Source organism: Benincasa hispida, unplaced genomic scaffold, assembly GCF_009727055.1.
Source record: "Benincasa hispida cultivar B227 unplaced genomic scaffold, ASM972705v1 Contig544, whole genome shotgun sequence".
NCBI classification, from domain to species: domain Eukaryota; kingdom Viridiplantae; phylum Streptophyta; class Magnoliopsida; order Cucurbitales; family Cucurbitaceae; genus Benincasa; species Benincasa hispida.
The window spans coordinates 275,136-347,224 of record NW_024064913.1 but is presented as its reverse complement, the minus strand read 5'-3'; positions in this window follow the sequence as shown (position 1 = coordinate 347,224).

Here is a 72,089-nt window from a genome sequence, read left to right as displayed (position 1 = left end):
AGATGATTTGCATCTGATTCCAACTAAAAATTTGGAAACCCCCAAAACCCAACTGTTGCTTGAGATTTGATTCATTTCTTAATCTACTTTTTGTTCAAACACAAGAGATAGGACAATGATAGCCCTCTATCACTTTGTATCTCAAATAGACAGTAATAGGTACTATATGTATCAATCTCACATAGACTCTAATAGAGGTCTATCATTGTCTATCTAAGATAGACAGAGATAGAATACTATCATTGTCTATCTGAGTTAGAAAGAGATAGAGCACTATCAATGTCTACCAGAGATAGATAGAGATAGAATACTATCTTTGTCTATCTCGGATAGACAGTAGTAGTCCTCTATCATTGACTATCTAATATAGATAGTGATTCTTACTTTCTATCATATGCTTGCATGTAGATGAAAGTTGAAGAAGACAATGAAATTAAAATTGAAACTGAAATAGAAAAGGAAGAATATGAGGTTGAAGAAGATGCTAAAAGATATAAAGAAGAACAAAAACTGAAGTAGAAGAAGTTGAACTAGAAGAAATCAAAAAAGACAAAGAAAATCTAAACATAGAAATGAGAAAAAGGCAAATATCATTGTTTATATACGTGATGATATACAATGATAGTAGTTTTATTCTTATGAACTCCAATATCTTCTTGCAGTAAATCAATGAAGAAGAGCAAATTGAGAAAGAGAAAGAGAAAAAAGATGAAGAGCAAGTAGAAGAAGAGTAAGAGAAAGTAGATGAAGAGCAACTAGAAGAAGACTAAGAGAAAGTAAATGCAGATCAAGTAGAAGAGAAGCAAAATAAGGATGAAGAAGTTCAAGAAGAGCACAATGAAGAGTAAGATACCGATAAGGAAGAGAGTGAAGATATTCGCTTTCAGAAGGAGAAACCAAAAGAGGAAGAAAATTATTGATGAAGAAAACAAAATAGAAGAAGAAACTGATAGTGAAGACGATACAAATGAAGAGATTCAAACAAAAGGAAAAAAGAGAGAATATAAGGGAAAGCAACAAGAGCGGGGTAAGCGTAAAAATTTTAGACCAAAGGTGCTAGAAGACACACACTTTCAAAAGGAGAGACCAAAGAGATGGCGAAAACAAACCAAAAAAACATATGCAAAGAATATCAGGATGAAACATGAGAAGAATAACGGAGTACAACCTCAAACTTCAGCTCAAGAATATGCAAAATTGATAACGGTCACTACTCTAAGCTTTAGCTTGAAAGTTTCTCAAACTCAATCTCAACCTAAATCCCGATCTCAATCTTACTCAATCTTGATTGTAGAATTACTTTATATAGTTTGTAAAGCTTTAAATTGAATATTTCTTTGTACTTAGTTTTCAACTTTATACAATTTGTAAGTTTCTTTCTACTTGTTGACAATCAACTACTATTAGAATTTATAAAGTTAACATGTTTTATTCATTATCTTGTTCTACTATCACTATCTTGTTGGAGTTGATGCCCTAAATCTCATAGGGTCCTGTAGTTTGTAAACACCCGTATGAACAAACGCTGTGATGTAATAATATGAGATATTTTCTTCACTATTGTCTGTGAAATATGAGATATTTTAGTTGCATTGATTACAAACCAATAAACTAAGATCCCTGGTTATCGTTGTAACTTAAACATGTATGTGGAGACATACAAGTGGATCATGCCTTAAGTGATAACCTAAATGATTTGTAGTATATGGATAAACGAGGGAAACCTTATCCTGGTGACACTACGAATACAACCCGCTTTGTAGATGTTACAATCGTTGTAAAGTGCTACATATGGTCTAATCCTAATCATTCATGTGGAGACATGCGAGTGGGGTGTCCTATACAAAGGAGTTTGTATAAAACTAGACCACAAAATGTTTAATCTTGTTATATAACGCCGTTCATGACAAAGACTTTCATTTCACTAGGATGACCATAAGTAACATGACCTTAATCTTGAGTGAGTTGGGAACTCTGTCTATGAGGGTGGTTCTTTGATTTGTATGGGTGCAAGTGGCCAAATTGCCGACTCAAACCTATCACTTTGAGGATGTGAAACCCAGATTTCCATTTTCCCTACTTAAGCAGGTGGTTAAGGAATTAACTAAGTGAAAGTTAAATCCTATGTTGAAGTGAAGGAAATTTCTAAGTGTTGAATAGATTTTCCTTGAGTAGTTTTGAGTTAAGCTTTAATTGATGAAATTTGACTAAGTGTAAGGTCAAAAGAACCCATGCGTTAAAAGTTAGAAGACATTAATGCATAAGTTGAAAAGGCAACCATGCGTTTGTAAGGTTGGACGCATGATTGGCCAAAGTATTGGCAAGAGGCATTGCCAAGAGTAACCATACGTTGGAAGTCAAGGAGAAAAATGACTAAGTGTTGGACTATGCGTTGATGTAGTGCCAAGCGTTGGCCATGAAGTCTTGAGAGGTTACTTGGGCATGGAGAGAGGCTGAAGTATGGCCAAGAACAATGCATGCGGCAACCACTGTCTTGAGAGGTTAGAACAACACATGCGGTACGACGGCTGCGATGGTTGCGTTGGTAGCATGCAGCGATGGATGGCATGCGGGCAATGGGAGTATGTGTCGATGGTATATGGTAGCACCATGCGTTGGCATCATGCGACGGTGCTATACGTTGTGTGGCTGAAGGTATGCGTCGATGGTATACGACAGCACCATGCGTTGGCATCATGCAACGGTGCTATGCGTTATGTGGCTGAAGGTATGCGTCGATGGTATATGGTAGCACTATGCGTTGGTGTCACACGATGATGCTATGCATCGATGATATGCGGCAACGCTATGCATTGATGACATGTGGCGGTGCTATGTGTTGATGACATGCAGCGATGCTATGTGTTGATGTCATGCAGCAGTGCTATGCGTTGGGGGCATACGCCGGCCTTGCTACGCAAGAGTGTACGGCCAAGGGCATGTGATGATGCGACCTATGGTATGCGGCCGAAGGAATCGTTGGTAGTAGGCGATGGCATGCAGCGTTGGATGCGATGAATATGATGGATGCGGCAGTGCTACGCGATGGCATGTGGTGATGCTACACAATGGATGCGATGGATACGATGGATGCGGCGACCATGCTAAGGTATGAGCTATGCAATGGAACGAGCTAAGGTGGACGCATGGTGATTTGTCCTTGCATTGTTAAGGCTTGCGGTGACAAGCTTCATGAGGTTGTTTGCGTTGGTCATAAGAGAAGCGTTAGCAAGAACCTAGGTGATGGTGAGCTATGCCTTGAGGTGTTGAGTTGAGAACCAAGTTGACCCAAAGGTTTTTATGCATTGGTGATGTGCTATGCGTTGGAAATCCGAGGGCATGTGGGCGCATAGGACAAGGCTAGTAGTATGCGTTGAAAGGGGTGTTGGTCATCATTCTAGTTGAACACATATGAAGTTGGATGGACGCATATGAAGGATGAACGCATATGAAGGATGGACGCATCTAAGGACGTCATTCAGACATGTGGCTTGCTAGGAAGAAGTCTTAGAAGAAAATGAGGTGGTTGTACGAGAAGACATTCAAAGTTGAGGGCTATGCGTTGGTAAAAGGGGAGCAAGACACCTTGGGTTGCACTGATGCAAGATTGCAGTAATAGTGTAAAGAAGAGACACTTGGACATGCGGCCAAGTAGGAGGTGTCGACCTTAAAGAAATCTTGGATGCCTATAAATAGGACCAAGGACTTCAGATGGGAACTCAAATTCTCTTCAAGGACATAAAGAAGAGTGTATTGGGAGGAGACTATGCATTGGTAGCAAGACCATGCGTTGGTCAAGAGGTTCCAAAAGAGGAGATGTTGTCGGATAGAAAGGACAAGAAGTAGTATCAACTTGGGACGAAGAGTTCTCCCAGAATACTCGTGCATTTGAAGTGATTCTAAAGCATCTGAAATCTATGAGAGTCTAGTTTTTAGGATAGGGCTTTCGGAGAAGAAGCTTCAAGGAATTGGGCTGTAAAGTGAGGACAAGACAGAGGGGTCGAGCTATCAGGTAAGCTTGGGCCAGTCTTGATGTTTTGAAGATTCTGGCCAAACCACAAGAATATATAAGCTAATATTTTGAGGTAATCTTCCTGAGACATTTTAGAGAATATTTGTAGAAGGAAGCCTAGAACTATGATTAGTCTGAGCTTTAATTTGAATCTAGAATTTTGTGTTCAAAAAAGGAGCCCGAGAAGATCAAAGAACTTTTAGGAGAAAGATTCCTATCCTTACCAAGGTGAGTGGTACTTTCCTTTAAGTATTAAAGTATATCTTTTAGAGTAAATTGTATATTCTTATGTTATGAATGAGTATCTAGCACGAGAATGAGATTATGCGATCGAGATGGTCAGAGGGTCAATAGACCTAGTTCTTGAGCCCAAAAGCAAAATCTCATGGGATGGTCAGGGGACCGAGAGGTCTAGTTCCTGAGTCTGTGGGAAGATCCTCCAGAGGGCTGACGGGCCTAGCTTCTGAGCCCATGAGCAGGGAGCTATGTGCACATAGAAGACATAGAAAATAGAGGGTACGCACAAGAGTAAGCGTTGTATTAGTAACAGTAACTATCTACCGTGTGCGTAGGTAGACAGTATACTCATTCTATGTAGTTATCAGTTTAACTTTCTACCGTGTGCATAGATAGAGTTGAGACCAGACTCACTCAAGGTGGAGGTTTGAATGTAACCTCGTATCTATGATATGCTTGTTTTTATGAGTCGAATTAGACGCTAGAAGTTGCTTACCACTCACTGAGCTTTGTGAAGCTCATTCTTTTCTTTCATGTTTTTCTTCCCAGGTAGCGAAAGGTGAGGAGTTCCAGGGTGCTGCTAAGGTCAATGTCTGCCACAAGCCACAGTTACACTTCTGAAGGGTTTTACAGTTATTATTGTAAACTTTATAGTTAAGTCTTGGAGTTGTATAAACATTACATTGTTGTAATAAAATGGGCCTACCTAATCAGTTTTTGTTTGCCTCCTTGACTTAATCAGTTGGTTGTTGAATTTGTTCATTGGTATCAGAGTTATTTCCACAAGAGTTATTAGGTAGTAACTGTCAACAAAAGGGTTGATAACTGCTACAGTCATGTCCTTTCCTAGGCTCAGAGGGTAGTTTGGGATGGGGCGTGACAGGGGATTCGTTTGATTGTGGAGCTGGGAACTCAGCTACATAAGATGGAATTCACTCCTTCCCCGAAGCAAGGGTAAGTAGATAGATTGCTCCCTTAAGGGCTGATTCTGGGGCTTAAACGATGTGGCACCACACATTTTCTCATGGGTCAAGAGGTATTCACTCATAGTAGGACTATGATGTATAGTTCATTAGAGGAATCAGTGGTACTTAAGGAGTTAGATTAACTACAGGGACAAACGGTAAATTAGCCCAGATGTACTTACGAGCGATCTGTGAAGGATTACCATACTATTGATTGGTTATATCCAATGGACATAGAAATATATTTGTAGTGAGAATAGTGCAGTTGTCGGTCTTTAGTAGAGTGCCCAGCAATTAACGGATTGTGGATTTCGTGATTAAAGAGTTTAGTCAATTATTCACGTACTGTTGGAGCTTCAAGCTACAGGTCCATAAGGTTCCCTTGGTAACTCAATAGATTCAAGTTGAGAATTAGTTTTTGAGTTAGTTTGAAGTGTTCAAATTAACAAGAGGGAATTTGATTATATATGATATAAGTAAATTGGATTAATTATATGTGATATAATTAATTTGATGTATTAGATACATTAATTGGAGGAATTGATATAAATATGATTTATATTAGATAAAAGAGAAAAGAACTATGGTTTAAATATTACATATGATGTGACCTTAAAACTATAGGTTATAAATATAATATGATAAGTTAGTTATTATATTTATTTATAATTAAAACAATTATAAGATAATTGTTTAGTTGGTTTTTATTTTCTCCATTAACAGTGTAAGTGGGAGGTTATGTTCAGTTTTTAATAACTGAAGAATAAAATGAAAAGTGTTCTCATTTTATTGAACGATCGCTTCATTAATTGTTTCATTAATCGTTTGCACACGAGAGACTATACGACAGCCCTCACGAGGGTTTTCATTTTATTGAACGTCATTAGTTGCTTCACTAATCGTTTGCTCACGACAGCCCTCAAAAGATACTAAACGATCATGTAAACAATCTAGCGAGAGACTAAACGATCGCGTAAATGATTGAGCGAGAGACTAAACAATCAAGCAAGATTTGCTAGACGATTGGCTAGATGATTCTCACAAGAGCGAAAGATTACTAAACGATCAAGTACTCTCAGTCTATGCGATAGACAAAATCTTTCTCTCACTTACTTGATCGTATAGTTCGATCGTTTTCTTCATCCTTCCCTCTACCAAATTCACACAAAGCCCACTGATAATGGGCAAAAATGCACGTTATTACAGTGCTAAGTTATTAAATATTAAAGGTTTGCGTTGATAAAATATATAAGATTGCGTCCAAAAAGCATTTAAGTTCATGACATTGCGGTCGCATGCGTTCATCGCATAAAAACAGTTAACTTTGGTATTTTTATGCAGAATATGTGTTGACGCAAGGCGGAAAGCGCGATCACAAGAAATCAATGATCGAGTGCAGCGTTACCGCAAGGCTTTGCAGTGATTTGTGCTCGCAAACATCTGCTCAAGAAGGATTGCCGCATAGAGCCGCTGCAACTTGGTGGGCGCATCTGGGTGAAAAGCATAATTAATCACGATGGAACAAAAAGCTGATGACGGTCGAATCCAAATTAAGTTGACAAGCCACTAACGATAACAAGTACACTCAGCTTCTCTGGTGACAAATATTCGGAGCATCAGTCAGAGAATTAAAGCCATCCCATCTGTGCAATCATAAGAGAGAAGCCGCCTTTCACCACAAAGCTCTATAAATACCGAAGAAAACCATCAGAAAAGGGGTTCAGCGAGTTCGAACAGTTCGGACAGTTCGGATACTTAGATAATTTTTTTCATAGTTAGAATAGCCTCGTTCTTAGATTTTCTTTTATTTTAAGGCGGAAGCGAGAGAAGTGAGATTGTGCCGATAGATCATTCCGGTGAACTTGGGAGAGTGATGCATCGAGATCGGAGAGAGGGCCAGCTTCTGCGGAAGCAGAATTATCTTTTGAACAGAATAGAGTTGACAGTGTAAATGCCTTGGGAAGTAAGGGATTGATCCCAGACTCTCTATCCTTATCTTCCATTGTCATTTTGTACTCAAACTTATCTATAGAAATAGAATTTACTTCTTTATATCTGTCCACTCTCTATTTATTATGCATGAGTAGTTAAATTTGTTGAATGGGTTGAGAAGCACTTAGCTAGCATAACTGGGGATCTTCATTCTATGTGATTATCTTGTATTATGTATGCTTCATTCGTCCATTAGAGATACTCGGGATGGTAGTCTAAGGACAAGATCTAGGCTTGGGAAGGTCAGGTTAGAATCTAGGCTCGAGAGAGTCAGGTTAGAATGCATAATCAAGAGACATGAGCTTAGGAATAAGCATTGTTTGCTATTAACGCATCCCAATGCATCCTAGAGATAGGATATGATTGTGTGCAATCACCTTGTCTTTGTGTTCGTCTTGCATCATCGCATAGGAAAAGAGTAGAGACTTAGGAATAAGCTCTATGGACATTGTTGCATTCAACACATGCGTCCTAAAACTAGGAGCACCGCATTTGCATTGGAAAATGATATGCTGTCGCATGAGTGTAACATGATTGCATAGTTTGACGCATTCCCAGGAAACGCTGTGAAAGACCTTCTCAACCCGTTCTTCCATATACTCAGTGTATCTACCACATAATCAAATTTTTCTCAAATCCGATGCATTCATTTATTTTATTACCGCAAACAACAACCCAAAACAACTATTTGATTTCTTGATTACCGCAAAGTCTTCTTGAAAATTATCACTGCTTACCGTTTTCCCTAGTCCCTAAGTTCGACCCTGGACTTACCAGGAAACTTAGTGGAGTTTATACTTGGATTCCGCTGAGAAAGCTTGTTGCTCAACACATTTCCATCACTACATCTCATTCCATAATTTCATCACATAAAATAACGCATCAAGTTTTTGGCATTGTTGCCGGGGACTTCGGCAAATTAGTGTGCTAACGATAATTTTTCTGATTTCTTTGTAACTTGCAATCTCTGGAGAATTACGACCCGGAGATTGAGAGGACGTTTTGATGATGATTAAAAGACAACCACCAACTACAAGACAGAACCCCAAGAATGGCAGAACAACCGGAAGAAAGGGCTGCAAATGCAAACAATATAATGGCCAACCCCATCTTTCTGGCGAATGACCGTAATAGACCCATTCGAGACGATGCGTCACCCAACCTTTACGATTTCTCTCCAGGAATCATAAGGCCAGCGTTAGACGGATCAAGGTTTGAAATGAAGTCGGTAATGCTACAGATGATCCAAGCTGCTGGGCAGTTTGGAAGAAGGTGTGGTGAAGACCCTCACGCCCACCTCCGGAGCTTCATAGAAATCTGCAACACTTTTATGTTCCAGAATATCTCCACCGAGGAAGTTCGACTCACTCTATTCCCATTTTCCTTATGCGATCAAGTAAGAAAATGGGTGTATTCTCTCAAACCGGGACAGATAACCTCGTGTGAACAAGTCTCAAAAAGTTTATGAAGAAGTATTTCCCACCAACCGAGAATGCCAGGAGAAGGAAATTAATAACAAATTTTGAACATGAAATTGACGAATCGCTCAGCGATGCTTGGGCGAGGTTCAAGATGCTGGTAAGAGACTGTCCACATAACGGCTTGCTAGACTGCTTGCAGATGGAGATTTTTTACTAAGGACTAAACCCTACTTCGCAAACCACTGCTAATACGGCAGCAGCTGGTGGTCTGTTTGACAAAACATACGAGGAGGCCAAAAATATACTTGATCACATTTCCAAAAATCACGAGGATTGGTGAGAAAGCGATCAAAGATTAAGGATTAAAGACAATGACGTAAACAATGGGGCCATCGCATCCCTTCAAAATCAGATGATTGCGATGATAAGTTTGATACAAGGCATCGCAATTAATAGCACGAGAGCGAAGAAAGGGCAGGTCAATGCAATTGCTTAAACGATCGCAAGTTGTGTCATCTGTGGAGACGCCCATTCAATGGAAGAATGCTCCGGAAATCCGCAGTCAATATGCTTCATAAAGAATAATCCCTATTCCAATATATACAACCCCAGGTGGAGAAACCACCCAAATTTTTCGTGGAAAAATCCACAACAAAGCTTTCAACCAGTAGCGTAAAAAGAAGGGCCACCTCGATTTTTTCCACGAACCAACGGTCCAACGTATAACCAAGCTAGCAGCTCGCAAACATCGCAATCTTCGTCCTTAGGGAAAAATTGCGGACGAGCTCAAAAATAGACCACAAGAAGCATTGTCGAGCTCAACTGAGCTCCCTCGCAACACTGGGGGTACGGGGAAGGAACAATGCTTAGTAGTCTCCTTGCTAAGCGACAAAATGACTGCAAAANCTCAACTGAGCTCCCTCGCAACACTGGGGGTACGGGGAAGGAACAATGCTTAGTAGTCTCCTTGCTAAGCGACAAAATGACTGCAAAAGTAGAGGAGGAACCCACCACGACCAACTTGAATGCGGTAATGGTGCAATATTTTATGAAGTGGAAATATGGATGATATGCGTTGATGGAATTGCATTGTGCACTCAAGTTTCCCCAGCAGAATTCAAGTGTAAATTCCTCTTAATTTCTTGGTAAGTCTAGGATCGAACACAGGGACTTGTGAAAATAGATTGCGTTGGTAATTTTGATGAAAACTTTGTAGTAACCGGGAAAATAAGTAAAGTGTTTGGTTTGTTGATTGTGTTGATTAAGATTAAATAACAAATGCGACGGAGTTTGAAAAGAGTTCATAAACGGAAAATGCGATGAATATGCGGTGAACGGGTTGAGAAAGGCTAACACTCCCTAGAATGTGTTCATGCTTGCAATCATGCAACATGCATACAACAACTAACCATCTCTCGGTGCGAATACCATGACTTCTAAGGCTAGAACGCATGCGATATATATGTGATAAGTCTACAAGGTTTACACATAAACCTCTATTCCTATTTATGTGATGACAAAATGACATCCACACAAATATGCGACCACATAATATCATACCTATTCCTAGGGTGCATGCGATGCAGTGTTGACAAACAGAGCTTATCTCTAAGTCTCTATCTCTTGTTTACACAAGCCTAATCTTGCTCTTTTGAGTCCAGATTCTAACCTAGCTCTCTCGAGACATTAGGTTCTTTCTTTAGACTCTCTCTCAAGTAACTCTAAAGGATATTTTGCACAGCATAAAACAAGACAATCGCAAACAATGAACTTCTTAGGTCATGTTAGCTTAGTTCTTCTCAACCCATTCAACTAATTTAGCTACTCATGCGTATTAAGAGAGTGAACAGATGTAGAAATAGAACTTCCATTGAATAGATATGAAGATGAAGCACAAATAATAATGCAAGTATAATAAAGAGTCTGGTAGCAATTTCTTGCTGCTAGGCATTTACACTGTTTCTACTTGTGCTCTAAAGATATTCTTGCTCTCGCAAGAGTCTGCCCGCTCTCTGTTCTTACGCCCCAAGGTTCTCCCTCGAGTTGCCCTGAGCGATCTCTATCGCCACTACTCTTCTCTTGCTCTGCCATAAAATGGAAAGGAAAATTATGAACAGAAGCAACTGGTTGCAAAAACGGTGAACCCCTTTTCTGAAGAATGCACTTGGTATTTATATAGCATCCATGGTGAAAGGTGGCTTCTCTCTTCCGGTTATACAGATGGGACAACTTTAATTTCTTTTTGACGCGCTGAATGATTGTTACCGATAAAGCTGAATGTACTTTGTGACCGTTATCAGCTGTCAACTTAATTTGGATTCGATGGTCATCAGCTTTCTGTCCTATCGCTCTTAATTGGCCTTTCACCCAGATGTGCCCACCATGTTGCACTGATCAAGTTGCGGCGATCCTTCTTGGGCGAATGTTTGCGAGCAAAATTAATGCAAAGCCTTGTGGTGAAGTTGCGCTCGACCAATGAATTCCTATGATTGCAATATTTGCATTGCTTTAACGCATATTCTGCACAAAAATACGAAAATCAATAGTTTTAATGCATTGAACGCATGCGACCGCAATATTACGAAATTGATGCTTAATGGACGCAAAGTAATATATTTCATCAACGCAATCTAACATTGTTTAAGAACTTAGCACTATGATAACATGCATTTCTGCCCGTTATCACACTCCTAAATTTAAACAATGCTTGTCCTCAAACATAAGCTAAAGATTCGTTTAGCAAGTCCACCGCAAAGTTCTTTTCCTAGATTTCTCAAGGATACTTCATTCAAATCCTATATACCAAATTTTCTTAAGTATTATTCAAATTTCTTCTTAAAATATTTCTAAGACTTAGAGACTACAAGCTTAACTTTCAAAAGGACTTTACTAAATTTCGAAACATCGCATGATTTATTGCAAAAAGAAAATTTTCTACCAAGGTGTCAAATGATTTTATCCTTGTACAAAAATTTTCTTCATTGCCTATTTTTTTTGACCTTTCGCTGATCCAAGTGCCTTGCCTTTTTTTTGGCTTGCCCTCACGTGTGTCATGCAGACATCCAACTACGAGCAATGCACTCTTTCTCAGACTAAACTCATACCGATTTGGCAGTGGAGTCGTGGACATTGATTTATGTGTTGATCCTGGTGACTTACTTTCATTTTCGCTTGCCCCCACATGTGTCATGCAGACATCGAACTACAGGTAAGTGCCTTTCACAACCTAACTCTTATCAACATGGGTTTCTCATTGCATTGACAGTGGAGTTGTTATTCTCAATTTTTTGTTTTGAAATAGAAAAGTCAAAAAACAAATACCCCACCCCCAAATTTAAAATGCGGCAATGTCCTCATTGCCAAAAGATTGAAATAAGTGTGATGGTCATAGAATGTGTTGTAAAGAGAGTTTGAAAGAAAGCTAGAAAACCCCTAACTTCTAGAAATATTTCATGAGGTGACTATCTTAAGATTAAGTTGACTCTAATATATATGAAAGAAATAGAAGCATATTTTTCATCATTGAAATCATACTTGGAGAAGAAACAGAATGCGGTAACTCACTAAATTTATCTATGTCAAATGATTGTGGTGATTAAAGAAGATGCGGTGATAAAACTTGTGAAACTAACATGCGATGTGATAGCGCAAAATTTGAAATAAAGATAAGGAAGATTATACCCCCAAATTTTGTACTATTGCCCGCATTGTATTGATGCATCCAGCTTTGCGGCGATCTCTCTTCTTTGGGTTGCGATGATGGAATAAGATAAGTGCTTCTTCGCGTAACATCTCTGCAATCCAGCACCTCGATTGTTGCAAGATAAACAAAGAGAGGGTCAAGTTATTTTAAACAAAATAAAACTTGTTATCACTTTTTTTTTTTTTTTTGAAATAAAGATAGTGACAGTAAAATAAGGATAGATCAGGATTTGAAAAGATAGTAAAAATTCCGAGTAGTGGAGAAAAGAGTTGAAGAATTGAGGTTTCCCAAAACTTACGTCCCTGATAAGTTGCGATCATTTGATTATGCAGGGACCACTTATTTCCGGCTGGTTTGTTCACATCCATGGTGACTTTTCTCTCTTTTCTTTACTGCCTTAATCCCGAGTTTTTCCCCATGAATGCTCATTACAATTTTCCCCTTGCACACATCAATTTGAGTGCGACTGGTTGAAAGGAATGGTCGTCCAAATATGATGGGCGCATCTTCGTCCGTTTTATAATCCAAAATGAGGAAGTCTACCAGTAGGATGAATTTATCGATTGAGATTGTGGCATTTTTCAACTCTCCTTTAGAATGTATTCAAGATCTGCCCGCGAGTAGGAGAGTTTCCTTTGTGGGCGTAAGTGTGCGGACATTCAATTGTTTGAAGATTGATAGCGACATTATGTTTATACTTGCCCCAAGATCGCATAGTGGTTGGCCACTGAAGGTCCCTCCGATAGAGCATGAGATCGTGAAGATTCCTAGATTCCCCATTTTAGGTGGGATCATAGCATTTTGTGCTGCAGCCACTATTGCGATATTTTTTTCCTCAATTTGTTCCTCTTTTAATCTTTGCAGAGTCACTGGTGGTTGGACTTCTTCTGTCTTAAGATCTAGAGGCTTAAGAGTGGACGCAACTTCAGGGTCTATTTTCTCGGGCTTCTCCAAACTATAGGTCAGCGGGTCTTCGATTATCACTGCGATCAAGTTGGTTGCAACGCGCTTCTCCCCTACTTCCGCAATCATGTTGTCACTTAGCAAGGGACTGCTAAGCATTGTTCCTTCCCATTACCCCCAGCATTGTGAGGGGGCTCAGTTGAGCTCGGCAACGCTTCTTGTGGTCTATTTTTCAACTCACTTGCAATTTGGCCCATTTGTAATTCAAGGTTGCGGATGGACGTGGCCTGACTTTGAAGCACCGTTTCGTTTTTCTCTATATATTGCTTCAATAGGATCTCCAAAAAAGAGGATTGTGGTGGTTGTTGTGAGCTGCTTACTTGATTGCTCGGTTGATCGTTGTTGTGTTGAAAGAATCCTGGTGGCCCTTCTTTTTGCGCCACAAGTTGAAAATTTTACTTGATTCCAAGAAAATATTGGGTGGTTTTGCCACCCGAGGTTATATGTATTGGAATAGAGGTTATCTCTCATGAAGCATACCGACTGTGGGTTTGTTGGGCATTCTTCCATCGGGTGAGCATCATCGCATATGACACAACTTGCGGCTATTTGAGTGATTGCGTTGACCTGCCCTTTTTTTACTCCCATATTATTAATTGTGATGCCTTGTATAAAACTCATCATCGCAGTCATTTGATTTTGCAGGGATGTGATGGCCCCATTATTTGCGTCATTTTCTTTGATTCTTAATCTCAATTTCCCTCCAATCCTCATGATTTTTGGAAATGTGATCAAGTATACTCTTAGACTCCATATATGTTTGGTCGAGCAGACCACCAGCGGCTGTCGTATTGGCAGCGGTCTGCGAAGAGGGGTTCAATCCTTGGTAGAAAATCTCCATTTGCAGGTAGTTTGGTAGCCATTGTATGGGCAGTCTCTTACCAGCCGCTTAAACTTCGCTTAAGCATTGCTGAGCAATTCGTCATCTTCTTGTTCAAAATTTGTTATTAATTTCCTTCTCCTAGCGTTCTCAGTTGGTGGGAAATACTTCTTTATAAACTTTTCCACCACCTGCTCCCACGAAGTTATCTCTCCTAGTTCTAGAGAATATGCCCAATTCCTCACCTGATCACACAAAGAAAAGGGAAACAGAGTTAGTCGAACTTCCTCGGTTGAGATATTCGGGAACACAAAAGTGTTGCAGATTTCTATGAAGCTCCGGAGGTGGGCGTGCGAGTCTTTGCCACGCCTTCCTCCAAAATGGCCAACAACTTGGATCATCTGCAGCATCACCGGTTTCATCTCGAATATCCTTCCGTCGAGGGCAGGCCTCATGATTCCTGGAGAGAAAACATAGAGGTTTGGCAATCATAGTCCCTAATGGGCCTATTGGGATCGTTTGCCAACAGAATCGGATTCGCCATGAAATTGTTATCATTTGGTGCTCCACCTCCAGGCTGCTCCACCATCTCTTTTTTGTTGGATTGTGGTTGCTGTTGGCGATCTCTCAATCTTTGTCTAAAAGTCCTCTCAATCTTCGGGTCGTAATTCACCAGAGATTGAGAGTTCTACAAAGAAATAAAAAAAATTACCGTTAACAAACTATTTTGCCGCCGAAGTCCCCGGTAACGGCGCCAAAAACTTGGTGCAGTATTTTATGAAGTGTAAATATGGATGATATGCGTTGATGGAATTGCATTGTGCAATCAAGTTTCCCCAACGGAATTCAAGTGTAAATTCCTTGAGTTTCCTGGTAAGTCCAGGGTCGAATACAGGGACTTGTGAAAATAGATTGCGTTTGTAATTTTGATGAAAACTTTGCGGTAACCGGGAAAATAAGTAAAGTGTTTGGTTTGTTGATTGCATTGATTAAGATTAAATAACAAATACGGCAGAGTTTGAAACGAGTTGGTAAACAAGAAATGCGATGAATATGTGGTGAATGGGTTGAGAAAGGTCTCGGTGCGAATACCATAGCTTCTAAGGCTAGAACGCATATGATTTATATGCGATAAGTCTACAGGGTTTACACATAAACCTCTATTTCTATTTATGCGATGACAAAATGACATCCACACAAATATGTGACCACATAATATCATACCTATTCCTAGAGTGCATGCGATGCAGTGTTGACAAACAGAGCTTATCTCTAAGTCCCTATCTCTTGTTTACGCAAGCCTAATCTTGCTCTTTCGAGTCCAGATTCTAACCTAGCTCTCTCGAGACATTAGGTTCTTTCTTTAGACTCTCTCTCGAGTCACTCTAAAGAGTATTTTGCACAACATAAAACAAGACAATCGCAAGTAATGAACTTCTTAGGTCATGTTAACTTAGTTCTTCTCAACCCATTCAACTAGTTTAGTTACTCGTGCGTACTAAGAGAGTGAGCAGATGTAGAAATAGAACTTCCATTGAATAAATATGAAGATGAAGTACAAATAACAATGCAAATATAATAAAGAGCATGGTAGCAATTTCTTGCTGCCAGACGTTTACACTATTTCTACTCGTGCTTTAAAGATATTCTCGCTCTCACGAGAGTCGGCCCGCTCTCCGTTCTTACACCCCAAGGTTCTCTCTCAAGTTGCCCTGAGCGATCTCCGGCACCACCATTCTTCTCTTGTTCCGCCTTAAAATGGAAAGGAAAATTATGAACAGAAGCAACTAATTGTAAAAACGGTGAACCCCTTTTCTGAAGAATGCACTTGGTATTTATAGAGCATCCATGGTGAAAGGCGGCTTCTCTCTCCCGGTTGTACAGATGAGACAGCTTTAATTCCTGATTGTTACCGATAAAGCTAAATGTACTTTATGATCGTTATTGGCTGTCAACTTAATTTAGATTCGACTGTCTTCAGCTTTCTGTCCCATCCCTCTTAATTGGTGTTTAACCCAGATGCGCCCACCATGTTATGCTGACTAAGATGCAGTGATCCTTCTCAGGTGAATGTTTGTGAGCACGATCAACACAAAGCCTTGTGGTGAAGTTGCGCTCGACCAATGAATTCCTATGATAACAATCTTTGCATTGCGTTAACACATATTCTGCACAAAAATACAAAAATCAATAGTTCTAATGCGCTGAACACATGCGACCGCAATATTACGAAATTGATGCTTAATAGACGCAAAGTAATATATTTCATCAATGCAATCCAACATTGTTTAAGAACTTAGCACTATGATAATGTGCATTTCTGCCCATTATCAGGTAACAACCGAGGACCTATTGAATTACAATTCAGAAGAGCCCGAGAAGATGAACCCTGAAGTTGCATCCACCCTCAAGTCTCTAGATCATAAGATAGAAGAAGTCTAACCACCAGCATTCTCGCAAGCATCGAAAGAGAAACAAAATGACGAAGACAAGATTGCGACAGTGGCAATAACGCAAAATACTATGATCCCACAAAAAATGTGCGACCCAGGAATTTTCACAATCCCATGCTCCATTGGAGGGGTCTGTAGTGGCCAAGCACTATGCGATTTTTGGGCGAGTATAAACGTAATGCCGCTATCAATCTTCAAACGATTGAGTATTGGCATACTCACGCCCACGACAGAGACTCTTCTACTTGCGGACAGATCCTGAATACATCCTGAAGGAGAGCTGAAAAATGCCGCAATCTCAATTGATAAATTCATCTTGCCGGTTGACTTCCTTATATTGGATTATAAAGCGAACGAAGATGCGCCCATCATATTGGGACGACCATTCCTTTCGGCTGGTCGCGCTTAAATTAATGTGCACAAGGGGGAGATTGTGATGAACATTAACGGGGAAAAGCTCCAGATTAAGGCAGTCAAGATTCCAGAGGACAAAGAAAATAAGAAAAAGCCGCCGTGGACGTGAAAAGCCCGACTTGGAATAAGCAGTCCCTGAGTTACTATATAACTCAACGTCATCAGGGACGCAAACCGTTTAAATATCCTTTTTCTACATCAATACTTCATGAACTTTCACCATCTTATCATTATCTATTATCGCATGTCTATGTCTGTGTTCTTTAAAAAAAAAAAACAATCATGGTAAACGATTGTGGTGAGCGATTTTGTTAACTTTATTTTTTTAATATTTGACCCTCTCAATATTTTTCTTGCAATGATCAAGGTGAACGATTGTAGAGGTGCTACACGAAGAATGTGCAACTACATTATTCCGTCACTGCAATCTAAATGAGGTAGATCGTCGTAAAGTAGGATACGTCAACAAACAATGCAGGCGACATCGCAAATTTGGGGGTTGTATTCTTCCTTGACTTTATTCCAAATTCTGCACTATCGCATCGCATTTTAATTTTGAAAGTTCTATCACCGCATCCTCTTTGATTATCGCAATCATTTAACATTGATAAATTTAGTAAGTCGCCGCATGCTTTCTCTTTGCCAATTATGATTTCAATGATGAAACACATACTTCTATTTTTTCGTATATACTTAGTCAACTTAATTTTAGGACAATCACCTCATGAAATATTTCTAGAAGTTAGTGGTCTGATAGCTTTCCTTCAGACTGACTCTTTACGTAGCTTCCTAAGAACATCGTATGACTTCTTTCACTCTATTGGCAATGAGGACATTGCCGCATTTTAAATTTGGGGGTGAGGTATTTATTTTCAATCTTGCTATTTTTCAGCTTTATATAAAAAAAAAGAGGAAAAATTTTGAGAATAACAACTCCACTGTCAACGTAATGGGAAACCCATGTTGATAAGAGTTAAGTTATGAAGGGCACTTACCCGTAGTTGGATGTCCACATGACACACGTGGGGGCAAGCCAAAACGAAAGTAAGTCGCCAGAATCAGCGCATAAATAAATGACCGCAACTCCGCTGCCAAGTAGGTAGAGTCTAGTCTGAGAAAGAGCGCATTGCTTGTAGTTGAATGTCCGCATGACACACGTGGGGGCAAGCCAAAACGAAGGCGAGGCACTTGGATCAGCGCAAGGTCAGAAAAAAAATAACAATGTCAGAAATATGCAAGGATAAAAAAAAAATTAGTTAACACCCCAGAAAATAAAAGTCTTTTTGAAATAAATTATGCGATGTCTTGGAATGTATTAAAGTCCTTTTGAAGGTTAAACTTGCGGTCCAGCCTTCAAAGCAGTTCCTCATATTAGAACTCGCTGGACTGTCATCGGCTAAGCTATAGGAAGAGAGGCAGCTGACTTCTTGAGTGAGACTAATGGCTTTGTTTCTGAAGTAAGCATCACCAACTAAATTCTTTGCTTTTTGATTCGCACATCCCTAGATCTTAGAAATATTTTAAGAGGTGACTCGAATAAGAATTAAGGAAATTTTGGTGTATAGGATTTGAATGAAATATCATTGAGAAATCTAGGAAAAGAGATTGCGGTCGACTTTCTAAAGGAAATCTTTAGCCTATGCTTGAGGATAAGCATTGTTTAAATTTAGGGGTGTGATAACGGGTAGAAATGCAAGTTATTAAAAAATGAAGGTTTGCATTGATAAAATATATAAGATTGCGATCAAAAAGCATTTAAGTTCATGACATTGCGGTCGCATGCATTCATGGCATAAAAACAGTTAACTTTAGTATTTTTATGCATAATATGCGTTAACGAAAGGCGGAAAGTGCAATCACAAGAAATCAACAGTCGAGCGCAGTGTTACCGCAAGGATTTGCGGTGATTTGTGCTTGCAAACATCTGCTTAAGAAGGATTGTTGCATAGAGCCGCCGCAACTTGGTGGGCGCATCTGAGTGAAAAGTATAGTTAATCACGATGGGACAGAAAGCTGATGACGGTCAAATCCGAATTAAGTTGACAAGCCGCTAACGATAACAAGTACACTCAGCTTTTTTTTGACAAATATTCGACGCATCAATCAGAGAATTAAAGCTATCCCATCTGTGCAATCATAAGAGAGAAGCTGCCTTTCACTCTGAAGCTCTATAAATACCGTAGGTAACCTTCAGAAAAGGGGTTCAGCGAGTTCGGACAATTCGGATAGTTCGGATACTTAGATAATTTTCTCCATAGTTAGAATAGCCTAGTTCTTATATTTTCTATAATTTTAAGGCAGAAGCGAGAGAAGCGAGATTGTGCCGATAAGTCGTTCCGGTGAACTTGGGAGAGTGCCGAAAGCGTCGAGATCGGAGAGAGGGCCAGCTCCTGCGGAAGCAGGATTATCTTTTGAATAGAATAGAGTTGACAGTGTAAAGGCCTTGGGAAGCAAGGGATTGCTACCAGGCTCTCTATCCTTATCTTCCATTGGTATTTTTTACTCAAACTTATTTATAGAAATGGAATTTACTTCTCTATATTTGCTCACTCTCTATTTATTACGCATGAGTAGCTAAATTTGTTGAATAGGTTGAGAAGCACTTAGCTAGCATAACTGGGGATCTTCATTCTATGCGATTATCTTGTATTATGTATGCTTCATTCGTCCATTAGAGATACCCGGGAGGGTAGTCTAAGGACAGGATCTCGGTTTGGGAAAGGAGAGTCAGGTTAGAATGCATAATCAAGAGATAGAAGCTTAGGAATAAGCACTATTTGCTATTAACGCATCACAATGCATCCTAGATATAGGATATGATTGATTGGAGTCACCTTGTCTTTGTGTGCACCTTGCATCATCGCATAGGAAAAGAGTAGAGATTTAGGAATAAGCTCCATGGACATTGTTGCATTCAACACATGTGTCCTAGAACTAGGAGCACCGCATTGATCTGCTATTGCATGAGTGTAGCAAGATCGCATAGTTTAACGCATTCTCGGGGAACGCTAGCGAAAGACCTTCTCAATCCGTTCCTCCGCATAGTCAGTGTATCTACCGCATAATCGAAATTTTCTCAAATCCGCTGCATTCATTTATTTTATTATTGTAAACAACAACCCAAAACAACTATTTAATTTCTTGGTTACCCCAAAGTCTTCTTGAAAATTACCACCACATACCGTTTTTCCTAGTCCTTGAGTTCGACCCTGGACTTACCAGGAAACTCAGTGGAGTTTATACTTGGATTCCGCTGAGAAAGCTTGTTGCTCAACGCATTTCCATCACCGCATCTCATTCCATAATTTCATCACATAAAATAACGCATCACCCACACCTCCTAGGTTCTCACTCTGAGAATACCAAGGTTGTAGAGTTTTAGTGTTGAGCGGTTGTTGTTCGTAGATCAGACAGTTCATGACTGCTAGGCGATTGGCTGTTCGATTGCTTACGAGAGCGAGAGATTTCCAGAAGAACAGTTCTTCAAAGGTATGTCTCTCAATTCCTTTTGTATTTGATTAAGAAAGCATGTTGTAATTTCGTTTAAGATGCATAACTGTTCTTGTATGTTTGTGAATGCATTTATTCTTTCACAATGGGCTTGGAACGATCTTGCTTCCGCTCACTGGTTCTCTTGAATAAGAGTTCATTCATATCTATCTTAGGCACTTTAGGCAAAGATAGAACACTAGACAAAGATATTGCTTTATCTCTGTTTATCTACGATAGATAGAGATAGAATACTATCAATGTCTATCTAAGATAAAGAGTGGTAGATTTCAATGAACTGGATTTTAAAGGATGGGTGACTTAAATGAATTATAGAGTTCTATCATTTAAGGATTTGACTTAAAGAGGGAGGACATAGTTGCAATGAATGTGTGATGTACAATTAGGAAAACAATCATGGTCTGTATATTTATAGATAGACAATGTTACAACTATCTACTGACAGATCAAAATAGATGTCATTATTTATTTACGCAGAGATAGATGCAGATAGTTGTCTATCTGTGTCTATCTACTGATTTATTTTTTTACTAAAGTTCACCTACCTGATATCAGTAGATAGTTTTTATGCTTCTTTTAATTCCATTGAAAAGTGAAGGCATTATTAAAAATATTTACAACTCAAGAGCAGAATAAAATGAAAAATATCATTCATAAACTCTAATGTCAATCCACATGTCTATACATGTATAGTACCTAGTTGAGGGACTTTATAAACCTACAAATCATGAGCTCCAACGATTTGAGATTAATTGGCTAAAACTCTTTAGTCTGAATTAATCAATATTCGTTAACTACTGCGTTACACCACTATAGCTTGATAGTTGCATTCTTCTCACTGTAGATATATTTTTGTCCACTTGATTTAACCATAATCAGTAAGTCGGCCCTTCACAGGTCATTCGTAATAATGGCTGGGTCAATATGCTGCTTTACCACCAAAATTACGTCTTGCTTTTTAAATTCCACTGATCCTCTAATAAAAAATTGGTTTATGGTCCGATCAGACTCTCTCTCGGGCCAATGAGAGGGTGGGGTCCCTTGTTCAAGACCTGGATTCAACACTTAAGAGAACAACCTTCCTTCTATCCCTAAATCGGGTAGGCGTGAATTCCATCTTGCGTCCTATGTCCCGAGCTATCTACCCAATCTTACCCCTGAAATGGGAGGCTTATTGAGTTGGCGTTGTTGAGCCAACCCTCACCTATGAAAATCTAAGGATAATCTCGAATAAACAGGAGTTCATAGTTATCTTAGGATTAAGATCGAGTTACCCAGATCATCTATGCGAAATAGTCAATCTTAAACAGTAAACAAAGTCATAAAGTAAGAGTGACTTATTTCTTGGTCCAATCTTACGTAAACTCATTGTGTAGGACGCCCCCACTCCTCATGTGAATACATGAACAATCAGGATCACTTCGTTTGTAGCACCTTACAACAAATTGTAACAACTACAGAGTAGGTTGCATCCGATAGTGTTATCAGAATAAGGCATCCAACTTTATTCGTATACTACAGACCATTTTGGCTATGTACTCAAACTTGATCCATCTTTATGTTTCCACATAAAATTCAAGTATTCATATAATAGCCATGGATCTTAGTATTGGATTTAGTCTTTACAAGTGAAATTTACAAATTTAATAACAACTTTCTTGAATAAATGTTGAATGACATCTTTATTGATAATAGAAAATGTTTAACTTTACAAACTGTAAGTTTTAGGACATACAACCCAACAAACTCCCACTTGGACTAAAACTCCAGTGGATATATATACAAATATATACAATGTTGAGTTCAATGAGAGAAAACATACAATAGAATAAATACAATAAACTAGGGTATCAGATACCCATTATTTCTCCCACTTTCCCTAGTTCTAAGTATCTCATGGTCCTAGTCCCACTAGGCAACCTTCGAACACTTTAGTCGAAAAAGTCTTGGTAAATGGATCAGCCAAGTTGTTTGTTGAGACTATTTACGTGACGAATACATCTTCTTTGTGTACAATCTCCTTGATGAGATGGTACTTTCGCTCGATGTGTTTTCCACGTTTATGGCTTCTAAGTTCCTTTGAATTTGCAACTGCTCCACTGTTATCACAATATAGGGTGACTGGCAGGTGTATATTTGGAACTACTTCCAAATCAGTTAGGAACTTTCTGAGTCATACTACTTCTTTTGTTGCTTCACTTGCAGCTACATACTTAGCTTTCATTGTGGAGTCAACAATACAACTTTGCTTGATACTCCTCTATACTACTGCTCCTCCATTTAGAGTGAAATCAACCTCGAAGTTTATTTCCTTGAATCAATATCGGTATGGAAGTCAGAATCAGTGTGTCCAGTAAGGATCGGATCCTTAGTCTAATACACGAGCATGTAGTCCCTCGTTCTCTGAAGATACTTGAAGATGTTTTTAACTGTAGTCCAATGATCATATCCTAGATTGGGTTGAAATCTGCTGACAATTCCAACTGCATAGTATATGTCGGGAAGAGTACACAACATTGCATACATTAAGCTCCCTACTGCTGATGCATATGGATTTTGTTTCAAAGCCTCAAACTCTTGAGGTGTCTTAGGACATTGTTTATTAGATAGATGAATTCCATGTCTGAAATGTAACATACCTTTCGAATTTTGCATTTTATATCTGGACAATATCTTGTCTATATAAGACCTGAGATAATGCTAAAGTTTTGTTCTTGTTCTGAACTATTTGGATCCAAAGAATATACTGAGCTTGTCCCAAATCTTTTATTTGGAATTATGCAGCAAGCTATCTCTTGATGTCAACCAGAAATTCTATTTCATCTCCTATGATTGGAATATCATCAACATATAGAACCCGAAAAGCGACAGTACTATTAATGATTTTCTTGTAAACACAAGGTTTGTCAACATTTTGTTCAAAGCCATAAGATTTTCTTGTAAACACAATAATTTTCTCATATTCAAGGATCGAGATGCTTGTTTCAACCCATAAATGGATCGATTAAGCTTGCAAACTTTTTGCTCTTGACCCCATTCTATAGACCCTCCTGGTTGAGACATATAGATACTCTCCTCAAGATAACCATTTAGAAAGGTTGTCTTGACATCCATTTTTCGGATTTCATAATCATAAATGGTAGCTATGGACAAAAGTATTCTAATAGTCTTTATCATGGCAACTGGAGAGAAGGTTTCTTCATAGTCTACCCCCTCTCTTTGGGAAAACCCTTTTGCCACAAACCTAGCTTTGTAGGTCTGTACCTTACCAACTTGGTCTTGTTTTCTCTTGTGGATATATTTACAACCGATGGGTTTTACAACTTCTGGTTGATCTATAGAATCCCAGACTACAGACTGAATTGAAGTACATTGATTCCATTTTAAGGTCCATGGCTTTAATCTACTGGTCCTTATACTCATTTTCCATTGCTTGTTTGAAAGTTAATGGATCCTCTAAGCCATCATCTGGTATGATGACTTGAGTTTCAGTTAAACCCATATACCGGTCAGGCTGTTGCATAACCCTCCCACTATATTGAGGCATTCTCAACTCTTGAAAAGCATGTAAAGTACCAGTTTCATCAACAACTCTCGTTGATGGACCTGCTCGATCAACAACTCTTATTGATGCATTTGTCGTTTGTCTGGTCATTTCATCTATTACTAGCCTACCATGAGGTTGATTATTTTTAATGTGGTCTTCCTCTAGGAAAGTTCCATTTGTCGATACAAATATCTTATCTTCCTGAGCATCATAAAAGAAACCACCTTTTGTCTCTTTAGGGTAATCTACAAATAAGCATACCTTTGAACGACATGCCAACTTTTTAGGATTTTGCACCAACAAATGTGGTGGACATCTTGAGATCCTAAAGTGATGTAACTACCTTTACGTCCTCTTCATATCTCGTAAGATGTTTCAAAAACACTTTTTGAGGGAACCATGTTCAATATATACACCGTAGTCTCAACTGCATGTCCCTAAAAAGAACTTGGCAACTAGGCATAACTCATCATAGAACAAACCATGTCTAACAAGGTCCTGTTTCTCTTTTCTGCCACCATTTTGTCGAGGTGTGCCAGGAGCTGAGGGTTGGACTGAATTCCATGTTCTATCAAATAGTCCTGGAATTTTAAGTCCATATACTCATCTCTTCAATCTGATTGAAGTGTTTTAAGTCTTTTACCTAATTGGTTCTCAACCTCAGCCTTATATTCCTTGAACTTTTCAAGTGTTTTAGACTTATGATGCATTAACTCCAAGTCTTGTACGAGCCTTATGAATTATTTCTCTAGGAATGGATTGATCAGTAGACATGAACATAAAATCATTTATCAAGAAATTTCTAATTACTGATGAAGAAGCTTGCCTATGACAACTGCAAGTTGTGTTTAGTGGACAATCATGCTTCGAAATGTACTTCCTAAGCTTCCACAACTTGTTGTTCTTATACCGAGATGCCTTAACATACCATTTGCAGTCTTCTTGCAAACATTTAAACTCAACAAATTTTGAATTTGATCTTGTAATCCTAAATTGAAAATTATTCTTCACTATATTTATATAAAAACACTTTGAAAGTACTTCATTACTTTCAAATACATTTTTTACCTTCAAATTATCATAAAAAAATTATCTTATAACTTTATCATTTGAAGAAGAAGAAGAACCTAAATATAACATTCTATCACCATCGCCACCTACACTACTAATAGCTGTAGAAGACCCTTCCAAAAAACAAAGACTTACATGAGCAACTAAGGGATGTCTACTGATTACATCTTTAGCCAATGTCAGATACCAAAAAACATCTTTATCCTTTTTTATTGGAAGCACAATTTGAATACTATTTTACCAAAATTCAATAAAACTGACAAATCTACCAACCGATTCAATTGAATCTTTACATATATTAAACTAACCAAACCATTAAATTCTATATAGTCATCTGACAAAATTCCACCAACCTCATAATTCTCATAGAAGTGATAATCATTCCAGGGTCCTTCATAGGAAAAAAAAAAAAAAAAAAAAAAAACAACTATAGGAATAGTCATGGTATTCTACAAAATGAAAAATAGGTTATATGAGAAATTCATAATGAAACTCTATCACTAAGATTTTGTAAAAAACTCATAATTAAAATATCCAATAGTGATAGATAGAAATAGAGTTATATCTTTGCCTATAAGTGATAGACAAAAATAAAACTCTATCAGTGTCTATAAGATAGATAGTGAAAGAGTTCTATCTCTGTCTATCATTGTAGACAAATATTGATTGACAAGGATAGACTTCTATATCTGTCTATCATCAATACATCCAACCACAATGAATCAACCACAATGAATAGTTCTATCTCACTGATACAATACAATACAAAGTAGTGAGTTATCTTTGTCTATCAGATATGCGTCTATCTTTGTCTATCAGGGATAGACAAAGATAGGCATCTATCTCCGTCTATCTGTCATAGACAATGATAAAAATCTATCTCTGTCTATCTGTGATAGACAATGATAAAAATCTATATTTGTCTATCAGTGATAGATAAAGATAGACTTCTATATCTGTCTATCCTTGTGTCTCTTTGGTAGAACTTTGAATTCATCATCTAAATATTTAATAAAGATTTGGAGTTAATTTTGAGTTGAATCAAGCCAAAAAAAAAGAAATTGCAAATTATTGTTTGTTTGTTTGTGCTTTTTACAAGTTTTTATAAACATGTCATATGCCTATTAATTAAAATTTTATTTACTCGTAGGATTCTGGTGTTGATTAGAACAAGGAGTTCATGTAAGCTACGTAGATAGCATATCTTCTTTCAGATGAATAAGATGTTGATCATATTCAAAATTTTAAGAATTTGATGTTTCAACCATATAAGCTATTATAAGTTGATTGATGATCAATCAAAGATAGATTTCTATCTTTGTCTTTCCCTGATAGACAAATAATAATACAATACATCATCAATCATTTATGCACTTTTAGTAATAAGATGTTTATTGTGTTCAAAATTTTAAGAATTTGATGTTCCAACCATATAAGCTATTATAAATCGAGTGAAGATCAATCAAAGATAGAGTTCTATTATTGTCTATCCCTAATAGACAAAGATGGGCATCTATATTTGTCTATCTGAGGTAGATAGAGATAGAGCATTATCTCTGTCTCTATCATTTTCTTTTGATCCAATCCTCCCTAAGATGATCAACACGTATTAATTTCGAATTTTTGACTAACTGACTTCCAAAATAACTTCGCAGTTTTGTATGCAACAACTTATTAGAATTGTGGAGCAAAAGTTCAATAACTTGGTTGATGAATTGGGGCATACAAGAACAATTATTGTCCTCTGAGTTTTTATCTTTTTAATATTTTTGGTAGAATAAAGCATTAGAGTGAAGATAATACTATAAAATTCGAAGAAGAAGAACTGTTCTTCACTCGGCAACACAATGTGAGACATTACAAGGCAACGAAGAAGGAGAAGAAGATTGTACCTGTGTGATCGATGGAATCGACGAAGAAGAATGAAAACCTCTGAGCTTTGTTGTGACGAATGAAATCGATCAATGAAGAAGAAGAAAATAAATTGACGAAATGTTTTTGGAATTGAATGAAAATGAAGCTTAGAAGAAGAAGATTAAGAAGAAGAAAAAGAAAAAAAACACAAAATCGCTGTAGAAAATCACGAGGGTAGTTTGGGAATTTTCAAAAAAAATTCCGTTCATATTATTTTTTGCTATAGTATGTAAATAGTTTGTATTTTTTTTTTCCCATTTTTGACATTTTCCATTAAGTTTAAGATTAAAAAAATTGAATTGGCTATTTTTCTCTTAAAAAAAAAAGGAGAAAACTTACTTGCCAATTTCCAATAAGATCCTTACTCGAAATTGTCTAGTAAGTTTTTTTCCCCTTTAAAATTAGATTTTTAAGAAAACTTAAACTAACTTAATTTTCAGATTAATAAAATGGAATTGGCTAAAAAAACTTACTTGAAAATTTCTAGTACGGTTTTTTTAATTAGATTTTTTTATAGTAATTAAACTAACTTAAGTCTAGTACTAAAATAAATAAATAAATAAGTTAACTTGAGTTTAAGTTAATAAAAATAATAAAAAGAAGAGCTTACCGGGAACTAATCTTATAGGGAAATTTTCACAAGGATCTTACAGAGAAATTTTTGTAAAGATCTAACTCTACAATTAAAATTTGAAAAATTAAGAAAAATGTTAGAAAAAGTAGTTTTTAAAAAAGGATTAATTTTGAAAGATAATTATTTTAGGTTAAAAATAGCAATTTTCCTATTACTTTTTAGTCTCCATCATTATTGGATTTTCTTTTCTAAGATCAAAAGGTTCAAATTAAATTTGGGTTTTACCTGCTTCTATCTCTTTTTAAACTCTTCATCTTCCCCAAAAATGTTAAAATAGTTTTTCAATAATTTGCAATTCTCTAAAAAAATACAAAGCCTCCATCTGCTACAATTTGGGTTTTACCTGCTTCTATCTCCTAAGTGAGTTGTGAACCCTTGTTTATGACAGTAGTCCTTTGATCCGTATGCGAGAGAGTGGTCATGATAGCTGACTCAATAAGCCTACCATTTTAGGGATTTGTCTTATTAGGGAGCTCAGAACACAGCTACACAAGATGGAATTCACTTCTTCCCATTCCTTAGAAAAGTAGATAAATTTCTCTCTTAATAGCTAGTTTCGGGTCTTGAACAATGAGGCCTCAACCTCTCACTAACCCGAGAGGTGTCAGTTTATAGCTGGACTATAAAATTCTTGTTCATTAGAGGAATCAGTGATACTTAAGGAGTTAGAAGTAACTGTAGGGGTAAAAGAATATTTTAACCCAACTATAGTAATGAGCATTTCTGAAGGGTCATCACTATGGCAATTGGTTATATCCATGGACATAGAAATATATTTATAGTGCGAAAAGTGCAACTATTGATCTTTAAGTGGAGTGATTGATAGTTAATGAATACTGACTAATTGGATTAAAGCAGTTTAATCAATTAATCTCATATCACTGGAGCTTCTAATCTTAGGTCCATAAGGTCCCCTTGTTAGCTCACTAAAGGATAATAATGAGGAATGATTTAAATTGTTCAAATCAAATCAGGAAATTTTATATTAATGAGATTAATATATAATGGTTAATTATAAATATGATCTATAATCCAAATTATGTAAGAGAGATATTTCTGAATAACATTCAAATATTAGATTTATTAGATTTATATAAATTGGATTCATAAATAGATGTATACATATAAATATGTGATATTTATATATTAATTAATTCCATAATAAATATGATTTAATATAGTTATTTAATTGATTAATTAATGATTAATTAATTGATTAAGAAATAGTGGAGATTGAAGGTTAGTATAAATATATGATATTTATGATAATTAATTAAATGTATATTAAATGAGATTTAATATATGGTTATTTAATTAACGTGTCAATTAATTAATTAAGGGTTATTTAATTATTTAGCTCTAAGGGTATAAAGGGAAATACTTGGCGAAGGGGTTAACCCTTCTCCATATAAATATATCCTTATAACCCTTTTAGTGGAGAGGTTTTTCGTTACACAAAAAACCTAGTCTCCAAGCCTCCACTTTCTCTCTAACTTCTCTCTAAAAATTCTCTACACTTTTCCCCCTCAAAGCACTATTCCAAGTTCTTTTGGAATCCTAGAGAATAGCAAGGTAACTTTGTTGGTGGTGTCCTTCATTGATGAAGTTTAAGATCGTTGATAATAGGGGAAGAGGAAAGCTAGAAGAATCAACAAAGGTGAGTTTTGATTTCTTCTTTTCTTTCTATTTTCTAGCATGCTTATATATATATATATATATTTGAATGTTTATCCTGCTTGTTTATCCTACAAAAGCATGTTTTATTTTACTGTTTTTGTTTCCATAAAAATCGAATGTCTAAATGCAAGATGTTCACACGCTTCTATAGGAATTCGATTCCTTCAATGGGTATCAGAGCCAATTCTCACAATTTTTATTCTCGATTTTTTGAAAGAAAAAATAAAGAACATGGTGGGTGCTTTTGTGTACTGTTTTCATGACATGATTACAATAAATTTCATTTGGATTCTTTTTTTTGGCTTAATAGATGTTTTCAATATTTGGCACATTGACTCGTCTTACTTGATTTGATCATGTAAGAGCCTATTGTTTTTGAGAATTTTTAATGTAAATCGAGTATGTAAGTCCATGTCATTTGTGACAAAAAGTTATTGTGAAAAGAACCCAAGAAAACAAAGGTGAAACAAGATAAAAAGGAGAGAAGCGGTACAGTTCGATTTTTCAGGGACAAATTTCACTTATTCGTCAATTGATGGAGTTCTAACTGTTAGATCGTGGTAAAATTTGGTTAGTATGTTGAGGATACCTAGAGCCTCATTTTGAACGGTTGGATCATTGTTTTAAGCTCTGGTGTATCCCCCCTTACCGCCGAATAGAAGTATTTTTGTTTTCTATTTTCTTTTAGATTTTTCTAAATTGTAGGGTGCAAAATATCGGTCTATTAATGCCTTTTATATAATTGAATGTACATGAGATGTATATTTAAATTGTATGTTTTGGTAATATGCACAAATATAGTTTTTAAATCCCACCTTAGTATAAACATGATCATGCATCATATAAAAGTTATATGGTTACATGATTAATATAAACATGCTCATGCATTATAATATAATTGTTATATTATTTGAATGCATGTTTTGAATAAGCATATTCATGAATCATAAATGTTATAATCTATGATGTAGAGAAATGAATATGTATGTCTATTTTTCATGTATGATAACTATAAGCGTTATAATGAGATGGAAAATGAACTTTGCATTGAGCATGACATTACTTAGATTAATATAAACGTTATATTTAATCAAAGTTATCATAATGCAAAAAAAAAGAAAATTTTGACAAATTTATTGTTCTATAAAGGATATAAGTTCAATGAATTAGATTAAAATTGATAATAAGAGTTGCATGTAAACATAAGTTCATTTTTTTAAATTGTTTAAAATTGATTGACTTAAACTTATGTTAAACACGTTGCTAATGAGATTAGAAATAGGTTAATCTTTTAATTCATTTTAATAGTATTAAAGTGAACTTTGTTAAAAGATTAAATTTATAAAAGAATTGCCCATAAGGAACCTTTGTCTTAGGAACGTTTCTTTCTAGGAGGGGGTATTTAAGTTGACGGAAATGAAACACCTGCACCTGTGAACTAACCTGAAAGGTGAATTGGGCAAATAATTTATAAGCAATCAATTTCGTTAAAGAGTTTAATGAATGAGATCATATATTGTTAAAATATTCAATATAAGGTTTATATTGAGCAAATTAACAATGACTTAGATAAATTGAATTAGTCAGATTTCCTAAGTATGAAGCCCTAAAATTTTAAAATACTTAGTAGGAGGAAAAGTTCATACAGTGAGATTCATGCTTGGCCTCATGGCGTGTTGGGAGCGTCCCCCTTCGGATGGTGTTTGTATTTGTCAATAACAAGGTGAATGGAGAGAGTTTTTATTGTAAGTGGGAGAGGGATGTGTGTCAATATGTCCTATGGTCTTCTCCATTGGTTTGCATCGTGAGACGTTCTTGCATGATCTCGTGGTGCCCTGGGAGCATCCCCTTTCAGATGGTTTGTGCATTAGGTCAATATCAAGGCGAACTCCAAAAATGGTTTCTGGATAGGATCGCTTTAGTTTTTGCCCCAGTCAGCTTTTCCCTTCGATTGGCTCATCGAGACGGAACTCTAAGGTTTAAAATGAAAGGTCACACTTACAAGAAATTGTTATTTTATGACCAAACCAAGGTGACTAATCGTCATAGGAATAAGAGCTATTCTGGTGTGATGATTGGTTGAGAAGTATCTAAATTCAGTAGAGGGGTGACTGACCACCCTTCAGTAGCTTTTGTCCTAAACAATTGAAACATCATTGCATAATGGAATGATGACTGTTCATTATTAAGGTTTTGCTAAAATTGATTGGACTAAAATGATTTTTTACATAAGTGTCTAAAATGGATAATTTGTTTTGTATCAGCAAACATGTCTAGCGATTCAATGAACCTTCTTAAAGTTAAAATGTTGACTGAATTCAATTTGGAGATAATTGATTAAAACTATGTTCGTGGTAAACAACCTTAACTTCGTCTTAACTGAGGAATGCCCTCTAGTCCCAACCCTTGATGTAACACGAAGTGTTTGTGATGCATATGAAAGGTGGACGAAAGCCAATCTTGGGGCTAGAATTCACATTTTGGCAAGCATATCTGATGTGTTGGCCAAGAGATTTGATATCATGGTCACTGCACTTTAGATCATGCAATCAATGTTGGAATTATTTGAGCAAATGTCGTCATAATTCAAGCAGGATGAGGTTGATATAGATGAAACCATTAATGTCAGCTTCTTATTTGAACTCCTATCCATATTGAATGTCAAGGGACTAATAGACGAGGCAAAAGTTGCTAACTCTAGTGAAGTTTATCAAAGAGGTTTGACCTCAGAAGAAAAACATGGAATTCATAATAAAGGTGTTCAAGCTGATCCCACGACTCTCCACCATAGGAAGAGATCTAATGATAGTAAATTTGATTTACTTATATTAGAGTCGTGCTTAGTAGAGAATAATCATTTTGACTGGATAATTAATTCAGGAGCTACTAATCATGTGTGTTATTCCCACCAGGGATTTGATTCCTAGGGACAATTGGAAGCTGGATAGATGACTCTTCGAGTCGGTACTGGCGAGATCGTTCCAACTGTTGTCGTAGGCAGACTTAAGTTACTCATGGACAAGAAATGATATATCTTATTAGATGACGTATATGTAGGTCCTAATAGGAAAAGAGATTGATCTCTGTTTTTGTTTAATTGAGCAAAATTATACTCTCTCTTTCTCTAGAAGTAAAGTGTTTATTTTTAAGAATGGAATGGAGATAGGATTTGCTTGAAAAGAAAGTAACTTATAAGTACTAAGGCCGTTGGTTACAAAGGCTGTCCTAAATACGAAAATGTTCATAATGGCAACAATTGCGAAGAGAACACAGATTTCTCCTAAAGAAAATGCCCATCTTGGCATCTAAGATTAGGTCACATTAATCTTAATAGGATTGAGAGATTGGTGAAAAGTGGATTAAATGGTTTAGAAGAAAACTCTTTACCCATATGTGAATCATGCCTTGAAGGCAAGATGACGAAACAACCTTTTATTGGAAAAGGTTATAGAGCCAAAGAGACCTTAGAGCTTATACATTCAGATCTTTGTGGTCCGATGAATGTGAAAGCAAGGGAGAGTATGAATATTTCATCTCTTTCATAGATGATTATTCAAGATACGAGTATCTTTACGTAATGCAACACAAGTCTAAAGCACTTGAAAAGTTCAAGGAATATAAGAATGAGGTTGAAAACTTGTTAGGTAAAAATATAAAAACACTACGATCTAATCGTGGTGGAAAGTATATGGACTTAAGATTTCAGAACTATATGAAAGAACATGGAATAACGTCCCAACTCTCAGCCCCTGGTACACCTTAGAAAAATGTGTATCGAAATGGAGAAATAGAATCATGTTGGACATAGTTCGGTCTATAATGAGCTATGCAAAACTTCCTTACTTGTTTTGGAGATTGTTGTTTATACTTTAAACAACGTTTCATCCAAAAGTATTTCTGAAATGCCTGTAGAGTTGTCGAGATGCCATAAAGGTAGTTTATGCCACTTCAGGATTTGGGGATGTCCAACCCACGTGCTTGTGAAAAATCCCAAAAAGCTGGAACCTCGTTTGAAAGTATGCTTATTTGTAGGCTACCCCAAGGAAACAACAAGTTGGTTACTTCTTTGATCCAAAGGAAAATAAAGTGGTTGTATAAAAAAAAGGCTATGTTCTTGGAGAAAGACCACATAAAGGACCACAAATAATGAAGTAAAGTTTTAAGAACATGTTCTGATGATAATACCTAGACTTCAATAAGAGTTGTTGATGTCAGTTTATGTAGTCAAGCTAGTCCATCTTAAGAGTTGAGTGTCAAACTATCATGATCCTAAGATTTGCATGTTTTACTTGAATAAATATAAGGTTATTCAAAGAAAACTCGTTCATGCAATTTGAAATTTGAAGCAAAATTCTGTCAATTTTCCTCTTCACTCGAACTTCCAAATACCACACAAAATTGCTCTCAATTTGAGTTCCACCACTCAATCTAAAGCCTGAGATTAATAGAGAAGACACTTGTGGTGGTTTATTACAAAGATTGAAGTTGTGGAGACAAAGCATTCAAGAGGATTCAAAAAAGGTTGTAGCTTTGAAACTCTGTTTTGCTGTTTTACTTTGAACATGCATGTTTCTTTGCGAACATTAATGTAATAGAGTGTTTAAGATACTTATCACTTCTGTTGGTTGAATGTCAACTCCATCAATAAGACAATGGATCCCCATTGTCTTTATCTGGTATGATAACTTCGGCTTCAGTTAAACCCATGTAACTTGTAGGTTGGTTCACAACCCTCCAATTACGTTGAGGCACTATTAACTCTTGAGAAGGATGTACCTGTCTTAACGTGCCTTCATCAACTATTGTTGATGTACTAGCAACGTCAACAACTCTTATTGATGTTTAAGTAATTTCATTGGAAAATTAATTTAATACAACTTTACTTCATGCTTTATGATCTCTTATATGGTCTTCCTCCAAGAAAGTAGCATTTTTCGACACAAACACTTTATTCTCTTTTGGATCTAATAGCACTGAACATGTGCTATCATGCTCTGCTTAATTCGACATTGTTTTACGATTTTATTTGTTTATTATGTATTTTGTAGGTGTTGAGCAATTAACAAGTTGAATCGAGTATTTGAAGTCATTCGTGGTTTTTGAAGTAATTTTGAGTTAATCTGAGCATCTAGGCTTCAAAATAGGAAAATTACCAAAAATGCTCCTAAGCCAGCATAACAACCCTCCACACAGGGTAGTGTTAGGCTAAAAGGCGATGAGCAGCTAATCCACACAACGTAACTACCCTTGCTTTACACTCCAATGTTATGCTTGAAGGCAAATTTTTTATCGTTGTTATCACAACCACCCTACTTTTATTTTATGTATTTAAATTTCTTTGCTACAAAATAATTTCCAAACCCCTCCCCCCTTTCGGTGACCATAAAGCTGAATACATTTTAACTAAGAAATTCTAGAGCTTCTTGTATTCAACCCAGTCTTCTCATTAAGACTAGTAGTTTGTTGTGGTGGAGACGGTTAAATTATTCTATTCGAATTTGGGTGACAAAATTTGCTCCGACAAAATTGGCGTTGTTGTCGAGGAGCCTATCCTCCTATGATCAAAATTCTTTGTTATATATTATAGAGCATTGTAAGGAGGAAAGAAGATGAAGAAGTGAGGCTGTAGAACGAAAGGCTTTAGAAGAGCAAAATCCATGGTGAAGGAAAATTTGAGGAGGAGCATTCTGAAAAGGGGCTTGAATAGAAGACGATGGCACAGCCTGAAGAGCTCACCCTGAAGCGTTTTCAAGCTTATGACCTTACTCAACAACCCTTCTACATCACTTGCCCCAAGACCACACGTAATTTCAAGTTAAAAATGGTCTCATTCACTTACTACCATCTTTTTCTAGATGTGTAGGTGAGGATCCACACAAGCACTTGAAGGACATCCACATCATTTGTAGTGGAATGCGCCCTCACAGTGTAATTGAGGAGCAGCTCAACCTACAAGTCTTTCTGCTCTCTTTGAATGATGATGCGAAAGACTGGTTGTACTATATGCCATCAGGGTGCATAATCACCTGGACAGAGATGAAGAATAGATTTTTATATAAATTTTTCCTAGCATCTAGTGCCGCCAGAATAAGGAAAGAGATTTACAGTGCCCTATAGGGGCATAGGGAGTCATTATACGAGTATCGAGACTTCTTCAATCATTAAATCCCAGATCACCTCTTGTTTCACTACTTTTATGAGGGATTACTGTAGTAGGACAAGACTAATATCGATGGAGTTGTAAGTGGAACACTTGTGAACAAAACCCTCCCTCAAGCTATAGAGCTAATTTCCACCATGGCTGAAAATAACCAGCAGTTTGGGACCAAAGATCGCATCTCTCAATCAACCATATCTTCACAAAAGGTAAACTTAGAGTTGAAATTGATGAAAATTGAAATTGATGAACTACTTACTCTTGTGAAACAAGTTTGCTCTGCAAAGACACAATCTCAGGAGTCTGTTACTTAGATAAATTATGCTGGAAATCAGCAAGGCGGTCAGATGTACAACACCAATCGTTGGAGAAACAAGGACACTAGGGCCAGAGTAGCTCGAGTATGCCTTTAAAGGATATGTGGAAGAGCTTGGTAGAGTCTTCCATGCAGATTTAGTAGAATCAAGACAAGTTCCAGCAGACTACTACCTTCTAGATGAGTAGTATGTCTATCTAGGTCTAGCTGGCCAACACGGTCAGTTGGTTAGAGACTCAGTATGGGAAACTTCCTTTCCAACCAGTGCCCAATGTGTGTAATATTAGTGTCATCTCTACTGTGAACTTATGGAGAGCTTTGAGGTTCCTGTCGATGATTTGATAAAGGTTGTAAGTGAAGAAAAGGCTAAGGATTTTGAGAAGTAAATTGTCTGCCCGTCAAAAAAGCAAGGTATAATATTTGACCCACAATTGAATTTAAAAGCTAATATCCCTCGTGATCCTTTTCCTAGAAGGTTGACTGTTGCTCAGGGATGATCACTCTAGAATGAGGTAAGTTCAGTGTAATCTTTTGGTGCCAAAAGCCCTAATGCAAAGGGCAAGAAGGTTTTGGCTGATATTCCAAAGGTAAATAAAGTTGAAGTTCCTAAGAAGAAGAAAAAGAAACAAGAAGTAGAGGTCAAACAAAAGGTAATATTGTCAGGTAATCTTCCTGTTAAGTAGGACGACTCAGGTACATTTTCTATCCTTTGTCTGATAGGCACTAGAAAACTTGAGCATGCCATGTCTATTTAGCGTCTGCAACTAATATTATGCATGCTTTTGTGTATGTTGATTTTCAATCTCATATCCTGCACCCTGCTGATATTTTGGTATAGTTAGCTAACCATTCCCTAGGCCAGTTGGTTTAGTCAAAGATATCGTTGTTAGAATTAATGGCCCAACATTCCCTTCTGATTTTTATGTGATTAATATGAATGTTGATTCTGCTTCTTCTTCAAAATTTTCTGTGCTGCTAGGTCAACCTTAAAGACTAGTAGGGTTGTTGTTGATGTTGATTAAGGGTCCTTAACTCTTAGGCACAATCAAAAAATTGAAAAGATTTCTATGATTGATTCTTCTTCCCTCACTAATCCTATGTGTTCCAATACTCATATTTTTTAGGATAGTGACTAACCTCCTAAGTGGAGGGTGAGAGATGGAGACTTGGCTATTCGTGATGGTTATGATTGAGGAAGCTGAGTCAGGTCGAGCATACCGACCTTAAATAATTGCACTATTTGGAGGCACCCATGATTTATCTTTTTATTGCTTTCTTAATTTAGGTTTTTTTTTTTTTATTTATTTATTTATTGTTGAGCTTAGTTCTTCCTATGTTTCTTTATCTTTAGGTTTTAATTTTCCTTGAGAATATGGAGAGAATTATATTTTTGATGAGCCAAATATCACCATCATTAAGTGTGCTAAATTTCAGGGAGGTTTTCTATTTCCCTTTTCATTTTGTCCCTTGTTTTTTTATTCTTGATCACATTGGGGAAAATGTTGGATTTTAAGTTGAGGGTGGTGTAAGTCTGTGTTCTTGCTAAAATCCTTGAGCATCTGAGTTCAAGCTATTTCGTTTGTGCGCTCATATGCATGTTTGCTCATGTTAGTGATTCGTTATGATGACTAGTCTATGACACACTCCCTTGTATTTTTAATTTGTATGACATGATGTTTGATATGAAGAATCATGATTTTTAGCCCATTTTAAAAAAAAATTCTTACTTCTCATGCATTCTTAAGTTCTTTGTTTGCCTACATTAGGCTTTGCATGCTGAGAATCATATTACTTGGCCTGTATTTTTATTATCACTCCGATAGGTCCCACTGATTAGAGAGTGTCTTGCATGATGGGTTGTAATGTAATACAGAGGGAGAAGTGATTTATATGCCTGCACAAAAAAAAAAAAAAAATTATATATGTTTGAATTGAAAAGAAAATATCATGAAAAAAAAAGAGAAAAATGAACTTATAATGTTATGCATGACTAGCGATAGAAGAGCTACTTTGTTATGATTAGTTAGAACACTCACGAGAAAAGAGTGAGTATAGTTTCTGTTGGGTTGTATGTCCTCAAACTCAACATTTGTAAGCATTAATCATATTCTATTTTACAATAAAGTTGTTATTGAGATTATTTAGTAAAAATGTTGTTGAATATGTGATTGCACCTTTTAACATTAAATCCAATCAACCAAGGACCCCTGACTATAACATGAATACTTGAACTATATGTAAAGATATAAAAATGGATCAAATTCGAGTATATAGCCAAAACGGCCTATAGTATAGGGATAAAGTTCGGTATAAAAACTTGGGGACACTATATATGTGACCCAATTTGTATTTGATACAAACAGTGTAATCCTGAATTGTCCATATGGAGACATGTGAGTGGGGACATCCTATGCAATGAGTTTGCAGAAGTTTGGACCACAAAATAATCACCTTTACTTTATAATGTCGTTTACTGATAAGATTGACTATTTTAATTCGATGACCTAGGTAACTCGATTTTAATCCTGAGCTAACTATGAACTTCTATTTTTTTTGGGTTATCCTTTATCTACATGGGTGAGAGTGGCTAAACATCAGAGACTCAATAAGCCTATTATTTTAGGGGTAAAATCGAGTAGATAGCTAGGGATATAGTCTTGTAAGATGGAATTCACTCCTACCCGATTTTAGGAATAGTAGACAAGTTGTTCTCTTAATGTTGACTCCGGGACTTGAACAAGGGGCCTCACCCTCTCATTGGTCCAATAAGGACTCAGTTTGGTGCTTGGACCACAAACAAATTGTTCGAGGATCAGTAGGACTTAAGGAGAAAATGTAATTATAGAGGTAAAACGGTAATTTTAACCCAATTGTAATTACGAACAACCTGTGAAGGATCGACTTACTGATCACGGTTAAACCAAGTGGACACAAATATATCTACAGTGAGGAAAGTACAGATACTTGGCTTTAGTGGAGTGTCCCGGTAGTTAGTGAATGTTGGTTAATTAGGTTAAATAGTTTAATCGGTTAATCTCGGATCATTAGAGCTCATGATCTGTAGATCCATTAGGTCCCCGTGTTAGCTCATATCAGACTAAACCAGTGTGATGAGACTTTGAAATGTTCAAATTTGGTTTAGGGAATAAAGTATTAATTATATACGATATAATTAAACGTTTAGTTATCAAATTAAACAAATTGGAGAATTGGAAATATTTAAATGTAATTTAATTATTATACATGAATAAAGGATTTAAGTTCGAAATTGGTGTTTATTATTAATTTAATATTTGATATTAAATAAATATTATTAATTAAATTATTCAGTTAATTTTTTATTAAAAATTAATTATTAGAATTAATTTTATTTAAAATTATTTTTAAAAGAAATTATTTTATTTAAAATTAATTACTTGATTTAATTTTGATTAATATTGGACTTTTTTAGAAATTGAATTTTTTAAATTCAATTTAAGTTAGTGAAAAAATCCCATGTTTTCTGCTTACTTAAACGCCTATTTTTCCACTTAAATCTTAATGGATTTGGTGTGAATTTGTGATCAATTTGGTTCATGCATTTTTCTTCTTTAAGTAGAAGAAAATTGGCTGAATTTTGGTGTTGGATATTTTTGGCTTTGGATGTTCAATTAATATCTCAAAACTCAAGCCCCAAAACTCTCTGAACCCCTCTTTTCCCCTTAAAATTCTATCACCATTTGGATCCCACAAACCGTTCTAAATTTAAAGAATAGTGGAGAAGACTCTAGCGATGGTCCACAAAGTGTTCGTACTCAGAATTCATTAAAGGATTGCATCAATTTCAAGTACTATAAAGGTTTTACATTCAAACCCTAATTTTCATGAATGAACATGCATGGTTGATCCTAAAAATTGATGTAATTAGAGTGCTTAAGATCCAAATTGCTTCAACATGCTTGTAGTTAATTCAAACCCTAATTTTCTTTATAGTATTATGTGAAAGCTATTGCTCCTAGGTAAAATAAAGACAAGTTTAGGGCCCTAAAGTTAATTTTCAGGTGCCTTAGTTGAAATATTTCCGTCTAAATTGTTATGATGCTTGATGGTTAGTGCATAAGCAAGTGTAGGAAAAAAATAAAGGGAGGGCCATTTAAGACATTCCGGGTTGATTAGGACTTAATGAGAAGGGCTTTGAACTCACCCTTGCATGAATAAGTCTAGAATCAATTTTAAATTGTCCTTCACGACTCTTTAATGGTTTAGTTAAACTATGGTCAGCCCCGGATCACAACCTCAGTATTACATGGATTTAGCAATCTAAGCTCATAAAACAGATTTGCAAGCATAATATTTATAAAAGGTCCTCAGTCAATCAAGGCATTCTGTATCTTCTTCTTACCTACTTTACAAGGTAGGTAGGAACATACCTGAATCATCTTGTTTGACTAGGAAGTTGCTAGGAATGACCATGGGTGCTTTCTTTATTTTCATCTCTTCCTCCTTTTTGACCCACTGCATAAAGCTCTTCTCAGGGAAGCTAGTAGTCACCATTGCCAGGGTTTCCATTTTTTTTTTTTTTTTTTTTAAATTTTTCTTCACTCCTCTCAAGACCAAGGAATCTACCTGGATAAGGAGCAACAAGCACATAAGCTTTCAAATAAGATTCTTTCAAGAAATTTTCAAGAAATCAGTATTAACTTGTTCAAGGCTTCAGGGTACTCGGGGTCTACATCCTTTTTCATCATTAAAACCAAAAAAATCATCAAAATTCTTTTTTCGATATAAAATTCACAGATTCAGAGGGTTCAAGGAGTTTAGATGGACTTACAATGATCAAAACACTTACATTTCTCATGTGGTGCTCGGGTTGAGCAGGGAGTTTACCACTTTAAGTGTTTAGCTTGCTAATTGTAGTGGCCATTTGAGTGATCTGGTTGCCTAAGTGTTATATCCCTGTCCTTGTTTCTTTCTAGAATAGGATATTATTTTGGATGCTCTTCTTTGTTTCCTCATCAAAGGCTAGAGTATTTTGCTGAATTTAAGCATATTCTCGACCATGGTCTTCACCACATCCTCCTATGGTATTATAGGGCTTCTGGATGTACTCACTTGGTGGTATTCTTGACCTCCCCAACGAAAGTTGGGATGGTATCACCATCCAAGATTGTAGGTGTTACTGTACAGATCACACCTCGGACCTTCTCCATCATAATAGACTTCTTCTATTGGGGTTTGGGGTTGCAGTGAACTTGGCATGACCAGTACAATAACACCTATGATGCCTAAGTGATAAACTCTTTAAAACCTCACATCACTTACGCATACTCATAAAACCGGGTTAACCTAACTCAAGTACTAACTCGATTCCCAAGTAGCAGGTGTTGCATAAACCATCAACTTAAGTACCTCCAACATTAGATAGGATTTTGCCAAGTAAGTTTTCTTCTAACCTTAGTTTTACAAGTTTTCGGCCTATTTTAACTATTTAAAAGAGGTTGTATTTGTTAATCCTATGTGAGCATACAATTTTCTTTGTTATAACACTTATAACTTAGACAATGTCTATAGCATATATCACACATTTCATAAATTAATATAACAACTTAAATTAATTCTCATGAAAACTTATATATGCATACTATAGATTATAACATTTATAATATACTTTCAACGCATGAAACATGTTTATCCTATGGTGAGATTTTAAATCTATATGACACATTTTATGCACAAACAAGTTTAATTTAATTAAAACATACATTCATAATGCATAATTAATTGAATACACTAAAGTGAACCGATTTTGGCATCCTAGGCTATCAAACAACTAAATTATTGCAATAATAATAATAATAATAATTGACTTGAACCGCTCCCAAACACTTCGAGCTGGCCCAAACCAAGTGAAAACAGCTTGAACAAGACCTCCAAGACTTCAAATAGGACAGAACCAAATAGGACAGAACCGACTGGACTTGGTTGACCCAAACCAAACAAGTCCCGTTAGATTTTCCTTCCTCGTGCGTGTGCTTTTGAAAAAATGAAGAACAACATTGTGACACTGTTAAAGAGCATTGTGATTCTCCGCCTCAGGTCCCAACACCCTATTTCGGCTTTGCTCCAAATTTCTTCAAATTAAACTTAATTTCCACTCCAATGACTTTAGAAAAATATACTCTTTTTTACACCTTATAGCCCATATACAAGCAAGAAATTACAATTATTTCAACAAAATGAAGCTCAATTCGATGCCAAAACCTTAATATATCCAATTTTAGCAACCACAACATTCATCTCATGAAACTTCACCCACCAAGCTTAAAATAATGCAAATTAAGTGCCTAAAATATGTTGTGATACCAATTGTAAGAGTGAAGAACATGCATGCGGAAGCAATTTGGATCTAAAGCATTATACATTAATTTTATGGATTAAACATGCTTGTTCAGAACTAAAAACAGAATTTTGAAGAACAAACCTTGATGTACCTCAAAATTGAACAATTACGAACACTTCATGGATTACTGCTAGAGTCTTCATCGCTATTCTTCGGCCTTAGAATGGATTGTGGGATCCAAGACTGATGAATTTTAAGGAAAAATGAGTTGAGAGAATTTTGGAGCTATGGTTTTCAGAGGAAAATTCAGCTTCAAAAGCCAACCTTTCCCACTTGAATAGTAACAATTCTTTCTTCTATTTAAAGAAAAAAAAAATCATACAAAATCAGAATCATCTTAAATTGATCAACCATAAGTGGGATTTGAGGTGTTTAAGGAGGTTTAAGTGGGAAAAACTCACTTTCTCTAAAAATCTAATTTTGAATTTCTAAGGTTCAAATTTTAAATGATTTTTCTTAAAATTAATTCAAATAATTAATTTTAAAATCAATTTTAAATAAAATTAATTCTAATAATTAATTTTAAATCAAATTAATATTAAATAATTAATTAAACAATTTAATTAATAATATCAATTTAATATCAAATATTAAATTAATAATTAACACAATCCCAATCATGAATCCCTATTCATATGTATTAAATCATATTTAAATGTTTCCAATTCTCCATATTGTTTAATTCATAATTAAACGAAAAGACGTTAAGTATATTGAATATAATTAACGGTTACTTCCTAAATGAATTTGAACGTTTCAAATTTTCTTAACACACTTTTTCAAAGTGTAGTTTGATATGAGTTAGCAGGGGGACCTAATGAACCTACAAATCATGAGCTCCAATGATCCGAGATTAACCAATAAATTTTTTAATGTAGTTAACTGACATTCGTTAACTATCAGAACACTCCACTATAGTCGAGTAGTTGCACTCTCCTTATTTGTAATTACAGCTGGGTCAAAATTACCATTTTACCCCTATAATTATATTTTGTGCCTTAAGTCCTACGGATCCTCTAAGAAACAATTGGTTTATAATCCAACCATCAAATCGAGAGGGTGAGCCCCCTTTGTTCTTGACTAGGATTCAGCAGTTAAGAGAACAACCTATTTACTATCCCCTAAATCGGATAGTGCGAGTTCCATCATGCAGGATTATGTCCCCAGCTATCTACCCAATCTTATCTCTAAAATGGGGCCACCCTCACCGATGTAAATTAAAGGATAATCTAGAATAAACAAGAGTTTATAGTTAGCTCAGGATTAAGATTGAGATACCTAGGTCATGGTATTGAAATAGTCATTCTAACAATAAACAACATTATAAAATAAAAGTGATTATTTCTCGATCCAGTCTTATGCAAACTCATTGCATAGGACGCCTCCACTTACATGTCTTCATATGATTGATTCAAGATCATATTGTTTGTATCGAATACAAAATGAGCCGCATCCATAGTGTCTCCAGGATAAGGTATTCAGCCTTATCCCTATACTATGGACTGTTTTGACTATTATTCAAACTTGATTCACCTTTATGTCTTCACATATAGTTCAAGTGTTCATGTTATACCCAAGGGTTCTTAGTTTATTGGATTTATGGTTTTGGAATTCACATGTTCAATAATATATTTACTGAAGAAACCTCAATAACAACTTTATTGTAAAATAGAATCCGTGTATTGTTTACAAACCAAGAGTTTTAGGACATAAAACCCAACATTGGGAACATAATTACACAAGATGAAATTCACTCTCTCCCACCTTTAGGGCAAGTAGATGAGTAATTCACTTAAATACTGATTTTCAGTCTTGAACAAAGGGTACTTGCTCTCTCATTAGCCCTAAACAGACTTGATTTATGGTAGTACTATAAACAGATTGTTCATTAGAGGAATCGATGGTACTTAAAAATTAAAAGGTATTTACAGGGGTAAAACGATAATTTTACCCAACAGTAATTTTGAATAACTCATGAAGGATCGACTTATTTGTAATGGTTAAATTTATGGACGCAAAATATTCTATAGTGTGAAGAGTGCAGTTGTGGGTTTTTAGTGGAGTGACCCACAGTTAATGAATGCTGATTAACATATTTAAATAGTTTAACTAGTTAATTTAGAATCATTGGAGCTTCTAATCTTTTGATCCATTAAGTTCTCCTGCTAGTTCACAATGGGTAAACAATGACCAATAGTTTTGGAAGAATTTGAATTGTTCAAATTATTTAAATGAATAACACTAATTGTATGTGATGCAATTAATACAATGTATATAGATACATTATAATATAAAGTTAATTTTCAATCAGTTTTAAAATTTAACTATATAATAAAAGAAGATTTATTGTATTTGAATAGGATTCAAATAATAATATGAATTAGGTTCATATTAAAATGAATTAGTTTCATATTAAAAATATAAATTAAAAGTTAATATGAATGAAATTCACATTAAAAACTATAGGTCGTAAGAGAGAGATATATTTTAATAAGATTCAAATATTTAATTAAAAATTAGATTTAATTTTATAAATGAATTAAGTATTCAAATAATTAATTTTAGTTCGTTATTAATTATTGTAGTTAATAATTAATTTCATAAAATTAAATTTGTTTAATTTAAATAGTGTGTGAAGTGGGTGGTTTTTCTGTAAAACCCACTTCACATTAAAACATGGGAAGTTATCTCATGGGGGAAGAGTCTTTTTATTTATTTTTTGTTTTCCAGAAAAGAAACACTAATTCTTCACCGTGTGATATCTCTGTCGTGTTTTCTTTTTTTTTTTTTTTTTTAGAGAAAGTGTTCTCTATAGAAAAATTCTCCTCCACAATAAGATTTCTTCTCTGTTTCAAAAGCATGTTCCCACAAACTAGTCCTTGTCAAGAGAATAGAAAGGAAAACCATATGGTGACGTCACAATACTAATAATGGAAGATTAGTTCGTTGAGGAATTGTGAAGACCTGGATAAGTTTGAAGAATTTTTCTTAAGGTATGTTTTGTTTCCCCACTAATTTCATGCTTAAGTTACGAGATATTGATGTATGTTTCTTCTTTCTTGTGTTGTAATTTTAAACCAAAATCAAAGCAAAGTGATCACTCGCTTCCATTGTAGTATTTGATCCCTTCACTATCAAGCTCCGATCATTAGAGGGAAGTCCATAATATAAATACTAAATAAGCAAGGGATTTGATATTTGGTGATGCGGAAAGCGCACAGAGAGCTGCTTAAATCTCTCCCAATAGTTATACAATGTCTCGCCAATGGCCTAGGTTATGTCATAAATTTCCTTTATGATGTTTGCCTTTGACGCAGGAAAGTATTTTTTCCAAAAATAGCTTATGCAGTCCGTTCCATGTAGTGATCGATCCACCAGAGAAAATGGAAATACCTTGAGATTTTGCTTATCTTTTGTGACTCCGTGTGGTCTCATCCCATCACAAACAACACGAGTGTCTTTCAAGTGTTTGTGGGGTTCTTCCCCAGCACGACCATTTGTTGGGTTGGTGTCCTAACCTTCCCGGAGTCTCGTAGTTTGTAATCTATGCACATTGTTAAGAATAAAATAAGAGTTAGTTTATCTGGCATTTACTTATATCCAATAAACAAAGCTCCATAGTTATTGTATGTAAACTTAAGCATGTATATGAGATATACAAGTGAATCATGCCTTAAATGATAACCTAAATAAGTCTGTAGTATAAGAATTAAGGAGGGATACTTGATCCTGGTGACACTACGGATATGACCCGTTTTGTAGAGGTTTGTAAGTGTTGTGAACTACTATAGATGGTAGATACTGACTATTCATAAGGAGACATGCAAGCAGGGGTGTCCTATACAAAGAGTTTGTATAAGACCGGACCACGAGATGACTAGTTTCTGTATATAACGTCGTTGATACTTGAGACTTACATCTCACCTACACGACCATAGGTGACATGACCTTAATCCTGAGTGTTTTGGGAACTTCTTCCTTTGAGGGTGGTCTTTTGATTAGTATAGGTGAGAGTGGCTAGATTGCCAACTCAACATGCCTACCTTTTTGGGAACTTGTCTAATTTGGGAGCATGGAACTTAGTTACACAAAATGGAATTCATTCATTCCCTAAAGCAGGGGTAAGTAGATAGATTTCTCCCTTAAGGGCTGGTTCTAGGTCTTGAACATAGTGACCACAACTACTCTTTGGAAGAGAGGACTCAGTCATAGTAGAACTATGACTTATGTTCAGAATCGGGGCATAACGGTTATTGGCCAAGCTACACTTACGAGTGATATATGAAGGGTTATCGCATTGTTGATTGGTTGATATGGACACATAATATATCTGTAGTAAGAAGAGTTCAGCTTTCGGTCTTTAGTGGAATGCCTGGCAATTAACGGATGGTGGATCCCGTGACTAAAGAGTTTAGTCAGTTATTCACGTACCGTTGGAGCTTCGAGCTACAAGTCCATAAGGTCACCTTGTGTTAACCCCGTACTCCATTTTTCCTACATAAGTGAGTAACAAGCGTGCTAAGTAAAATTATGAAAGGAGATAAAAAAAAGTAGGCAGATGGAGGAAGAAAATTCTAAGTGTTAGAAATACTTAGTCAAGGGTGAGTTTTAGATAATATAACAAGTGAAAATTGGCTAAGTATGAAAGCAAAGTGTAGGCATACATTGATAAGGCTTGCGACAGCCTCATGTGTGTGCGATCAAAGGCGTTGGACGATTGTGTAGCAGATGAGCAGCGCTATACGATTGGGTATGCGATCGTTTAGTAAGTGAACGACACTACACGATGAGGTAGGTGATCGTGTAGGTGGTAAAGCTCGGCACTAGATGATACAAAGGATCTTGCTAAACGATAGCGCTATACATTGGACGATAGCATTAAGCGATGGGACATTGGCACTGCATGATCGGCATCAGCGTCAGACAATGAGCTACACGACAAGTGCTAAACGATAGACGTTGGGCAATAGATGATGGATGTTGGGCGCTAGACGATAGACATTGGGTGTTAGACGATAAACGTTGGGTACTAGAATATTGACGTTGGGTGCTAGACGATAGGCATTGGGCATTAGATGATGGAGTATGCCTGTCTCTTATACACATCTAGATGTGTATAAGAGACAGGTGCTGGATGAAGTGGTAGTTTGACCATTGAACAGGGGAGGCGGCAGGAAGTATAAAAGCAAGAGGAACTTCAGAAGCTAGGTTTTTGCAAATGACTTGAGCAAATTAAGTGAGATTAGTGTCATTTGAAAGCTGGGAGAACCTAGATTTTGAGGTTGTTTTGCTGGATAAAGATCTCATAGGGAGAACAAAAGTGAATAATTTGCAGAAGGGGCAGATTCTCGGATTAATCAGAGCTTGAAGTGAAGATTGGAAGCTATAAGCCAAATTACAAGGAATTTTTGGCTGATATTTTAAGGTAAGAAATTTAACTCAATTATAAACAAGTTTGTAGAAGAAAGTTTCTTAAATAGAGTTCTATATTTTGAGTTATGAATTTTGGAAGTTGAAACAGTGAATCGGTGCATAAACAGGCAGCTGCTTGGGAAGAATAACCAAGCAGCTCACTATAGTGAGCGAGAGCGAGCGAGAGTTAAGAAATGAGCGAGAGCGAGCGAGAGCGAGCGAGAGATAAGAAATGAGTGAGAGAGAGCGAGAGATAAGAAAATAAACGAGAGCGAGAGTAAGTTAAGAAAGTCACAAATCTCGCTGGAAAGTCATAAATCTCGCTGGAAAGTCACAAATCTCGCTGGGAAGTCACAAATCTTGCTGAAAGTGGTAAGTCTCGCTGATGAGGATGATCTCGCTCATGATGATTGTTAAGAGCCCCGACGAGCAGTGAGTGACTCTAAATGCTTTAAATTTTTTAAGTAAATTGTTAATGCTTATGAATATCCAGCAATGTATGTTTAATGAAAGCTATTTATGACAACTATTCTCAAATAGTTACCAGGCAACGCATCTCACATTAATGTTATGTTTATGCTATGCTTTTCAATAAACAAGAGGATGCATTAGTATAGAAAGCTTTTGGGCAACTAAGTCATGAAGAGATAAGAATAAGCAAGTTCAGTGTGAGTAGCTTAGTACTGAAGGACTAGATGAAAAGGTACTAAAGCTTTGTCCTAGAATTTAAATAGCTCGACACTGAAGGACATGGAGAAGGTATCATGAGCAGCTCGATACTGAAGTACACGGAGAAGGTATCTGAGTAGTAGTACCTAAAGTATGACGGTACTTAAACTAGAATCACATGAATGTAAGAAAAGTTTTTATTGGTAGTGTAAAGATCACTCCACACTAACTATAGATTGACGTTCAGGAATTGAGTAAAGGTTCTCTCTCAACTAAGGTCGCAAATTATGTTTTTAGGAAGAGAAGAAAAGGGTTCCTTCCTAGTTAAGTAGTAATGCAGTAAAGGATGATAAAGAGTGAATAAGAGGGCCACTCTAGACTGATAGAATAAGGCATAGTCCAACAAAGCATAAAATAGGGCTATATGATGTTGATGATGACATGAATAATAGTTGCCAAGTTTATATTTTTAGTTAAAGCTTTCAGTTTTAATATCAAATTTATGTATGAACGTTATGCTTTAAATGCTAGTCACTCACTGGGCTTCTAGTTCATTTTTTCAAATGTTTTCCTTTCAAGTAGCGGTCAGTTCCAAAAAGACTTCTCTGCTGCTGCTCTGCCACTCAAAGAGTCAGGTTGAAGGAAGCTTAATTGAAGACCTGTATTAGTTAGTATACATGTGTCTATCATAGAGGGACTAGTATTCTAGATGGGGCTCATTAAGTTGTAATATTCATGTAAAACAATGTTATGAAACCTTGTAATGTAAATGTGTTAAGTTCCAAGTTAATTAATTTAGTATATTGATGAAATGTACGTATTTAGGGCTTGAGAAAATTTAACAGGTTAGATAGGCAGTAAGTGCCAGCAAGAGGGTTGGTAATTGCTATAGTCATCACTCCATCCAGGTTAAGAGGGTAATCTGGAGCGGGGTGTGACACCTTGGTAGCTCAATGGATTCAAGTTGAAAATCAGTTCTTGGTGTTGATTTGAAATGTTCAAATTGACAAGAGGCAATTCGATTATATATGATATGATCGGTGTGATGTATGAGAAACATCAATTGGAGGATTAATATAAATGAGATTTACATTAAGTACTATGAAATATAAAAAGAACTATGGTTTATATGTTTCATGAGATGAAATATTAAAACTATAGGTTATAAATATAGTATGGTAAGTTGGTTATCATATATATTTATAATAATATTAATTATTAGATAACTATATCTTTTTCTCTAATAACCAATTGAGTGGGAGTTTATTGGTGGTTTCATGGTAACCGTGAGATAAAAGAAAAAATGTTTTCATAAATTTAGTAGTAATTGTGAGAGTTTCTATTCTCGGAATTACTCATGGAAAGGTTGTCAAGTGGATTAGTTTCACTAAACAATAGTTGAAGAGAGACTAAACGATCGTAGAGTGACACTACACGATAGTTCACTTAGCTGGCTATTAGCTAAACGATCGTGGAGCTTTTGCTAAACAACCGCAGAGCATTTGTTAAATGATTGGGCATCGTCTATACGATAGACTCTTGTCATCTCCCACTTGCTCAATCGTTTACACGATTATTCTTCCTCTGGTCTCTTCCTCTAACCTAGTCCACATAGAGCCTACACTTCTGGATTCTCACTCCGATAATACCAAGGTAGCCATTGTGGTGGTGTCATACTCAAGTTGACATAGTTTGAGGGTTTTGGAGGTCGTTCACTTTATTCGTGATCTTGTAGATCATTATGTTCGTGGTCCTATGATCGTGTTGTATTATGGTCGTAGTGTACGAGCATTCTTTGTTGTAGTCTTGGAGATTTTTAGAGCGTTTGTGATCGTGGGAGTTTGAAGATGAGTCTTCAAGGTATGATGCTTTATCCCTTGATCTTATTGAAAGCATGCTGTAATTTCATTTTGTGCATGACCTGTAAGTTTCCGTTTTTTTATTATAATTGTTTATGTTCAAATACAAATGAAATTTGGAACGATCATTATGCTGCTCATGACAATCCTCATGTCTGATTTCCTTCAATTGGTATTAGAGCCAGGTTGTTCTGATATTCCGAATTTCACTTCCTTTTTGAACTTCTTTTACAGTCGTGGCGGGTTTTTTGCATTTGCATTTAAGTGTTAAATGTGTTTGTGGATGGCATTGATGAATGTTTACGGGTTTAATTGCCTATGTTTAAAGCTTTCGTTTGATTACGAAGTGTTACTTTGTAAGGGCCCCTGTGTTTTTGGGCATAATTAACATGCAATTGAGTCTATAATTCAAAGCGTTTGAGTTTTTCAAGTCGTTCGTGATGAGTTTGTTGGTTCTCAACGAAGAAGAAGACCAAGATTTGGTCGTAACGTGTAGCCTCAGGTAAACGATCGTTGGGATTTAGCTAAACGATTGTGCAGATTTTTCTATTGGATTGTATAGTATTTACTAAACGATCGTTTAACTAATGCTAAATGATGGGATAAAGTGTTTGTTCTATCGCGTAGCGTTGGTTGCCCGATCGCGTAGATGCTGGAGGTAAACGATTGAGTGGGAGCTTTTGATGCTCATTGTTTAATGAAAGACGTGCGCGCTAAATGATTGTGTAGTTAGCATGTTCTTTGCATCGTCACTGACTACACGATCACGTGGTATACGATACTTAGGCGCTCGCTCAGCGATCGTTTAGATGATTGTGCTTCACCGCATCATTGTCATTTAGAGATTTCATTATGTGTTGCATGCTACACGATCGCGTACCTCATGCTTCATCGCATAGTAAAAGGTACACGATCGTTTAGCTCTGGAAGCGTAGGTAAACAATTTAGTACAAACATTTATTCTTTCATGTAGACGATCACTTGGGTTTTGGTACACAATTAGTGGAGATGCAGACTTTGGCCGGACGGTTTAAGACCCAGTTCGCCTATTTAAACCGGAGACTCTTTGCTTTCGTAATAGTTAGCTTTAGTTTTTTAGGATTTTGAGGAAATTTTTCCCGGTTCATCAACTTTTGATTTATATACATGAGATGTATGTGGTTTGTATGGCATAGTGTATGACGTGTAGATTTGAAACCCACCTTAAGTTGTGCAATTATTTATGCATCATATATTATAAGTGATATAATATGGCATGATGAAATTACAAGTGAGCATGTGCATGCATCATGAAATCTAAGAGTTATATTTATGCATGTAGTAAGCATATTCATACATCATCTTTATATTATAAGCGTTATAGTATAAGGGTGTATGGAAGAATGTTTTGCTTGGTTCGTTGTTGTGTTATATAAGAGTTATATAAAAAGTAACAATGAATGAACAATGCATGAAGCATGACACTTAGACTGTTTGAAAACATTATGAATGCCTCATACGTGTTAGCTTTGCATTGTGAATGGTTTTGGTTGTTTCGGTTATAAGCGTTATAATAGAAATTAGAACTAAAATCGATAAGAAAGAGTTGCATGCGGACTTAAGGTGAACTCATGTCTTAAAAGGGTTTAAAATTGGATTGACATAGACCTAAGTTCAAAGGTTCTAATGGGATTAGCAACCTAGTTTAATCTTTTAAATAGGTTTAATAGGATTAAATTAATTGCCATAAAAGATGGGTTCTGTCTAGGCTGGAGTGCTTAAGCTGAAGGAAACGGAACACCCCTACCTGGGAACCTTCCTAGAAATGTGAATTAGATATATTTTTTGCAAGCATGCGACAGTTGGTCAAAGACTCCATTAAAGAGTTTAATGGATGATGATCAAAAGTTGTTTCAATTATCCAAGGCAAAAGTTACTCTTAGGAAAGCCTAAAAAGTCACTTAGTTAAAATTCTTAGCCGTATTTTTTCTAAGTAAACTAAACCCTAGGTTATAAAATACTCAGTGGGAGGAAGAGATGTATCTGATATGTCTATTATTCCACTGACGTTTTTCCCTGAATGTTCACGCCGTGAGATTCATGCTTCGCCTCATGGTGCCTTGGGAGCATCCCTCTTCGGATGGTGTTTGCATGAGTCAATATGAAGGTGGACAGAGAGAGTTTTTGTAGTAAGTGGGTGAAGGGTATGTGTCAACACATCCTACGGTTTCTGTCATTAGTTCGCACGGTTAGATCATTCTGTACTCCCTAGTGGCGCCCTGGGAGCGTCCCTTGTTACATGAGTTTTGTGTAGTTGGTCAATACCAAGGTGAACTTCAGAAATGGATAGGGTCACTTTAGTTTTTGCCCTAATCAGATTTTTTTCCCTTCGGATTGGATGCTTGGGGCGGAACTCTAAGACCTAAAATGACAGGTCACACTTATGGAAAATTGTTGAGTAAGTTAAGGATTTCTTGACCAAATCAATGATGGCTAGTCGTTATAGGAGCAAGAGTTGTTCTGGTATTAATGGCTGGTTGAGAATGTCTCAATTCAGAGGAGGGATGAATTGACCACCCTTCGGCGACTTTTGTCCTAAACCTTTGAAGCGTCATTCCGAAACTAGATGTCACACGGGATTCATGTTAGTTTTGCTAAACCGTATTGGATGTTGTATGTTTTTCAACGGGTATTTGCTTAAAACCTAACGTAGGTCAATGTATTTTTGTTTTCAGCAACATGTTCGTATTTGCATTTAATATCTCTGATTTGACCGATTACATACAGTGGAAAGAATCTTGTAAAACGTATTTCGTGGTAAACGACCTCGAGTTTGTCATGGTTGAGGAATTTCCTCAAGTCCCAACCCTTGATGCACTACGAAATGTTCATAATGCATATGAGGTGTGAATGAAAGCTAATTCATTGGCCCAACTTCACATAATGGCTAGCATACATGATGTTTTGGCCAAAAGGGTTGAGAACATGGTCATTGCACGAGCGATCATGGACTCGTTACAAGATTTATTTTAACATCAGTTCTTACTTTTCGAGCACAAAGAGATGGATGACAAAGCTAGTAGTGTCAGTTCCCAAGTTAAACTCCAGGAAGAGAAAGGAAGTGTTGCTGACTCTGTTGATGTTTATAGAAGAGAAGTGTTCTTTGACATGGAACTTGAAGCTTATTTAGATTCTGATACTGATCCCACTACTCTTCAAAAGAGGTGGATGTCTAAATACAGTAAATATGATTTATTAGTCTTAGAGACATGTTTTGTAGAGAATGTTGATTCTGCCTGGATCCTTGATTCGGGTGCTACTGAACACATCAGTTCCTCTTACCAAGCATTTAGTTCCTAGCAAACGTTGCCACAGGGAGAGTTGACTCTTCGAGTCGGTACTAGTGAGGTTCTTTCAGCTGTTGTTGTAGGCAGACTGGAGTTATTTTTAGACAAAAAACGTTATTTGTTACTGATAATGTTTTCGTAGTTCGTCATATTAAGAGGAACTTAATCTCAGTTTCTTGTTGTTGGGGTTGATGCCCTAAAGTCTTGTGTCCTGTAGTCTGTAAACAGTATGTACGAACGCTTGTGATGTATAATATATGATATTTTACTTCACTTCTTGATTTTGCTTAGTTGAATGTTTTATTTGCTTTACCACAAACCAATAAACCTAAAATCCCTGGTTGTCTGTATGTAACTTAAGCATGTATGTGGTGACATACAAGAGGATCATGTCTTAAGTGATAACAAAAATGGACTGTAGTATATTGATATAGGAGGGAAACCTTATCCTGCAACGCTACGGATGCGACTCACTTTGTGGAATGGTCACAAGTGTTGTGGCTTGTCAAGATGGTCTGATCTTGATCATTTGTGTAGGGGACATGCGAGCGCGGGCGTCCTATACAAAGAGTTTGTATAAGACCTGACCACGAAGTGTTAACGTCTTATTATATAACACCGTTCATGACGTAGTGGGAGGGTTATGAACCCACCAAATTGCTACATGGGTTTAACTAAAGCACAGAACGTCATTTCTAATAATGGGATCGAGGATCCATTATCTTTTAATCAAGCAATGGAGGATGTTGACAAGGATGAATGGATTAAAGCCATGAACCAGGAGATGGAGTCTATGTACTTCAATCAAGTATGGGAGCTTGTGGATCTGCCTGATGGGGTAAAACCTATAGGGTGTAAGTGGATCTATAAGCGAAAGCGAGGTGTAAATGAAAACGTACAAACCTTTAAGGCTAGACTCTGGCAAAGGGTTATACCAAGGTCGAGGGAGTGGACTATGAGAAAACTTTCTCACCTGTTGTCATGCTCAAGTCTATCAGGATACTCCTGTCCATAGCTACATTTTATAATTATGAGATATGGAAAATGGACGTCAATATTTCCTTTCTTAATGGTAATCTTGAGGAGACCATCTACATGACTCAACCAGAGGGGTTTGGAGTTCCAAGAGCAAAGAGTTTTTAAGCTTAATAGGTCAATTTATGGGTTGAAACAAGCGTCTAGATCATGGAACATTAAATTTGACAGTGCGGTTAAATCGTTTGGCTTTGATCAGAACATTGATGAGCCTTGTGTTTACAAGAAGATCATCAACAACTCAGTTGCTTTCCTGGTACTATATGTGGATGATATCCTACTCATTGAGAATGTTGTAGGGTTTCTGACTGACATTCAGAAGTGGCTAGGTACCTAGTTCCAAATGAAGGATTTGGGTGAGACACAATATGTTATAGGGATCCAGATCATTTGGGATCGTAAGAACAAGAGGTTAGCCTTGTCTTAGGCATCGTACATCGATCAAATGTTGATCAAGTTTAGGATGCAAGATTCCAAGAGGGGTTTATTACCCTTCAGGCATGGAATCATTTTGTAAAAAGGATCAATGTCCTAAAACACCTCAAGAAGATGAGAAGATGAGATAGATTCCTTATACTTTAGCTGTTGGAAGCTTAATGTAAGCAATGTTGAGTACCAAACCCAAATTTGCTATGCAATAGGGATTGTTAGTCGGTATCAGTCCAATCCAGGATTTGATCACTGGACGATGGTCAAGACGATCCTCAAGTATCTTCGGAGAACGAGGAACTACATGCTTGTGTATGGAGATAAGGATTTGATCCTTACAGGATACACAAACTCTGACTTCCAAATCGATAGAAATTCTCGTAAATCGACATCGGGGTCAGTGTTCACTTTGAATGGAGGGGCTGTAGTATGGTGAACCATCAAGCAAGGATGCATCGCATACTCCACTATGGAAGTCGAATACATAGCTGCTTGTGAAGCAGCTAAGAAGGCTGTTTGGCTGAGGAAATTCCTTACAGATTTGGAAGTTGTTCCAAACATGGATTTGCCGATCACTCTTTATTATGATAATTTGGAAAATTCGAAGGAACCTCGAAGTCATCGTAGAGGCAAGCATATCGAACAAAAATATCACTTGATCAGGGAGATTGTGCATCGCGGTGATGTGATAGTCACGAAGATCGCGTCAGAGCACAACGTTGTTGATCCATTTACAAAGGCTCTCATGGCTAAAGTGTTCGAGGGTCACTTAAAGAGTTTTGGTCTGTGGGACATGCGATATCTTGTCTAGGGCAAGTGGGAGATGATACTGGGGTATGCCTTAGTTTATTGTATATTGTACATGTATTTATCTCGTATTGTACATGTAACGACCCGAGTTCAGGAGAGGGGTACATGAATGAACCGGTATCACATCTGAACGAGAGGGATCCTGAGGGCATGAAAGTATGGTTAAGAAAGGCTTAAAAGAATTGAAAGTTACTACGTATACAAACAAGGTGCACCTTCCTTTTCAGTGGCTCAATTATAAGAATCCAAAGTTAAGCGTGCTTAGTTTGGAGTAATTTTATGTTGGGTGACCTCCTGGGAATTTTCCTAGGATGCATGTGAGTGAAGACAAAACATACTGAAAGGACCCGTGTTGGTTTATGGGGACAACTTTCACTTCTAAAGCATTCAAGGGATGAAGGAAAGAGGAAGAAGGGAGGATGACATAGCCAGGTCGTAGAGGATGTAGGGGAATGCCAGGCCATTAGGGGTCGAATCCGAATTTCAAATCCTGGGCCTGGGGCGTTACAGTCTCCCAAGGCATTAGGACAAGAAATGAAATGACCTTAATCCCTGAGTATTTTGGGAACTCATGTCTTTGTGGGCGGTACTTTGATTAATGTGTGGGCCATTAGGGGTCGAATCCGAATTTCAAATCCTGGGCCTGGGGCGTTACAGTCTCCCAAGGCATTAGGACAAGAAATTACATAACCTTAATCCCTTAGTATTTTGGGAACTCATGTCTTTGTGGGCGGTACTTTGATTAATGTGTAAGAGTGGCCAGATTGCCAACCCAACATGCCTAACTTTTTGGAATTCACTCCTTCCTCGAAACAGAGGTAGTAGATAAATTGCTCTCTTAAGGGGTGATTCTGGGTCTTGAACATAGTGGCCATAACTTCTCTTTGGAAGAAAAGACTGGAGGGATCAGTGGTACTTAAGAAGTTGATGTAACTACAAAAGCATAACGGTTATTGGTCCAGCTGTACTTACGAGCGATCTGTGAAGGGTTATCGCACTGTTGATTGGTTGATATGGACATATAATATATCTATAGTAAGAAGAGTTTAGCTGTCGGTCTTTAGTGGAGTGCCTGACAATTAATGGATGGTGGATCCCGTGACTAAAGAGTTTAGTAAGTTATTCACATACTGTTGAAGCTTCGAGCTATAGGTCCATAAGGTCCCCTCGGTAGCTCAATAGACTCAAGTTGAGAATCAGTTCTTAGTGTTGATTTGAAATGTTCAAATTGACAATAGGCAATTCGATTATATATGATATGATCGGTGTGATGTATGAGATACATTAAGTGGAGGATTAATGTAAATGAGATTTACATTAAGTACTATGAAATAGAAAAAAAAATTATTGTTTATATGTTTGATGAGATGAAATATTAAAATATAGGTTATAAATATAGTATAGTAAGTTGGTTATCATATATATTTATAATAGTATTAATTATTGGATAATTATATCTTTTTCTCTAATAATCAATTGAGTGGGAGGTTGTTTGTGATTTCATGGTAATCGTGAGATAAAAGAAAAAATGTTTTTCTAAATTTAGTAGTTGTTGTGATAGTTTCTTTTCTCCGAATTACTCACGAAAAGGCTGTCAAGTGGATTAGATTCACTAAATGATAGTTGAAGAGAGACTAAACGATCATGGAGTGACACTACACGATAGTTCACTAAGCTGGCCATTAGCTAAACGATCGCGGAGCTTTTGCTAAACGATCGCAGAGCATTTGTTAAACGATTGGGCATCGTCTAATACGATAGACTCTTGTTATCTCCCACATGCTCAATCGTTTACATGATTGTTCTTCCTCCGGTCTCTTCCTCTAACCTAGTCCACACAGAGCCCACACTTATGGATTCTCACACTGAGAATACCAAGGTAGCCATTGTGGTGGTGTCGTACTCAACTCAACAAAATACGAGGTTTTTGGAGGCCGTTCACTGTGTTCGTGATCTTGGAGATCATTGTGTTCGTGGTTGCTATGATCGTGTTGTGTTGCGGTCGTGGTGTACGAGCATTCGTGTGTTGCAGTCTTGGAGATTGTTAGAGTGTTCGTGATCGAGGGAGTTTGAAGATGAGTCTTCAAAGGTATGATGTTTTATTCTTTGATCTGATTGCATGACTTGTCAGTTTCCGTTTCTTGATTGTAATTGTGTATGTTCAAATACGAATGGAATTTGGAACGATCATTCCGCTGCTTATGGAAATCCTCATGTTCGATTTTCATCACCATTAAAATGAGGAAACAGATGAATCATACCCGACTTAAGCTTGAACGACACAATTGTGGGAGGGTAGATTATACATACTGACTGCTATGTCATATCTTGCTCAAGTGGCTTTCTTAATGTCCTTTCTCGTACTTCACCCATCTCTATTTCAGGCTGAAAATCCTCTAACTCTTCCTCTTCTTCTAATTGATCTCCTTTATGAATTTGATCAGTTTCTTGCTAACTTTCTCTTTGTCTTCTTTTCTCTTGTTTAAGTTGCTGCTCATCCACATTAATATCTACAAAACACTAAAGTCCAAGTCCTTCGGAAGAATGGGTCATATACGATAATAAACACACACACAAAAAATTGAATTCAAGAATTGGCCTAGTACTAAGATTCTTCGACAAGGGCACCAATTTGATAGCAAGTACTTGTCATCGCCTACAAACCCTTACTAGTCAAATAAATTTATAACTCCAATCTATGCTACCTACACTACAACATAGTATAAATGGAAAGACCAGGTCGTCTCTATAGGAAATTTTGAGATTGAATGTAAAAGCATAAATATAAAAACGTAATTAAAATTTGATAACTCGTTTGAATTAAAAGTCTTATTTAGGGATTTCGGAAATCATTCATCTGACTAGTTGCTCGTTGAAACTCTAAAGATTGTTTTCATGCTCAATTCTACTTTTGGCCTGTTAATCATGACAATAGATCAAAACTAACACCCTAAAAAACTAATCAACTTCTTAATTAGTCTTAATGTCAGAACAAAGAATTCTAACACTGCATTAAGCCTAGGTAATCTAGCCATGTTTTGATTACCAAATGGAAAGTTTTATATTACTAACAAGGGATTCTTGAACAAGTCATGAAATATAGCAATTCGATTATCATAAACAACCTAAAAATTACTCATAAGTATGCTCTAATTCGTGCTATAATTGAGAGTAACACATAAACATATTTCTCTCTAGCAAAGCAAAAAAGAAAAAAAGAAAAAAGCCATAGGTGATCAAGTCACAATAAATTTTAAGCCTGGATAGTAAAATCCATCCAGAAATTGGAATAACAAACTAATAAATGCAAGTTCTCACAACCAAATAAATGAATCCTAAGCTAAAAACACTTACATTAGCCACACATAACGTGTCAAGATGAAACTCCAATGTGAATAAATGAAAAATGAAAGAGTTTATAGTTGGAAAGAAGAAAATGCATAGAAAATAGAAGTAAAGGAATTCAAATCGAGTATAAAACTAACTTAATCGGCTAAAATCATATTTATCATCATGCGTTGGGCCACGACGCTAGGGTACAACATCACAATGCTCGGGATAGTTGCCCCAGTGCAAGCCTCGGGCATCGCGTTCTTCTGCGTGGTGCTCTAGCGTTTGCAAACCTTTCATGTCCGTCAGAGTTCGGAGCATCACGATGATCCCCAAAATTGGTGCATTTTGTCTTTGAGCATCGAGCGCAACACATGGCATAGTGTTGTTATGCCAACGCCAAGGGCAAAATAGTCATTTTCCTTCTATTTCTTTATGGTGATGCTCTGAAGCTTCATTTTGGTTCATTTTCTTCCTAATTTAGCTCCAATTATTGATTCTACCCCTTAGTTGCTCGAGACCTACAAAATAGCATAATAAACACATAAGATCCATGAACAAGACCAAATTAAGCTAGAGAAAATAACACTTTTATGATGCTATCAATATAAGACAAACACTGTATCATTAACCACTAACATTATATTAATGAATTTTTTCCATGCTCTATAATTTTTAGTAGTTAATTTCCCATAAGCTAATAAGAAAATAATTGAACTTGAAATATTTCCTAAAACAAAATAAAATCATTTATATTATAAATCTTGTATAACTCTTAAATTCAAATCCAATCACGTTTTAGCTAAAAAGTAATATCATTTATTTTGTCATGATACTTTAGTGATTTAGAGTAAAAGCCATCATAGGACAGCCAGTTGCTTTCACTAAATTGAGAAATTCTTAACTAAATATTACGCCAGAATAACTCATATTGCTATAAAATTTAGTTACCATTGTCTTGGTCAGAATTTCATTAACTACCTTAATGAATTCTTGTATGTGCAACCCATTAATTTAGAATTTATAATTTTTCCCCAACAAGCATGTCATAGGGAAGAACAATATATAGAATAAAAATTATAATCCTATCTTTTTCAAGAGTTAATCTTGATATCAACCCATGCAAACACCTTCCGTAGTGGAACACATCAAAGACGCCTCGAAACCAAGAATGAATGTCATGTTGTCAGCTAATGATGGAGACTATAGATATGTTGACACGCGTCCCTCTCCTGCTTACTACAAATACTTTCTCTAATTCACTTTGATATTGATCCATGCAAACATCATTCATAAGAGAACGCTCCTATAGCCGCCATGAGGCCAAACATGAATCACATGGTTTGAATTATCTGAGAATGTAGGAGAATCAGACATATTATATATATCATTTTCTCCTACTAAGTATTTTAAAACCTAGGATTTATTACTTAGGTAAATCCAACTAAAAAATTCATCTAAGTTTTGTTAAAATGCCCAAAATAACATTTATATTGGATGGTTACAGTTATGTTTAGTTTATTAAGAACTTTAATAAACTAATAACCTTATTGTATGCTTATAAAATATTGATTAAGTCACGTTCCATGTCGGTTCTCAGATAGGGGTCATCCCTTGGTATCAGCTTAAGTACCCCAGTCTAGACAGAACGTTCCTTAGTCAAAGGTCCATTATAGTCAATATTTTAGAAATTTAATCTTTTATTTTCTCATTCTAATCCTATTAAAAGAAAAATAAAAGATTTATTTTAAATCTATTAAAAGAAAAATAAAAGATTTATTTTAAATCTACTCTCATTAAAAAACAAAGTTGAAAATTAATTGAACAAGTTTTAAACCATTTAAAAGAAATTAATTAACCTTATTCTAATAGCCATAGGCTAGCATTAAATTGTATCATATGCATCTAATGATATTTTTAACTGAATATAACAATTATAAACTAATTAATAAAACTATATTCCATGCATATCAAATTTCATTAAAACATATAATATAACTCTTATACTAGTGTTAATAAAAACTATATAATAGACATGCTTTTAATCATACGTTAAAAAATATAATATAAAACTTATATTACAAATATGCATGCAGACCATATAATATAATCATGCATGTAGATACCTTAGAAATTAACTTAAAATTTAAATATAATATTTATATTTGATATGATGCATGATTATGCCTTTAGATTAATTCATATAACACTTAAATTAATATTGATGAAAATAATAAACATGCTATGATATAATATAATACTTATATTAAAACGATACATGACATGCTTTATTAATATCTAATCATATAAGATAACATTTTTATTAAGATCTGATGCATGAAAATGTTTAACCTAAAGTGGGATTTTAAACTGTATGACATACATTATGAAACATATAATTAACAATAATTTAATCATACATCAAATGCAAAATTAAATTAAACAGTAAAAACAGACCGAATTTCAACATCATAAATAACTTTTCCATGACGCACAAACAATGACAGACTGCAATAATAAAATTTTAATGAAGAAAAGATGACGAAAGGAAGAAATCTACACAGAAACCTCTCAGGTTTGCACTCTGAAATCAATCATTCCACCTCTGTTTCGGGCCTTTTTCATAAAAAACACTTCACCAGTAATGATATTACATATATAATTGATTGAAAATTTAAAATGTCTAAAACAACGGGCCATTTCATCGATCTCATCAATGCAAAGCTGTAATCTAAATGCCAAAATTCGAAAACATCTACTTTTGTAAACCCTACATATATTATGAACTAAAGAACCCACCTTCTTCTCCAATATGAAATAAAAACAAAAGCACGGCTTTGATACCAATTGAAGAAACGAGATGGTGAGATTTGGTGAATGACTAATTTGGAGAGGAAAAAGGCTAAAACTTTGAGAGAAAAAAAGATGAGTTTATCACATAATCTCATCAATTTCCACTAAGGCTAAGAGTTTTAGAAAATCATTAATACTCCCTTTTAAAGACTATTACATGCAAAACATGCAATTTTAGTTTGATGAGAATTTGATACTAAAAAATCTACTAACTCAATGTGGGATTTAGTAAGACATGTGTGTTTTCAAATGAAGACAATACTTAACCATGCAAGAGTTGACATTTCTCACTCACAAATGTTGGATCGTTTCACTAACTTTGTCAAAGTTTCACTCTCAAAGTCCAAAGTAAAAAAATTTGACTTTTTGACTTTCAAAAATCAAAAGTCAACAATTTGACTTCCATTGCATTTTTTACCTAGTCAACAATTTGACTTTTAATGCAATTTTGACCAATTCTATTTAATTTAAAAAATTAGTTCCTATAATCAATTTTTAAATTAAATTAATATTAATCGAATCATGTAGTGGAACCGATTGATCGCATGTGCTTTTAATTTAAGTTTCAAATTTACAAAAATATAAAGAGGGATAAAAATATAATTTTAACTAAGCACGTGAATAGAGGGAAGAGTTAATACATATCCTTGAAGACCGTCTTCGAAAAATCTCTTCTCTACATGAAATATCCCACGAATAGACACAGTTTTGTTTGTACGAACTCCCACAAACAGGATGATGAATACTACCATCGAGGGACATCCTATAGAACATTTCAAGAGACAAACAAGGACAACTACCCAATAACCTTAAAGAAATATAGGCAATACCATATCTCTAACAAAGTTTTTTAGATTACATTTTACTTATTTTGATATCTAAATGATATTTACTTTAAGTATTAGTGCTAAAGATTTTTCATCTTTGTTCTAAATGGTTTATTTGTAGGTTTGGGTTTAAGGGATTTCATGATATTGGTGCTAACTTTAAGTCATAAGTTTTTTTTTTCCTTTTCTTTTGTTCAGCTTTTAGTTGTAAATTTAATGGTCTTATTTAACTTTAACATGGCATACTTATTGAACCTACTTATATTTTCTTTATCTTAGGTACTTTGAGGTCAATTTACATGGATGGATTCTATCAACTATATTTAGAATAAATCTTGGAGCAAAGATAATTTTATTTTAACCAAGACTCTATAGAATATATTCGTTTTTCTAAGTTCATATGCGATTATATTTTCTCTCCAGCTATATAGAAAAATGATTTAGTTGATCATATAATTTAGGTTAAAAGACATTTTTTATCTTCAAACTTTCGTAAAAATAACAATTTAGTCCTTAAACATTAGTTGGTAATGATATAGTCCCTATATTTTCACATTTGTAACAATTTAGTCCTTAAACCTTAATGAGTAATAACTTAGTCCATGTACTTTACAATTTGTAACAATTTATAGTCTCTCCCATAAAAAATATTAGTATGATTTAATGAAATTTCTTACACATATAGATTGATAAATTGATTGGAAAGCAATTTTATTTATAAATTATAAAAACTAAGTTGTTATGTAATAAAAATTGATATTTAATTTTGATAAAATTTTTTATAATAAAGACTAAATAATTGTAATTTGTAAACTATAAAGATTAAATTATTATTTATTAAATTTTAAAGACTAAATAGTTATAAATTTGAAAACCTACAAATAAATCAAGTACTTTCATGAAAGTACAATGAGTTAAAATATATTTTAACCCTCTTTATTTTATTTTGCAGATATTTATCTTTAGGTACAACAACGTTCAATTAATCAATTTGTAAATACTTCTCATACATTTTTTTTTTTTAATAATTAGATCACTTCCATTAGTTTAACTAATGTACAAAAATATAAAGTAAATGATATGCATGTGGACCCATAAATATAGAAATAATAGAAAATTTATTTTGTCTTTTGCAATTATTGTTATCTTCGTCATTGACAACTCTAATCAATTATTCAAGAAAAAATAAAACAAATCAAATATTGTTTTTATATGAACCTATGCTAAATTATTATTAATTTTGTTTATTATAAGGACGTTTGTATTTAATATCTGTTTACTCCTTAAATTAAAAATTCTTTAAATTAAAAAACAAAGTGTTATATACAACGTGTGTATGTTTAATATATTAAGACTTTGTGAGACTATTTAGTTTAGTTTTTGATTGTTATAGTTTTTAAAATAATTTCTAGAAAATTATTTAAAATGAGAAAACGGTTGAAAATATTTACAAGATATAGCAAAAGTTTAGAGCTATCATTGATAGACACAGATAACATTGAGAGACACTGATAGAAGGCTATCAGTGTCTATCAACGTCTATTATTGATGGTTTTAAAATTCTGCTATATTTTGTAAATATTTTAGTCTATTTTTCTATATTTAAAAACAACCCATAATTGCTAGTAGTTGTGCTTTAGAAAAAAATTATGGTTAAAATAAGTAAAATATTGTTTGGTAAAGTTTAATTTGAAATTAGAAAAAACTAGTTACGATGTTTTGTAAATTAATAGTACATTTATATATAATTTAGTTATATGAACAAAAGTACATTATCATTTCAATTAAATATATTGATACTTAATTTGTAATTTATTATAATGTAATTATTTGAAAAATATATGATTTGAATTCCAATTAATTTTGTTTAATTAATTTTTATAAAATATATATTTATTAAAAATTAATTTGTCATAAAAAATTAAACCAATTAAAATTTGAAATAGATGTGAGAGAAAATAAATTAATAGAATGAAAATTTGAGATGGATAAAAAAAGATATCAAATTTTTAAGAAGCTAAAATCTAAAACTCGATCAAATAGCACGTTAGAGTAAATTTAAGAATGATTATGAATTGACTAGGAAATAAGATATTTTATCAAACAACGTAAGCAGTTAAAAGATTATCTCATAATCGCCTTTCAGGATTACAAAAATAATCTCAAACGAGACGTTAGCCCTTTTCAACCATTTGTCATCATGTGTTTGTTCAACCAAACTCGTTATTCAAATAAACTAGGTCCACATTGGTTAAGAGCAAGGATAAAAAGAAACAGAATGCAAAGTTTTTTTTTAAAAAAAATAAAAATTTCAAATAAAGCTATAATCAAATCTAAACATATCATAAAATATGTAATATAATAACCATAATGAGATAATACCAAATAAAGAAGATCTTGTCTATAATTAGGAATAAACTATTATTGTATTCAAGTGTCACTAAATCAAAATTTGCAAGAAATTATAAGATATTCCTCAAAGAAACAAAGAAACAGTCAGTTTGAAAATAATGTAGCTATGCCTGTAGTTTGAAAATAATTAACCTTCATGCACTCGTACAAGTAGATTAACTCCTGATTTAAAGTCAACACAAACATATTTCAACGGGTAATTAATCGATGTCAAAGTTGTCAAGGCATTCAATAAATTGAGCTTGATTGATGGTCAGATTATTGGACGTGCACATACGTTGGGTTGGATTATTGGGTTGAGGGTTGTTTTTTGGACCAATCCAAAAATTCAGGTTGATTGAAGATAAAAAAAAAAAATCTCAAATAATTTCTAGAAAATAACAACATATTTAAATGGGTTTTTTGGAAAAATTAAAGGCCCAATGACATTCTTGTAATTATGGGCAAAGTGGCATTTTTGTAATTATATCCATCTTGTTGATTAGAGCCAAAAATCGTGTGACTCTTGGGAGAGGCCTGCCGAACTGAACTGGAACAGAAAAGAAGGGAGCAGCCGCCAGTGAGTAGTGGAGCCATCTGGGTGTTGAAGCCCACGGAAGCCGCCTGGGGGAGCCACCGGTGAGGAAGTCGCCACAGCTGAAGAGAGGGGACCATTCGAGAGGCAGTAGCCGTCCTTGAAGAGCAGCAGCGACTGGAACTGCAGCCGGGTGTGCCTGTCGACGTTCGCATGGGTCTCTTCGATAGAGTACAGGCAAGGAGGCGGTGGTTCGGTCTGGGAAGCGCCCGCGTGGGCATGGGTTTCTGTCAGTGCCGTGGTGGCTGCGTCCGATAGCGGTTGTCGACGATATGAGAGATATGCGCGGGTCTGCACGTAGTTTTCTGGTCAAAGGCAGGTAGGACACTGTTTTGGGCTATTTTGTAGCAGGTTGTTCTCTCGGTATCAGTGGATACTGAAATTACAAATTGGTGAATTCGTTGATTATCTGTAATTTATAAATTTCTTTATTGCTCATAATAAAATTAATTCAATCTGGGTCTCAAAGTGGATATAGACCAAACTGGTCGAACCACTATAAATCTTGGTGTTCTTTACTACTTTTGATTTATTTCTGCTGACTGTTTGCGTTATGTTTGGCCATCTAAGTTAGGTTCAGAAACCCTCGCAAGTGATATCAGAGCTCCAGTTGATCCAAGGAGGGTGTGTAGTAGTGTGTGCTAGCATATTCTTTGTTCAGAATATTTTTTGTTGGAATTAATTTGACAGATGGCTTCGATGTCTACACGGTTCAAAGTTGTTAAATTTGATGGGAAAGGTGAATTCGGGTTATGGAGGAAAAAGATTAGGGCTATTCTGGTACAACAAAAGGTAGCCAAAATCTTAGACGAAAATAAACCTCCACCAACAAATACAAAAGCTGAAAAAAAGGGATATGGATGAGATGGCATATTCGACGATAATTCTGTATCTGTCAGATAGAGTGCTTAGGCTAGTAGATGAGACCACTACTACAACGTAGTTATGGAAGAAATTGGAAAGTCTTTATTTGACTAATTCCTTGCCAAATAAATTATATCTAAAGGAGAAATTCTTTGGATATAAGATGGACTAAAGTAAAGGCTTAGAAGAGAACCTAGATGAATTCCAAAAGATTATAGTTGATCTCAATAACATCGGTGAGAAGATGTCGAATGAAAATCAAGCAGTTATTCTTCTGAATTCTTTGCCAGAATCGTATCGAGAAGTTAAGGCAACTATTAAATATGGACGGGATTCATTGTCCATGGATATAGTGTTGGATGCCTTAAGAATGAGAAATCTCGAGATTAAAAAAGAACGCAAGGATGGAGAGTTACTCATGGCCAGAGGCATAAATGAGAAAAAGACCGGAAAAGGAAAAGAGTCGAGATCCAGGTCGAAATCAAAGGGGAAAACCAAAAACTGTTTCCTATTTCATAAAGGACACTTTAGAAAAAATTGCCCTTTGAATAAGTGCAAGGAAGCATCAAGTAGCAAGCATGCAGGGGATTCTAGTGCAACAAATGTTTCTAATGGGTATGATTCAACGGAGGTTTTGATGGTGTCTAGCAGGGATATTCAGAATGCTTGGATCATGGATTTAGGGTGCACGTTTCATCGGGATTTCTTGATTGACTTTTAGGAAAATGATGAGGGATCAGTTTTGCTTGGTGATAATGGTGCTTGTGATGTAAAAGGAATTGGGTCAGTTCGAATTGCAACACATGATGGTATGATTAGAATTCTTACAAATATAAGGTATGTTCCAGAACTCAAACGAAATCTAATTTCTCTGGGCGAATTAGATAGAACAGGTTATTCCTATAAATCTAAGAATGGAGTTCTGAAGGTTATCAAGGGTTCTTTGGTTAAGCTGAAGGGGACCTTGAGGAATGGTCTTTATGTGTTGGAAGGTACTGAAGTTTCAGGTAGTGCTGTTGTTGCGTCTGGGAAAGAAACAGATAAGTCTATGTTATGGCATAAGAGATTAGCTCATGTGAGTGAAAGAGGTCTTCAAGCTCTTTCATAAAAAGGTTTGCTTGGAGGAGTTAAAGACATTGAACTCCCATTTTGTGAACATTGCATAATGGAAAAGTCTACCAGAATGAAGTTTGGAAAATGGAAGCATTCTACCAAAGGAATTTTAGATTATATTCATTCAGATTTGTGAGGTCCTATAAAGGTTCCTTCTATGGGAGGTTCGAGATACTTTATATCGATCATTGATGATTTTTCAAGAAAGGTGTGGATGTATCCATTGAAACAAAAGGTGGAGCTTTTGGGAAATTTCTTGAATGGAAAAAGCAGGTTGAGAACCAGACAGGTAGGAATGTAAAGTATCTGAGGACAGAAAATTTTTTGAAATTTGTGAATCACAAATTTGATAAATTTTGCAAATCTGAAGGAATTACGAGGCATTTCACTACGTACACTCCATAGCATAATTGTTTAGCTGAGAGGTTCAATAGAACAATTATGGAGCGTACAAGATGTCTCTTGACAAATGCTTCATTACCCTTGAAATTTTTGGGGGAAACTGCTCGAACAGCCTGTTATCTTATTAATAGGAGTCTGTCTACCGCTTTAAGCCTAAAGACTCCTCAGGAGATATGGACAGGAAAAGCTCCAAGCTTGGATCATCTCAGAGTGTTTGGATTTTAGCTTATGCTCATGTTAAGGAAGGGAAGCTGAATAAGAGGGCACTGAAATGTATGTTTATTGGCTATCCTCAGGGTGTTAAAGGATATAAACTTTGGTGCTTGGAAGAGGGTAGAAATAAATGCATTATTAGCAGAGATGTGACCTTTAATGAAACAGAGATTCCATTTCGTGTCAAAGAGTAGTAGAAAAAGTAGACAGTTGATCAGGTTGAGGCAGAGGTTAGAATTGATTCTAAAGCATAACCATAAGTTAGTTCAGGTGATTCCAGTGATCAGTCATCCAGTTCTGATGGTAGACAGCCTCAACTGCAGAGGACTTTGATTGATGAGGGACTTTTGGTGAAGAATTCTCAAGTAGCAGTGACCTACATAGCTATCAGTTTACACGTGACATGCCTCAGCGGGTGAGGCAAGCTCCTACGAGGTATGGTTATGCTGATTTAGTTGCTTATGTTGTTACTTGTGCAGCTGACAATAATGAAATAGAGTCTCTTACTTTTCAGGAGGTTATTGTATCTGATTCGAAGGAAAAATGGAAGGATGCTATGGAAGCAGAATTGTTCTCGTTGCAGAAGAATCAGACATGGTCATTGGTTCCAAAGCCTCCTAATCAGAAACTCGTTCAGTCAAAGTAGATTTATAAAATCAAGCCAGGTACAGGAGGTGACAGCAAGCCTAGGTATAAGGCTAGACTGGTAGCCAAGGGCTACACTCAAAAGGAGGGAGTTGGCTTTCATGAGATTTTCTCTCCGGTGGTGATGCATTCATCCATTCGATTAATTTTATCCATTGCTGTTTACTTTGATATGCTTGTTGAACAGATGGACGTCACCATAGCTTTTCTTCTGGGACAATTGGAGGAAGTGATCTATATGGCTCAACTTAAGGGCTATGAGGTGAAAGGAAAGGAAGACATGGTTTGTCGTCTTCACAGGTCCATCTATGGATTGAAGCAATTGCTGAGACAATGGTATATCCGGTTTGACACCTTTATTCTGAAACAGGGGTTTCACAGGAGCTCATATGATGCCTACATGTACTGGAAACTATCTCAGAAAAGTACATATACTTATCTACTTCTTTATGTAGATGATATGATTCTGGTGTCTAAGGATTATTCTGAAATCTGTAACTCAAGAAATGATTGAGTGGTGAATTTGAGATGAAAGATTTAGGTGAACTGAAAAGGATCCTAGGCATGGATGTGAAAAGATATAGGGAAAAAGGTTTGTTAATCATTTTGTAGGAGTGTTATGTGCATAAACTGTTTGAGAAGTATAATATGTCTGGTTGTAAGACAGTTTCGACACCCTTAGCATCTCATTTTAGGCTTTCTTCGTTTCAGTATCCTGTTACTGAACAAGAAAGGTTAGAGATGACGAATATTCCCTATTGTAATGTTGTTAGAAGTATTATGTATTTAATGATTTATACTAGGCCTAACTTGGGATATACTATGAGTATGATAAGTAGGTTTATGTCAAATCCTGGAAAGAAGCATTGGAATGCAGTTAAATGGGTGCTTCGATATTTGAAAGGTAGTGTCAGTGTATCATTGTGTTTTAGCAGGGATTGTGATAAATCAACACTATTGGAAGGCTTCACATATGTAGATTATGCTGCAGACCTTGACAAAAGAAGGTCTCTATCAGGTCACATTTTTCGTTTGTTTGGTAATGTGGTTAGTTGGAAGGTTGCTCTACAGTCAGTTATTGCCTTGTCTACTACTGAGTCAAAGTATATTTCAGTGGGTGAAGCTGTGAAAGAGGCAGTGTAGTTGAAAAGGATAGTTGGTGAGTTGTTTTCGCAGGAGTTCATTTCTATCGTCCATTGTGATAGCTAGAGTGCTATTCATCTTGCGAAGAATCCATCTCATCACGAACGGTCTAAGCATATCAATGTCAAGTTTCATTTTATGAGAGAAGTTGTGTCCCAGAAAGATGTTGAACTGGTCAAGGTTCATATAGTTGAGAATTTGTCAGATATGTTAACGAAGGTTCTTCCAGCCCATAGGTTTAAATATCTATTAGATGGGCTAAATATTAAATCTGAATGATAGAAAGATTAGAGAATAAGCTTGGCACTTAAATATTCTTGTTATGAGGGAGATTTGTAGAAAATAACAAGGTGTTTAAGTGGGTTTTATTGGGTTTTTTGGAAAAATTAAAGGCCCAATGGGTAATTATGGGCAAAGTGGCATTTTTGTAATTATATCCATCTTGTTGATTAGGGCCAAAAATCGTGTGACTCTTGGGAGAGGGCTGCCATACTGAACTGGAACAGAAAAGAAGGGAGCAGCCTGGGTGTTAAAGTCCATGAAATCCGCTTGGGGGAGCTGCTAGTGAGAAAGTTACCGCAGCTGGAGAGAGGCGGCCGTTCGAGAGCCAGTAGCCATCTTTGAAGAGCAGCGCCAGCTGGAACGGCAGCCGGGTGTATTTGTCGGCGTTCGCGTTGGTCTCTCCGGCAGAGTGCAGAAAAGGCGGTGGCGGTTTGGTCTGGGAAGTTGTCGGCGTGGGCGTGGGTTGCCCCGTCAGTGCCGCGTTTCGGGCGGTCCAGTCTGGGAAAGTTCCGCGTGGTGGCTGTGTCCGGTAGCAGGTTTGTCGACGATGCGAGAGATACCGAGGGTCCTGCATGTGGTATGCTGGTCAAGAGGCGGGTAGCACACTTGTTTTGGGCTGTTTTGCTTGCAGGTTGTTTCTCAGTTTTCAGAAAGCGTACGTAATGCGGATCTCTGTCGGTATCAGTGGATACTGAAATTACAGATTGATGAATTTGTTGATTATCTTGTAATTTGTAAAGGTTAATTCAAGGTTGGTTTCCAAAGTGGATGTAGATCAAATTGGTCGAAATCCACATATAAATGACTTGTTCTTTACTCGAGCTTCTCGATTTATTTCTGCTCGATTGTTTGGTGTTCTGTTTGGACCATCTATGTTAGGGTTTGAACTCTCACATACCCAACCCTGCCTTTAAAATTTTGGTTAGAGTAGGTTGTTGTCGGATTAAACTTATTTCTATTTTTTATTAAATTTAAATAGCATTAAATTTATCTACAAACATGGCTAAATAATAAAATTCTCATCAAAATTAAGGTAAAAAATAATCTATCACAATTTTATTAATAAATTTTAAAATATTAAAATTTCATAAAATATTTTAGAATAAAATATATAAAAATTCATAAATTTATTAATTTCAAAGTCGTCGAACTTTAAACAAAGAGAAATATATATATATAATTCGAGTTTGATTGAATCATCTAGAATTTTTATTTGTCTGACCCAAACTAATCCAAAAAAAAAAAAAAGAAGTTAAACACAATTCAATCCAAGAAAAAAATTTATCCAACTCAATTCTTATGATTTCACTTAGGTAATTCGAGTTATTCGGATTGCCGAATTTTTTGAATATCTCTAACATTATGTTGAGGAATTGATTATGGTGATATAGTAAATTGGTCAAGTTCAATCAACTGCTTTTCTATTGTTACGATTCATCATCTGCATCGTGATATTTATAGAAAAGCCATAGAATATTCAGCAATAAACATAGTCTAACCTTTTTGCTTCTCAAAATAAACATGGCATCTGCTGTCGTTATGTATGTTAAATTCGTGTATAGCAACGTAAGTGTTATGGATAATTCTGGACTCACTAAACATTAAAAATAAAAGTAAAATACCTAATCCTACAAATGGACTCAAGTCTGGTAGAAAAAAAGTTTGGGAGACTTCCTAACAAATAGAGAGAAAAGGTAATTGGACAA